At 44.2% G+C, this 72,089-nt stretch overlaps 1 protein-coding gene across 1 annotated transcript; it reads left to right on the forward strand.

Annotated features, from left to right (window-relative positions):
- The first annotated feature begins 5,851 nt into the window (after positions 1-5,851).
- Positions 5,852-49,017, forward strand: LHFPL1 (LHFPL tetraspan subfamily member 1). Its single transcript, XM_074963155.1, has 4 exons — positions 5,852-5,940; positions 11,909-12,843; positions 26,595-26,693; positions 48,287-49,017. The coding sequence occupies exons 2-4, from the start codon at positions 12,462-12,464 to the stop codon at positions 48,466-48,468; spliced, it is 663 nt and encodes a 220-aa protein (XP_074819256.1). The 5' UTR covers positions 5,852-5,940; positions 11,909-12,461; the 3' UTR covers positions 48,469-49,017.
- Positions 49,018-72,089: the final 23,072 nt, after the last annotated feature.

Consider the following 72,089-nt stretch of genomic DNA (forward strand, 5'->3'; position numbering starts at 1 on the left):
CCAGGATCTGACAGAATCCTAGGACCTTCTTTGGTCCTTTCAGGCTTTGGCTTCATTGGTAAAGCCCTCAGCAAAGGGGCCCTCCGTAATGGTTGTTTTTCTGATGTGGCTTCTTAAGTAGTGTGTCCATGACAACTTTTATAGAACATGCCCTGATAGCACTTAGAAGTTCAGTCCTAGGCAGGTCTAGCAGCGAGAGAAGATGATGAATTGGAATCTCTTTGTTTTATGGCTCATTGGGTGGGTAGAGGATGAGAAGAAGAGATGGGATTTGCAACAGGTCGAAAAGGAAATCAACCCTATTATGCTTTACAAGGTGGAAAGGTCCTTGTCCAACAAACAGCAGCCATTCTGGTGAAAACCTTTGTATGCTGACATTTCTTGGCTCTCACAAACTGAGCTTCCCCCCATGTTTTTAACCTAGCTTTTCCATTTCCAGAGCTTAGTTAAGCGCTAATCAGTGAAGCATGATTCCTGTGGCTGGCTTGCCTAATGTTGCACTGCAAGTCAGGGAATGGAAAATGGATGCAGGAAAAGTCAAAATAACCTCAGATGAAGGTCACATCCGCATAGTGTGACTCGATGATCCTTTGAACAGTGTCCTCCCTACAACTGTATCCCAAAGTGCTTTCCAGAGTTTGAATAATATGAAAAGGGTCCAGATTCTGCTCTCCATTACACACGTGTATTATATGGTATAAATTACAGAAAAAGGGAGGGAAGGGAATTTTGACTGTTCTATTAGGAATCAGATGAAATTTCTGCCTGGTTTAATATATCTGTGCTTCAGGACAGCAGGCAGGTAAAAAGGGAAAATGCAAAAATGCAGCAAAGGTTCAGGGCAATGAGGGAATGAGGCTTTTTTCTCACACCATCTTGGAATCATCATTACGATTCTTCCGATCAGAAAACCCTAGCTGAGTTGCTATGATGTTTGCAAAGCTCGATTTAAAATGGACATTGCTGTGGTTGAGTCGGTTGCGTTCTGATTTGCAGAGTGGATGTTTTCACGCCCCACTTTACCCCATGCTTATCAAGTACTGCAGAGCTGTGAGGGGAGGTTAGCGAGAGCATGCGGTAGCATTAGAGCGAGTGTCCTGCACCTGCTATTTGAGACGTTTTCTGCACAGAGGCTGTCCAGGAAGAAACTAAGACCCCAGATTAGCAATGATGGCACAGAATTCTGTCACCATTAGGTCACTAGCTCAAATCTGACTGAGGTCAATGAAAGTGTTTAGTGGCCCGTTTGAGCTGAGTTGCTGATATCAGCTCCCTTGGTAGAGGGCAAGGGCCATGTTTTGCCTCAGACTCGCCAGATAAACTCACACTGTGGATGGCTATCTCTAAGCACCCGCACTGCCAGTTTCCCTCCACACCTGGCACCCTCATTGGCAGTCTCAGCAGAGGAGGGCAAAAAAGAAAGAAAGCCACCCTGAAAGTGATCCTCCAAGCTCAGGGCTGAGGCACAGTGGCAGCAGGGCAGTGTGGGGAAAGTTCGTCTTGCAGCTGCCTGTGCTGGGCTGGTTTTGGGGATAAATTGAGGCCTGCACTCTCCAGGGCTGTCCTTCCCTCCACCTTTCCTATAAAGAAAAGAGTGAGTGTGTGCGTGTGTGTGTGTGAGAGAGAGAGCGAACCCCAGATGTGGTGACAAGGGAGGGCAAATTTCTGGTGTAAAATCAAGCCGAGGTGAACACAATCATAGGTCTGGAAGGGACCTTAAGATGCCATCTAGTTCAGTCCCCTGCTATCCTGGCAGGACTAAATATTATCTAGACTATCCCTGACAGGTGTTTGTCTAACCTGTTCTTAAAAATCTCCAATGATGGAGATTCCACAACCTCCCTAGGCAATTTATTCCAGTGTTTAACCACCCTGACCGTTAGGAAGTTTTTCCTAATGTCCAACCTAAACCTTCCTTGCTGCAATTTAAGCCCATTGCTTCTTGTCCTATCCTCAGAGGTTAAGAAAAACAATTTTTGTCCTTCCTCCTTGTAACAACCTTATATGTATTTGAAAGCTGTTATCATGTCCCCCCTCAGTCTTCTCTTTTCCAGACTAAACAATCCCAATGTTTTCAATCTTCCCTCATAGCTCATGTTTTCTAGACCTTTAATCATTTTTGTTGCTCTTCTCTGGATTTTCTCCAATTTGTCCTTAGCAGCGTAGAGTAGAGCAGAATTACTTCTGTTGTCTCTCTTACAATACTCCTGCTAATACATCCCAGAATGATGTTTGCTTTTTTTGCAACAGCATTATACTCTTGACTCATATTTAGCTTGTGGTCCACTATGACCCCCAGATCCCTTTCCGCAGTACTGCTTCCTAGACAGTCATTTCCCATTTTGTATGTGTGCAACCGATTGTTCCTTCCTAAATGGAGTACTTTGCATTTGTCCTTATTGAATTTCATCCCATTTACTTCAGACCATTTCTGCAGTTTGTCCAGATCATTTTGAATTTTAATCCTATCCTGCAAAGCACTTTCAACCCCTCCCAAATTGGTATCATCCACACACTTTATAAGTGTACTCTCTATGCCATTATCTAAATCATTGATTGAAGATGTTGAACAGAACCATACTCAGAACTGATCCCTCTGGGGCCCACTCACTATGTCCTTCCAACATGACTGTGAACCACTGATAACTACTCTCTGGGAATGGTTTTCCAACCAGTTTTGCATCCACCTTACAGTAGCTCCATCTAGGTTGCATTTCCCTAGTTTGTTTATGAGAAGGTCGTGCAAGACAGTATCAAAAGCGTTACTAAAGTCAAGATATACCACGTCTACTGATTTCCCCCCTATCCACAAGGCTTATTGCCCTGTCCAGGAAAGCTATCAGGTTGGTTTGACACAATTTGTTCTTGACAAATCCACACTGACTTTTACTTTCACCTTATTATCTTCTAGACGTTTGCAGATTGATTGCTTAATTATTTGTTCCTTTATTTTTCTGGGTACAGAAGTTATGCTGACTGGTCTGTAATTCCTTCGGTTGTCCTTATTTCCCTTTTTATAGATTGGCTCTATATTTGGCCTTTTCCAATTTTCTGGAATCTTTCCCATCTTTCATGACTTTTCAAAGATAACACTAATGGCTCAGATTTCTCCTCAGTCAGCTTCTTGAGTACTCTAGGATGCATTTCATCAGGCCCTGGTGACTTGAAGACATCTAACTTGTCTAAGTAAATTTTAACTTGTTCTTTCCCTATTTTAGCATCTTCTGATCCTACCTCATTTTCACTGGCATTCACTACGTTAGATGTCCAATCACGACCAACCTTCTAGGTGAAAACTGAAACAAAGAAGTCATTAAGCACCTCTGTCATTTCCACATTGTCTGTTATTGTCCCCCCCACACCAATTGAGTAACAGGCCTACTCTGTCCTTGGTCTTCCTCTTGCTTCTTATGTATTTGTAGAATGTTTTCTTGTCACCCTTTATGTCTCTAGCTAGTTTGATCTCATTTTGTGCCTTGGCCTTTCTAATTTTGTCCCTACGTACTTGTGTTATTTGTTTATATTCATCTTCTGTGATTTGAGCTAGTTTCTACTTTTTGAAGGACTCTTTTTTGATTTTTAGATCATTGAAGATCTCTTGGTTTAGCCAGGGTGGTCTCTTGTCATACTTCCTATCTTTCCTATGCAGTGGGATAGTTTACTCTTGTGCCTTTAATAATGTCTCTTTGAAAAACTGCCAGCTGTCTTCAGTTGTTTTTCCCCTTAGACTTGCTTTCCATCGGATCTTACCTACCAACTCCCTGAGTTTGCTAAAGTTTGCCTTCTTGAAATCCATTGTCTGTATTTTGCTGTTCTCCCCCCTACCATTCCTTAGAATCATGAACTCTCATTTCATGATCACTTTCACCCAAGCTACCTTCCACTTTCAAATTCTCAACCAGTTCCTCCCTATTTGTCAAAATCAAATCTAGAACAGCCTCTCCCCTAGTAGTTGTCTCCACCTTCTGAAATAAAAAATGGTCTCCAATACATTCGAAGAACTTATTGGATAATCAGTGCCCTGCTTTGCTATTTTCCCAACACATGAATGAGTAGTTGAAGTTCCCGCATCCCCACCAAGTCCTGTGCTTTGGATGATTTTGTTAGTTGTTTAAAAAAAGCCTCATTCACCTCTTCTTCCTGGTTCGGTGGTCTGTAGTATACCCCCACCATGACATCATACTTGTTTTTTACCCCTTTTATCCTTACCCAGAGACTTTCAACAAGTCTGTCTCCTATTTCCATCCTAACCTCGGTCCAACTGTATACACTTTTAATATATAAGGAAACATCTCCTCCCTTTTTTCCCTGTCTGTCCTTCCTGAACAAGCTGTACCCTGCTATACCAATATTCCAGTCGTGTGTATTATCCCACCAAGTCTCTGTGATGCCAACTATGTCATAGTTGTGTTTATTTACTAGCATTTTGAGTACTTATTTCTCATACTTCTCACATTAGTATACAGACATCTAAGATATTTGATTCCCCGCTGCCCCCAGTTCTGTCTTGTCTCTCCTTTATCCCTGCTATAACAGCCCATGCTCCCCCCAAATTCTGAACCTTCTCCCAGGTCTTCATGTTCTTGACTTACCTGTGGGCTTTGGTCACCTGCCCCCTTCGAACCTAGTTTAAAGCCTTCCTCACTAGGTTAGCCAGTCTCTATCCAAATATGCTCTTTCCCCTTCCTCGAGAGGTGGACCCTATCTCTATTTAGCAGTCCTTCTTCCTGGAACAGTATCCTGTGGTCAAGGAAGCCGAAGCCCTCCTGGTGACACCATCCTCCCAGCCAGGCATTTACCTCCAGGATGCATCTGTCTCTGCCTGGGCCCCTACCCTTAACCGGAAGGATCAAAGAGAACACCACCTGTGCTCCCAGCTCCTTCACCCTTACTCCCAGAGCCCTGTAGTCACTTCTGATCTGTTGAGGGTCATACTTCGCAGTATCATTAGTGCCCACATGGGTGAGCAGCATGGGGTAGTAGTCAGAGGGCTGGATGATCTTTGACAATCCCTCTGTAAAGTCTTGGATATGGGCCCCTGGAGACAGCATACCTCCTGGGATGCCATGTCAGGGTGACAGATGGGTGCCTCTGTCCCCCTCAGAAGACAGCGACCAACCACAACCACCCTACGTTTACTTCTGGGAGTGGTGGCTGCGATCCTCCCAGCCATGGGGGTACATGGCTTCTCCTCCTCCACCTTTGGGTGTGATTCCTCATCTCTCGTTGCCAGGGCAGCATATCAGTTTTCCATCACCACGGTGGGTGGGTTGGAAGTAGGGGTGGAGCGCTGCCTACTGCCAGAAGTAACCAGCAGCCAGTGTCCTCCCTGGGACAGAGCCATACCCTCCTCCATTGTGGCCAGCTTACACCGAGGTTGAATCTGGTCCTTAATTTACAAGGTGAACTATGGCTGAGCACATACTGGCTGCTGTGTTGGTTTATAGTCCCTGGACAACTCGTCTCTAACTCATCAGTGTAAAGTACCTCAAGTTGAGTACGAAAGCTGCTATGTACAATCAAAACCTATTCTGGATTTAAACAAATGGAGCCAATATTTTTAACATGGGCTTCAATTTTTGCCCTCATGACCCCTCCCCGTGTCCTAACTTTTATGTCTGGCATTAGTCCTTTCCCATAATAGTGACTGCTCATGGTGTTCTTGGATAGTACCTGATATTGCTGTCTGGAGGACTGTAGCCTGTTCTACCCAGCGTCATCAAGCAGCCCTGGTTGGAAGCATTCAGCATGCTCAGAGTTAATTCCTACTAGGTAGTGAGGCTTGAGAACTCCTCCCCTCCTTCCCAAAGGTGAGTGGCTGCACGCAGGCATCAGAGAGGAGAGGAGCTTTCATTACAGTGCCAGTGTGACTGGCAGAATGTCGGAGAGCAGCAGAAGTTTCTCAGATCACAACCTGACAGGAGAGAGACTGATCTAGTGGTAAGGAGATTAATTTGCAGTCTGAGCTAAATGCATTTAAAATTGCCTTTAAGGAAGCTTCTTACAAGCTCAGGGCTTTAGCAGCATCTTAACCCCAGTCTATTCATTTGTTCTGTTGTTACATTTTATTTTTCTATTTTATTTTATTTTATTAACAAGAGCAATGTCATAGAGTGTTTGTTTTTTTCCTAATCCCATCTGTTTTGCTATTGTTTGTAGAATACTTACCTGGGATTAGAATCAGGATTTCACTTTTCCATTAACACACATCAAAGACTTAAAGGTAAAATGATAGCAGACTGAATATCTGAAAGAGAGAACTTCCTAATGCGATAACACTACAGGAGTTAAATAAATGTAGCCACTGGAGCTTGGTTCAGATAATCGGCTTAATCATGCACAATGTTTATTGAAAATATGGAAGTTAAATTTCAGTGAAATGAAGTTTACACAAATTTCACATTTATTGCTTTAAAATTGCTTGTATTCCCTTAACAACCAGATATTCTGTATTGGCTTATGTGATTTTTCTTTCTTTTTTTTTTTTGTCTGTAAAGAAATGAAGGAAATGACAGCTGATGGCAACATAATATGTCAAATCAAAGAGCAGAGGTCAGAAAGACTAAGTACAGTTATGAAATAATGTCTTCCAATAGTTTTCCTCACTCTAGAAGTTTGCAAAGTGGCTTCTATAAAACATGGTTTACTTGCAACTTTTTCTTTTTGCATTTAAAACTACTCCAAGGTTGGACAAAATGCCATGAAATGTTCAGAATGGAAAAGCCCTGCACTAGCACTATATGAGCGAATAGGTCTTTTTCATCTCTAGATCATGGTCTAGACTCTGTGCTTTATTTGATAGGTGCACAGCGGGGAAGGGTCGAAGCCACAGATCGAGCTGTCTGTCTATCTTATGGTTTTATACGGCTGCCCATCACCACAGTATCTGAGCACCTTCCATGTAAAATCAATAGCAGTAATGCTGTCCCTACTGGACTTCAAGAAGTCCCTGGAACGGCTCCTTGACTAGGGCTCAAAACGTTGCTTGGGGTAGAAGTTGATGAGCTAACTGGGGAGGTAGTATGGCCTTGTGGGTGGAGCACTAGTCTGGGACTCAAGAGAGCAGGGTTCTCGTCCTAGCTCTGCTGGTGGGTGACTGTTAGCAAGTCACTTCCCTGGATGTGCCTTAGTTTCCTCTTCTGTAAAATGGGGATAATAATATTGACCTCCTTTTGAAAAGTGCTGTGAGATCTACGGATGAAATATGTTATCTATGAGCTAAGTGGTATTATCCAGTCCTACAATGACCCAGGCTATGGCATACTGTAGGTTCTGCTCTAAAGTAGGCAAGCTAACTAGGACCACCTGTGGATTCTTGGCGGGTAGTAGCGCTCTGGTCATGCTCCCTCCCATGGTTTTCTGCCCCTGACGTGCCCCCTTCACTGGTGACTACAGGACATGTGGCGCAGCAGCCAGCTCCACTGACTTTGCACCAGCTGAGAACTCCCCCATGTGGTGGGAATCACCAGCTGGGAGAAGCTGGTGGCTTTCCAGCCCCTTTAGGCCGCCAGAGCAGCTCAAAGGAGATTGATAACAAGAAAGGCCCTGGCTCTATAATTCAATGATTTATGTTACATCACAGGTATGAGGCAGTTGCAATATGATGGCTTGTGTGTGTAAATTTCTGTCTGTCTCAAGTACTATATACAAACATGTTTCTGCTCTGCCTGGAGCGAATGCACACAGAGGATGAAGATCTTAATAGTGGAACAGTTATTAAAGATTATCTCTTAGCTCTTGTGGTAGGGGTCTGTGATTTTTTTTTTTTTTGAACAGAAGGCCCTGAGTTCTGTGCCTGCTTGTGACCATGAAGTCCAAGTGGCTACAGGATGTGGAGTGGGTAATGATGGCAGAGACTTCTACGACCACAGAATCATTATGGAGGCTGGCCATAGGCCTGTCCACCACGTCGGTCATGTGGGGATCTTTCACTCTAGAGTTCTGCTGTTTCCTGCTTGAGTAGGGATTCAGTAAACTACAAAAGGTCCTTCCAGCAATAGGCCATGGCACCTGCCCCCCTGCCTCTGCCTCCATCACTTGGGAAACTACCTTCTGCTGCTGCTGGGTGGACACTGCCTGGCTAGTCTTTCTGCATTGCTGCCTGCCTCCTTGCTCTGTGGGGCTGTGACTCGTGCCTCTCAGAGCATGGCACGGGAGCTGCTAGGAGGAGTTGGCTGGCGCCGCTCTCCTCCATTGTGCTAAGGAAGGGTGTAGAAGGAAAGGCAGATTGGGGGAGCATGAAGAGTGAAAGGAAGAGATGTGGGGTTTAGGTGAGTCATTTGTATGTTGTTTATTCATGTTCCTGTATGATCTTCTCTTGGCGGATGCCCCACAGTGCTGCCTATCTGAGGGAAGATGAAGGCAGAACAATATTGCTCTGGGGCTTGGGGAAGGACCAGATTTTTGAAAGTGCTCAGGTCCCAGTTAGGCAGCAAGAAGAAGGGAACAGATTTTCAAAGGGGTTCAGCATGTTGGGGGAATGCGGAGGGCTTCTGGAAATCCGGCCAATTCCCTTAGGCACTTTGGAAAATCTGGCCCTAACTTTTGGGCAGGTATGTTCAAAGGGGACATGTTCCATGGAGTAGATACAAAAAGCACTTCATCCACCATATCTCACTCAGAAATGCAGTCATCTTTGGAGTGGAGCCCAGCAACTGTTTATCCGTATACAACATTACACCTCACAAGTTTTAGCGCAGGAAGAGAAGAACAGTGCATGTTGAGATGGGTCTAAATTACAGAGTTTGCATCCAAACTGGAATTTTTCCAGCGTCCAGCTGTGTCTAGACTTGATGTGGTGGTTTGGTTTGGATTTGGATCTGAATGTCTCCCACCCCTGCTGGTGTTTGCATCTGGGGTTCCAGCTCAGGCCCATCTCTAGCAGTATCTAACGGGTACTAGAGGAGGGAGTTTAGGCAGGGATATAATGTAATATTCTATACTTCAGTTTGGCCAGGTCACAGTGGCTAACATCCCAATTCCAGCAAAAACCATTATGGGGTCATTTTATCTCCTTTTAAAAATTGTTTTGTATGAATTTGGTGCCATGGAGACTGAAATCCTCGGTCAACAGAACAGGGACAGCATGAGTAGCAGCACAGAAAACCTCCCACTCAGTACTCTACCCTGAACTGCAAAGGTCACCTCTAAAGGGAAGAGGCTACTCTCTTTTCTGTGCCCATTCACTCCTTGGCCTCCCGACTCAGATTGCCAGCTAGGGTACTTGTGATGGTTGTCCTGTGATGTAGACATCCGCACACTAGGAACGAAATGGAGACCACAAACTCATTTAACAGAGGAGACAGAACAGCCACCAGATGGTAACAAGTTCCAGTCACTTCTGAGCTGGGTTGGATCTGGACCAGTGAAGTAGATTAAAATGGCAAAATCTTTTTTTCTACTGAACTTTTGCTATTGACTTCAATGGGGCCAGTATTTTACCCAAAGACTGCATAGCCTAGGGCATTACTGCCTATCTGAGCTATTCAGGCTCCCCTGTCATGGGACTGTTAATAGCACCAAGAGTGTGTGGTAGGGAGGTAAACTTGATTCCAAAATGAAGCCCAAACCAACAGATTTTAGTCTGAAGTTGCCTAGGGCTCATGCAGATATAGTACAAATTTAGTTTGCTTCTCAGTGGGGAAGAGGAAATTCTCCACTGCAGTGGGGGAGGAGAAGGGGGAGGGAAAGAGTGCCTATAGATGTAGCAACCAGAGCCCAAAAGAGCCACACAATCCCACTCAGTTTTGTATTCAGCAGACGACTTGTTACTGCAGCTGCTCATCTGTTTAGCTTTCTTCTGTTTGTTAATTGCATTTCATTGAAGAAGCAAGAGAGAGATCATTCCAAAGTTATACTGGGTGCATTATAATGTGAAAGGACAAAAGATGGATTTTAATGACCTGTCGTATATCTGATGTGTGTAGAGGAGATGGATCCCGGAGAAATGACATGGGTCCTGGTTTGCTTTTTTAAAAATTCATTTATTCTAGGTCTCAATTTGAATATTTTTACTAAAATTAAAATAATAATAAAAAAGCACTATCCACTAAACTGGAACATTGACCTTCTCCCTTCCCTCCCTAGATGTAACTGACGAAACATTTTCAACCGGAACATGCTGGCAGGGAAGAGCAGGAGTAGAAATGACAGCTCCTGCTGCTCCTGCTATGCTATATTTTAATTAAAAAAACCCTCAACCTCTGAAAGTTTCATAAATCAAACGCCTTTAACATCTGTTTGAAATTCTTTTATTAAAGCGCAGAGTTCCAGCATGGCTGCCATTTCACCAATGTCCTCAAAGGGCTCTCTTTCTCCTTAATTAAAAAAATACCCACCGCCACGCCAGTAATGGAGTTCAAGGGGAAGGAGTTTGAGAGGGAGAGAGGCATGTTAGTGCTGGTGTGGAACTGGGATTGTTATCCATTGTTGTGACAGGAAGAATGGTCCAGGGCTAGCTGGGGACTTGAGAGACTCAGCTTCAATTGCCTGCTCTGCCAAAGACTTCCTGGATGGCCTTGGACAAGTCACTTAGGGTATGTCTACCAGCCCGTGGAAGCGAGCCTCCCAGCAGGGGCCGAGAGACTTGGGTTTGCGTCCTTAAGCTCCAGGGTCCAAGCTCCAGCCCAAGCTGGGTGTATTCAAAGAGCTGTCTTTGCAGCTATTTTTAAAATGCTAGCACAAGCCCCGCAAGCCCAAGTCTCTCAACCCGGGCTGGGTTGCTCGCTTCTGCAGGCTGTATAGATGTGCCTGTAGGCTCTCTGACAGGTTTCAGAGTAACAGCCGTGTTAGTCTGTATTCGCAAAAAGAAAAGGAGTACTTGTGGCACCTTAGAGACTAACCAATTTATTTGAGCATAAGCTTTTTCTTTTTGCGAATACAGACTAACACGGCTGTTACTCTGAAACCTTTCTTTTTGTAGGCTCTCTGTGTCTCAGTTTCTTATCTGCAAAATGTGGATAATAGCACTGCCCTACCTCTCAGGCCTGCTGTGATGGTAAATATATTAAAGTTTGTGAGGTGCTCAGATATTATGGTAATGGCAACCACATAATACAGCTCAGTATAATTCTTCTTGGGATTGCTTTGAGGCCATCAAGTAAAGAAAGCAATTGTTGCCTAGAAGGCACAAACCTGCCTGTCTATATAAATACAGTGCAATCTCTTCTGTAAAAAGAAAAGGAGGACTTGTGACACCTTAGCGACTAACAAATTTATTTGAGCATAAGCTTCCGTGAGCTCACAAGTACTCCTTTTCTTTTTGCGAATACAGACTAACAGGGATGCTACTCTGAAACCAATCTCTTCTGTGTGATTGGAGTGCTCGCTGCCCCAGTTCCCCTAGGAATGCTCAGTGGGGGAATACACATTGCTATATAAAGTCTCAGTTTGGTTAAAGGAACATGGTCAATATTCAGGTTTCAGAGTAGCAGCTGACTCATATGAGAAACACTCTTGTGTCTGAGAGAGGCCATAGGCATTGAGGGAACAAACTGAAACAAAATGCAAATGATTATTCGTTGCTAATTTCTTTCAGTTGCAATAACTTGCAATTTGCTTTTAATTTTTAATTTCATTTCATTTAACTTTTAATGTGTTTAACTTTTAACTATGGGAGTACAAGACTGGGCCCATGGTTTGCATATATAGGAGGATCTTTAAGTGACATTAATTCCTAAACAACCTTTCTGGAGTGAGAATGTAAAGTATGACAGGTTTCAGAGTAACAGCCGTGTTAGTCTGTGTTCGCAAAAAGAAAAGGAGTACTTGTGGCACCTTAGAGACTAACCAATTTATTTGAGCATGAGCTTTCGTGAGCTACAGCTCACTTCATCGGATGCAAAGTATGTAAATGTAAAGTATGAAATCGCTTAGCCAGTAATCTGGTTGGGTGGCTTTTCTATTTCAGAGATTGCAGCTGAATATAGCAATGGCATCAGAAAGACCTGCTAGCACTGTCAGAGTCGGCTGTGAGGTCAACTGACAACGACACAGCAGAATCAGAACTTTCAGCACCCTGAGCAAATAATAAACAAATGTTTCCAACAAGAGACTGTCTCTGGGCCCAAATGTATCAGTCAGCAGGCCTGGCCGGGCCCAGCACTCAGGAAAAGGACTAAGAACACAATGGAGTGAAATAAGAGGGATGCTGCTGGTTTGTTGGGTGCAGGAGGAAGTTGGCAGGGATCCATAGTTATTTGCAATATATAGAGGATAAGAATATTTGTAGGACTTTTTTTGAAGAAAAAAAAAAAGGATAATTTTGCCTGGAGGAAGCTGGTGGCTTCTGAAAGTAGAGAGGCAGACCTGAGCACGGCTCCTGTTTTCAATCTGGGCTGAGTCCCTTCTATTGGCCCTCTTTTGTCCCTCTCTGAGGTTTGTGAAGACCCCTGACAAGGAGACACTTTGAATGCCCTGAGGCAGCTACCTTTAATTTCACTTCTAACCGGAGATCTAAGAAGATGGGAAGCAGTTTGACGCTGGTTGGGGCCCTCTGGGCTTTCCTATCCTTTCTCACAGCAGTTGCCAGCTCGGCCAGTTATTTTGTGCCCTGTTGGCTCTTTGGTTCCCAGCTGGGGAAGCCAGTTTCATTTGGCACCTTCCGACGGTGCACGTACCCAGCTCAGACGGAGGAGAGGCACCTGGTGATGGTGGAAGAATGTGGGAGGTATGCCAGTTTTGGGGCTATCCCCAGCTTATCCTGGCAGATCTGCACCGTGGTGACCGGAATTGGCTGTGCCTTGCTGCTCCTGGTGGCGTTAGCAGCCATCCTGGGTTGCTGCGTGGAAGAGCTCATCTCTCGGATGATGGGACGCTTCATGGGGGCAGCCCAGTTTGTAGGAGGTAATGGAAATCGTTTGCATTATGCTACATACGTGAATGGCTTCAGGTTGCTGATTAGCATATGCTAATACTGTACAGTGATCTTCAGAGCACTGCTCAGGACACCAACGATCACTGAGCTGGAAACATCTGTACTAAACATCTGAAGTAAATCTTGGTAGCATGAATATGATTTTTTATTCCAATACTTGACCTTTCTGTTTTTCTGTATAGTCTTTAATTTCCTGTTGGCTCTACATAAATACCACGTCTGTTACGAGAAACACTCTCACTACATTAAATGTTCTTCTGGTTTGTTACCAGGCCCAGAGCTGTAACATTCCCCAAAAGCCAGAAATCTCCGTGGGAAAACGTTCTGCCTACTTCAGCTGCTGGTTCTGTCTGTTTAGTACACATCCCCTGATGACAGTAACTTCAGCACTTTATTTCCACTCTCGTCTTTAACACCTCTGGTTACTTCAGTCATGCCTATTCCAGAATAAGGAGGACCCGGCCTTTCTGAACCCTCCTAATGCTTGTCTGCACAACAAGTTGCTGCACGGCAAGCCAGGATGTGACTCCACAGTGCCTCGGCTTGCTGTGTGGTAGCATCTTGTGTGGACTCTGCTACAGCGCAGTGAAAGTCCCAGAGTGCGGCTTGGAATACTTCCGGCGGTAGTACGCCGAGCCGCGCTTCGGCACTTTCACTGTGCGATAGCAGTGTCTGCACGGGCCATTACTGCGCTGCAGGCTCAGGAGTTGTAGATTCACCCCAGGACATGCCATTCGGCAACTTGCCGTGTAGACAAGCCCTGAGAGAGTTCAGAAAGGCCAGGCCCCTCTCACTGTAGAATGACAGGTTTCAGAGTAACAGCCGTGTTAGTCTGTATTCACAAAAAGAAAAGGAGTACTTGTGGCACCTTAGAGACTAACCAATTTATTTGAGCATAAGATTTCGTGAGCTACAGCTCACTTCATCGGATGCATACTGTGGAAAGTGTAGAAGATCTTTTTATACACTCAAAGCATGAAAAAATACCTCCCCCCACCCCACTCTCCTGCTGGTAATATTGTAAGGAGAGTGATCACTTTAGATAAGCTATTACCAGCAGGAGAGTGTGGTGGGGGGAGGTATTTTTTCATGCTTTGTGTGTATAAAAAGATCTTCTACACTTTCCACAGTATGCATCCAATGCAGTGAGCTGTAGCTCACGAAAGCTTATGCTCAAATAAATTGGTTAGTCTCTAAGATGCCACAAGTACTCCTTTTCTTTTCACTGTAGAAGAGGCTTGCTGTGTAGACAATCCCGTGGCTATGTTTTCACTGCAAACAAGAGGTGCTGTCTTGTTGGGTGAGGGAGGGAAGTTGGCAGGGACCCACCATAGTTTGTGAGACAGAGGATAATATTTGTAGGTGTTTTTTTGGGAAAAAAAGGATAATTTTACCTGTGGGATGCTAGTGGCCTCTGGAAGCAGGGAGATAGCTCCCTCTGGTGGACATGGGACACTGTAGTTTTCACCTCAGCTAATCGAGGTCCACCCCAGGCAGGGCATATAGTGTCGATTTTGACTAGCTACATCCAGGTGAGAGCCACCTATGTCTTGACTCCACAAGGATGTTACATTGTGGCAGTTCTCTGAGGTTAGCTATCTCCACATATAAATACACCTCTTCTTGCAGTCACGATATAGCTGTGGAGAGGTTCCCCCAATGCAGCTTTCTACCTAGCATAACCCCCCTTGGCATTTTATCGGTCCTGCCCTCGTCTGTCTCCACAATTCTGTTATCATTATCTATATTTCAGGAATGTGTCAAGACTGGGACCCCATTGTCCTGGGCACTATACACTCACACAGCTAGAGACAAACCTGCCCTGCAGCGCTTACAATCCGAAGAGAGAAGACAAGAAGAGGGAAACTGAGGCACAGAATGGGGCAGGGACTTGCCCAGTGGCAGACAACAGGCCAGTGTCAGGGCTGGCAACAGAACTCAGGTCACCTGAGTCCTTGTCCTGTGCCCTAGCCAGAACCCATTCCTATCCATAATGTCTTTCCTCCGTACATACGGATCAGTGTAACCCCAGTTTGACACCCGCATCACTCCTTTGAAATCAGTCTGGTGTGAAGCTGGAGTGACACCTTGGTGAATCAGGCTCATTGTCTCCAGAACTGTGGGATACCAAAAGAATCCTACCTCTATCTCTGTCCTCTCTTCCCCATGCTTTGTTCAGTCCAAACTGATCAACTACTTGTCCCCTTCCTGTCTGCCTTCCATTCTCAGCTCCAGGCCTCCTACCCCCTCTGCTTTCATTCCCTCTCTGAGACTGCCTGCCATGCCTCAACCTTCTCTTCTCTCTCCTTCCCGGAGGGTTCCATACCCTCCTTGTGCCTGTTAGTAAATTACCATAGATGACTGATGGAAAATAAAAGGCAAAGCTTCCATCAGCTGCAGCAGCACTGCTCAAGGCGGGAGGTCCCTCAGTATACAATTACCAGCAGTGATTTGCCCCAGTGCCACTAACCTATTCCTGAAATATAGTTTTGCACTGGGGCAACTTATCCCAGTTTCAAGTATCAGCACAAAACATGGCTTATGGCCTGTGGCTTTGCATGTCTACACTAGGGGTTTGCACCACTGCACCAGTAGTCAAAATCTCCACTGTAGCCAAGGCCTTAGTGTGTTGTCTGCATTTTCGTAATAAACTGGAACGTCTTTGTTTTCCCTCCCCAGTGTGATACTGCTAGTTTATTTACACAATAGCTGGAAAACCACGGAACACATAGCAAAGCACCACAGCAAACCAATGTGCAACTGCTTCCCTCTCACAAAGGAGGGCTATGAGCATAGAGGGCTAGACATATAAAACCATGGTGTGATGGATTGGAAGCAGCCATCTAGGCAATGCAAGCAGGAGTTCCAACCACACAGCTGAGAAGTTTAAACAAAGGAGTCCTCGAGGAGTTGAAAATAAATCTCATTTGTGGGTGCTATATTCAAATGTGAAATCTATGTTTACACTAGGCTATCATCCCCCTCCAGGTTCTGATCTCCGTTATGTCAGTATAAATTCCAAAGAGCGCCACCGATACCAGAATCTGGCTGCCACACTGTAGGGAACTGAAGTCAGTGGGAACTAGGTCTGCTCAGCACCTCCGAAAATCAGCTCACTACTATTTTCTCTAAGGCCGTCCCTTTGTATTAAGATGTCCTCATATGTGCGTGCTGTGCATAATATAGATAACTCATTGCCATGAGGCTTTCAGCTGCACAAGCCCCAGAAATCAGCACCATGAAGGATGAAGAACTATTTCTGGGAAATAGTGTTACATTTGGATTATTTTTTAAAATGTGATAAATATTGGAACGTTCGTAATTGCCTCCTTTTATGCTTTAGCTTGGCATGCAATGGGCTTGTCTAGGCAGCTGGTTGTGTTTGTTGGAGACCGCTTCCATCTGAACAAAACAAAGAGGCATTGTTTAAAAATGCACATCTAGCCTTTTTGGCAAGAACCGTAGGATTACAAGGATGGTGCCAGAATCCAAATGCTTTAATTGACTGCTGTCCGAGTCCCTCCACCATCCAGAGCTCTGTAATAGATGCATTTCTCTCCAGGATCTCCTCCCATCCCATCTGACCAGAAGGATTTATTCATCATAGTGATCTATGTCATCCTCAGCAACAGAGTACAAATTGCTTTCAACAGATCTTGGCAGAATCAGGCAACTTGCCCTGGGACATCAGACTATAACAGCAGGGTAGCAGTGTTCTGCACAGAGGTATAAAGGGGAGGAAGAAAGGGTTTGTCGTTAAGGCCCAGGACTGTATTCATTAGATCTCGGTTCAGTTCTTGACTCTGCTACAGACTCTTTGTGTGGCCTTGGGTCAGACACTTAACCTCCCTGCACTCTGGTTCCCCATCTATAAAATAAGGACAATAATACTTCCTTAAGTTATTGTGGGGGAGAACCTACTAACGTTAGTGAAGGACTTGAATCCTACAGCAGTGAAGGAAGAAGCACCACAATATCTTGACACCAATGGAGGTTACCTCCTCTTGTGATGGATGTGATAATTTTCAGTTAAGGAAAATAAATAGTCCAGATTCTTGGCTTTGCTGGGGCTGCTTTGCATCTCTCTAGCAGTGCAAAGCAGCCATGAACCCAGAAGATTCATCCCTGTACAAGGAGAATCCACAGGTGGTACAGAGCATATACTCTGGTGGTTCCTGGCTGCTAGACTAGCTCTGGGGAGTGTAAGTAATTTATATTGGACGATGGGCTGGCCCCAGGATCAGGGGAGCCCCTCTCTGGCCCTGCATCAAGTGCAGCATGGCCAGACCAGCAAATCAGGCACATTATTCTTTGATGATGGGAGAGTGGAGACAGCTGCAGGTTTCACAGGTTTAGATGAACAGAGGTAGAGGATGGCAAAGAGGTCTAAGCATCAGGTTTGAAATACCTAGAGTCCCTGCCATCAGGGCTAGGAATCCCAGCAGGGCTGACTCAGCTTTTGACCTTTCCATGAATCTCCTGTTTGGCTGATTGTACATCCCTTGGGCAGGTCCTCGATCTTCTCCACGCCAAACCACTCCTTAGTCTCAGTTCCCTGTGGAGCAGTTCAACCACCTCCACCTTCCATGTAGACCAGGGTAGATCCACTCATGGAGCATGCCCTACATGTGTAGAGTAGGGGACTTTGCTGCCAAGCTACATTCTGGGCAGAGTCTGCAATTCCCCAGCACAGTCGTGTTTGCCTAGTTATTCAATTTAAATGCAATCTTTTTGATGTTGGTTCCATATAGTCTCATGGCATATGCTACACTGTGAGAAACAAGAATGATGTAAGATACATCATTGGGTTGCATGTACGTTAGCAGAAATCACTCCCTGGGTGACTATTCCTGCTGAAGAACTAGTTTTCAGATTATGTTCATAGAATATCAGGGTTGGAAGGGACCTCAGGAGGTCACCTAGTCCAACCCCCTGCTCAAAGCAGGACCAATCCCCAACTAAATGTTGCATTGTTGCATTGTTCTACTTAATTTCTGTTGGCAAGCCTGTTATGTGTTTTCTTCAGGACCAAGCAACAGGAACGTCTGACCACAAGGATTTATTCGTCATACTAATCCAGCAACTTTTGAGTATGTTCTGCTGCCATCTAGTTAGCTCCCAAGGTAGTTCGCATTACTACACAGCCCTGTGAGAGACTGAAGGCTGTTTTATTTTTACATTGAAGATTGGCCAGAACCATGAAGTTCAGGTCTGGATATGAACTGCCTCAGAATACTTTTACATGTGGGGATCTGGTTTGGGCTTGTCTTATTAAGGTTGCTGAACACTGGTTTCCCTGAATTTCCATTTCTACTTATCCCATTGAAGCATACCTCAAAAAATAATTGTTGCTCATTATTTTAGGTGTCAACCTACGTTTCCAAAAAATAAAGGACAGCTGTATGAAAACTGCAGGTCAAAGTTTATTTTGAAAGGTCACCACCTCACAGTGTTTCCCTATTCATCATGTGTGATCAGGGCTTAAATTCTCATAGAGTATTTCCTGGAGCCCACCACGCCTTCCCACCCCCATTCTCCGCAGGGCATGCTGGGGCTCAGGGCTCCAGGCTTCAGTCGCGGGGCCCCAGGGACCCCCTGAAACTGGCCAGTGGCCCCCGCAGAGGCCCGCAGACCCTGGGTTGAGAACCGCAAGAGCATGAGGCTGGAGTCAAGGTTTGAAAATATTTGCCAAAGCTCTGGACAGCTCCGGCTGAATATAAGCCCTGCGTGTGATCCTTCGTACGGTTATTGCTTGAATATATATTTTTCCTCCAGTCAAATGCTTCTTAGTTCTCAAACTGGGGGTCATGACCCCTCAGGGGGGTCACAAGGTTATTACTTGGGGGGTCGCGAGCTGTCAGCCTCCACCCCAAACCCTGCTTTGCCTCCAGCATTTATAATGGTGTTAAATATAAAAAAAAATGTGGGTTTAATTTATAAAGGGGGGGGGTCACACTCAGAGGCTTGCTGTGTGAAAGGGGTCACCAATACAAAAGTCTGAGAACCACTGTCTTAGTAGATCTTAATTGGGTACAGGTCATGGGCTATTAAGCACCAAGTAGATAAAAGGAGGGGTGAATTCCCCTAATAACAAATAATTAAAAATCAATCATCATTAAATAAAAATATGCCCAAGAGCAATGCGTGTTCCTGAACAATGATGAACCAACATGGCTTGTGGCTACTGTCTCCTGACAATCCTGCCACGCAGGTAGCAGGTTATAGAATACTGTAATTGGATGAATCAGCTTGTCTCTTTCCTTCCTTGGGAAGAATTCGTATTGCTTAGTTAGCCATCATAGCCAATGACCACCCAGCTAATGTCAGTGCCATAGAGTAATACGCAAGCATAGACTCAGGTTGAAATAATTTCATACCGCAGCACAAGTAAACCACTCTAAGTACTATCTTTACCAGGTGCATTGCCTAGCTAATGTACATTCCAGATAAAGGCGCTAGTCATGTTGTTTTAAAAGAAAACATTTCTCCACCTAGTAGTTTTACAGGTTTTTTTAGAAGGCTTCAGGAGATTTGTAATTTAAATGATGATATTTGTATAATGACCCTGCTTAAAGGCCCCAATCAGGGATCGAGCCCCATTGTGCCAGGCACTGCACACACATAGACTAAAAAGCTTCCTGATGTCTACTGATTCTCAACCCGTCCAGCTTCTCACAGTGTTGATTCACATGTGCTTGCAAAACTCTCTGGATTTTATGAAAGGCATAGAAGGTTCTCGGCAGTAGGTGCATTAACTGAAATACATCTCGGGGAGAAGTGCAATTTGTTTCCAGTCAGAGCAATCTCAGCATGGCAAAAAGTGCGGAGAAAATGGGTCCATTAAGACTGAGACCTCAGATACATTTTCCTTTCACTTTGAGCCCAGCACTACACATCAGTTTGTTTACTAGCCACAGAGACAGACAGCAAGCCCCCTGCAAGTTTGTCCTATCAGAGTAAACAGCGGGTTGCTGAGGTTAATCTTCTGCAGTGATGGCCTGGCTGTAATATCCCCAGGAGACTAGATACGTCACTTCCACACATTAGTTCTGTGCCCCTTTTGCTGATGATCGAAACAGGCCTTTTGTCCCTCCATTCACTGAAGTGTAACATTCTCCATCTGAAAAGGCCACAGAGCATTATGGTGAGTTTTGCTGTTTAACCCTTTGGACACAGGTATTCTTTAGGCTTCCAGCCTTATGAATGCTGTAGGGGGAACACACAAAATACGTTAGAAATGTGATACATTTTTCATTTGTATTTGCTTCCCACATAAATGCTGCCTGGCAAGTTGTATGTATAATATTTGTATAGTAGCAGTAAATATATTGGATGTCCTCCCTTTAAACATTCCTATGGCTAGGCGCCTGGCCAATGCTGGTGTTCTCAAAGTTAAGTGCTCAGTGCTATACTCTGAAGCATGCCAGGGCCCAGCCTCCGCAGAGTCCCAGGCATCCCTCCTGTTGCACTGACTCCTCCCCCCACCGGTCAAAAGTGCAAAGATCACACCTGGATGGTGCAAGGCACGGCAAGTTTCAATTAATGCAAACATCATATCTAGCTAAGGTCGAGCGTGCATATTAAATGCATGATCTAGCATCATGCCCATGTGATCCTTGCACCTTTGCCAATGTGAGGCCTCCTCATACTTCGTCCTGGAGGTCCAGATTCATCCCATTCCCAGTGCAAGATATGCTTGGTGGCCTGCCTCCTCCTTACACCTTATCCTTGGTTCCAGCATCCCTCCTACTGACTCAAATTCTGCAACCCTTCATAGGCTTTTGTAGCCAGCAATGAAATGCTGATGCACTATTTCATGGAAGTGTTTACTGCAAAGGAGATAATATTTTCCATACTATCCAGCTTCACAGTCAGTATTGGGCAGATAGCACGGCTAATTATTGCACATGCAGCCAGCGCTAAACACATGGGTTTGACGTCATCCCTGCCCTGTGTATTTGTCTGTCAGGTATCACCCTAGTTTTCAAGCAGTAACATCAGAAAGCAACATCACCAGGGAAAACTGATCAGTTCCCCCTTCTAATAAGATGTAATATAGGAAATGCTGAAAAGTGCAAATGTACTACCGGATAATTTACTTACTACTTCATTTTTAAGAATACGCCCTTAAGGGCTTCCGTTAGCCCTTTCATTGAGTATAATGGGATTAGTTGTCAGTTACGAGTCCACAAAATGCATTTTTGGCTTCGTGCCTTTTACTTCTCTGAAAGGATTGGGCATGGGGGTGCGGCTGCACGTGTATATTATATTATTTGGAGATGCTCTCGGGGGATATGGCTGACTGCCACTAGAGTATGCATTGGCTTCTCAGCCCAGACGGCATTAGTGTCAAGCTGTGTTCATACTGTTGTTATTCTCCCGGTATGACTTCTATCCAGATACATTTTTCAGAGTAGCAGCCGTGTTCGTCTGTATTTGCAAAAAGAACAGGAGTACTTGTGGCACCTTAGAGACTAACAAATTTATTTGAGCATAAGCTTTCGTGAGCTACAGCTCACTTCATTGGATGCTTATGCTCAAATAAATTTGTTAGTCTCTAAGGTGCCACAAATACTCCTGTTCTTTTTATCCAGATACACTCCACCTGAGGGGAGTTTTTTCAGGCTCTAATTTTTAGGCTTTGATAGCGTCAGATGAAGGGGAAATGTTTCACTAACTGATTTAAATTGTAAATAAATTCAACTGGGCAGTTTCCCCTTTTGTATTTGGGTTCTGTGAATATTCTGGGGAATGAGTTTACTGGCAGGAATGTCATCAGACAGTGATATTTTTTAAGTAGGGCAGTCGATTAATTGCAGTTAACTCATGCGATTAATTAAAAAAATTAATTGCGATTAAAAATATTAATCGCGATTAATCAGTTTTAATCGCACTGTTAAACAAGAGACTACCAATTGAAATTGATTAACTATTTCGGATTTTTTTTACCTTTTCATATGTTTCTTGTCTTCTGTGTTGAAACTGATATTAAAGTGTATATTTTGATAACAAATATTTGCACTGTAAAAATGATAAACAGAAGAAATAATATTTTTCAATTTACCTCATACAAGTACTGTAGTGCAATCTCTTTGTCCTGAAAGTGCAACTTACAAATGTAGATTTATGTTTTTGTTACATAACTGCACTCAGAAACAAAACAATGTAAAACTTCAGGGGCTACAAGTCCACTCAGTTCTACTTCTTTTTCAGCCAATAGCTGAGACAAACAAGTTTGTTTACATTTACAGGAGCTACTGCTGCCCTCTTCTTATTTACAATGTCACCAGAAAGTGAGAACAGGCATTTGCATGGCACTTTTGTAGCCAGCATTACAAGGTATTTACGTGCCAGCAATGCTAAACATTTGTATGCCCCTTCATGCGTTGGCCACCATTCCAGAGGACATGCTTCCATACAGATGATGCTCATTAAAAAATAATGCGTTAATTAAATTTGTGACTGAACTCCTTGGTGGAGAATTGTACATCCCCTGCTCAGTTTTACCTGCATACTGCCATATATTTCATGTTATGGCAGTCTAGGATGATGACCCAGCACATGTCGTTGTTCGTTTTAAGAACACTTTCACTGCAGATTTGACAAAACGCAAAGAAGGTACCAATGTGAGATTTCTAAAGATAGCTACAACACTCGACCCGAGGCTTAGGAATCTGAAATGCTGTCCAAAATCTGAGAGGGACGAGGTGTGGAGCATGCTTTCAGAAGTCTTAAAAGAGCAACACTCTGATGCGGAAACTACAGAACCCAAACTACCAAAAAAGAAAATCAACCTTCTGCTGGTGGCATCTGACTCAGATAATGAAAATGAACATGTCGGGCTGCACTGCTTTGGATGGTTTTTGAGCAGAACCCATCATCAACATGGATGCATATCCCCTGGAATGGTGGTTGAAGCATGAAGGGACATATGACTCTTTAGCGCATCTGGCATGTAAATATCTTGCAATGCCGGCTACAAGAGAACGCCTGTTCTCACTTTCAGGTGACATTGTAAACAAGAATCCGGCAGCAATATCGCCTGCAAATGTAACCAAACGTGTTTGTCTGAGCGATTGGCTGAACAAGAAGTAGGACTGAGTGGACTTGCAGGCTCTAAAATTTTACATTGTTTTATTTTTGAATGCAGTATTTTTGTACATAATTCTACATTTGTAAGTTCAACTTTCATGATAAAGAAATTGCACAACAGTACTTGCATTAGGTGAATTGAAAAATACTATTTCTTTTGTCTTTTTACAGTGCAAACACTTGTAATCAAAAATAAAATATAAAGTGAGCACTGTACACTTTGTATTCTGTGTTGTAATTGAAATCAATATATTTGAAAATGTAGAAAACATCCAAAAATATTTAAATAAATGGTATTCTATTGTTTAACAGTGTGATTAATTGTGATTAATTTTTTTTAATCGCTTGACAGCCCTATTTTAAAGCAAATATTGGAGGATGGTAGCAGCAAACGAATCTCAGATTTGTAATCTGCACTGTGGAAGGAGCAGCTTCTCAGCTGGTGTCATTGGCATAGTGCAATTGGTTTTTGTAGAGCTACACTGATTTACACCAGAGGAGGACCGGGCCCTAAGAATAACATTCATCCAATCAAGGACCAGAAACATACCAGATGACCTGTGTGTCCAATCAAAACAACTTGTATTTCAAAGGTCAATTACTAAATGCTCACAGAAGCTGTTTGCTTCAAAAATTCAAAGATCATTGGCTGAATAATCATGAAATTTTAGAAATTCATGTTCCTTTTCTGGATAATCAGAACAGACGAAGAGGCAACAGTCATTGTATAAACTGGTTTCAGAGTAACAGCCGTGTTAGTCTGTATTCGTAAAAAGAAAAAAGAAAAGGAGTACTTGTGGCACCTTAGAGACTAACCAGTTTATTTGAGCATGAGCTTTCGTGAGCTACAGCTCACTTCATCGGATGCATAGCATATTGTGGAAACTGCAGAAGACATTATATACACACAGAGACCATGAAACAAAACTTCCTCCCACCCCACTGTCCTGCTCGTAACAGCTTATCTAAAGTGATCATCAAGGAGGACCATTTCCAGCACAAATCCAGGTTTTCTCACCCTTCCCCCCCCCCCCCCCCCAGACACACATACAAACTCACTCTCCTGCTGGTAATAGCCCATCCCTCTTTGAAACCTCTCTTTATAATGCGCATGATAATCAAGGTGGGTCATTTCCAGCACTAATCCAGGTTTTCTCACCACCCCCCCCCCCACACACATACCCCCCTCCAAAAACCACACACACAAACTCACTCTCCTGCTCGTAAAAAGAAAAAAGAAAAGGAGTACTTGTGGCACCTTAGAGTGAGTTTGTGTGTGTGGTTTTTGGAGGGGGGTATGTGTGTGTGGGGGGGTGGTGGTGGTGAGAAAACCTGGATTAGTGCTGGAAATGACCCACCTTGATTATCATGCGCATTATAAAGAGAGGTTTCAAAGAGGGATGGGCTATTACCAGCAGGAGAGTGAGTTTGTATGTGTGTCTGGGGGGGGGGGGGGAAGGGTGAGAAAACCTGGATTTGTGCTGGAAATGGTCCTCCTTGATGATCACTTTAGATAAGCTGTTACGAGCAGGACAGTGGGGTGGGAGGAAGTTTTGTTTCATGGTCTCTGTGTGTATATAATGTCTTCTGCAGTTTCCACAATATGCTATGCATCCGATGAAGTGAGCTGTAGCTCACGAAAGCTCATGCTCAAATAAACTGGTTAGTCTCTAAGGTGCCACAAGTACTCCTTTTCTTTTTTCTTTTTATTGTATAAACTATACACATCCGAATTATTCACCTCCCTTGTACTGAGCCCCTTAAATCCCATTGCTTTAAGGGAGTTCAGCACCTGACAGGATGGAGCCCATTGTAAACTTGGTTAGAAAATTGTAGCCGTGATACTGAGGGGGATGGGGATGTGTGTGTGTGTGTTTGCATGTTACTCACTAGCATCCTTTACTAACAGGCAGTAGTCAGCTCTTCAAAACATTTGTCCCAGAAGAGAGAGAGAGAGAGAGAGAGAGAGAGAATTCAAAGCAACTTTGCATCATTAAACAGCTGAGAACGATGATGGACCCAGCAGGAGACCCAACATCCACTTGAAGGAGCACAGAGTATTTATCATTCTCTGCTGGATTGTTACATTCTATGATTATCTACTGGAAGCACATATCCTGGCAAGCCATTTACAGCAGTCAGTGACTGCTGAGTTGGTCCAGGGAAGACAACGACAGCACAGATTACACAGGGCAGGACCAGTTACTGAACCAGAACTGAGCTTTGCTGCATTGCTACGTCACCAAACAAACAAAAACAAAAACAACCTAAAGCCCAGGAGTTGGAAACCCAAATCAGAGAGATGCTCAGTTGGACAGGTTTTCTGTTCAGTCCCAACCTTGTCGTTGCAGAGCAAATAGTTGCAATCTTTTTTGGGGGCAGGCACAATTTTCTGCAGTGCTCCCACTGATCCTCTTGATGGCTCATTACACATACATGCTTGGCTTACAGTGTGTGTGTGTGTGTGTGTGTGTGTGTTGGAGGAGAAGGTCACAGACCCAGCACAACAAGCAAGCAAACAAGCAAATAAATAAAGGAATCAAGCCGGGTCACTGATGCATGCACTTTAAGCACCCGTTTTACCAAAGCTGCTGCTCCTCGATTATGAAAGACTCTCCCAGCACAAGTTTTCAGACCACTGTAAGCACTACACACACGTACTCCCCTTCTTCTGATTCTTGGCCAGAACTGGGCGCATATGACGAGCATGTTGAATATTTGTTTGACTTTTTAACTGAGTTTGCTTCAATTCCGTACACATTCCTATAGGGACCTTACGGCCTGTTATGGCACATGATGTGTTTCTCTGTCTAGCTGACTTTTGTTTTAGATGAAGCAAGAAACAACAATTGTCCAGAGACCCATTCTGCTTTCAGTCAAATCAGGAGTAACTCAATGGCCCAAAGTCACCACCAGAGCGAGAACTCAGTGGTTCCCTCTCTAACATTGCATGTCTGAAACATAACAATACACAGCAGCGGCCCCATCCAGCAAGGTAGGCCCTTCTACATTTAATGGCGCAGTACCGAGGAGACGGAATAGCAGCATCACCATGGGCCAATGTGGCTGAGCTCTGTGAGTTTGTCCACACTGCAATTAAACACCCACAGCTGGCCTGTGCCAGCTGATGGGACTTGAGGCTGTAAAATTGCAGTGGAGATGTTTGGGCTCAGGCTGGAGCCTCAGCTCTGGGACTCTGCTGGGCTGCAGCCAGAGCCCAAATGTCTACACTGCAATTTTACAGTCCTGCAGCCCAAGCCCTGCGAGTGTGAGTCAGCTGCGAGGGGCCAGCCAAGGGTGTTTAATTGCAGTGTAGACACAGTCTCAGACACAGTCTTTTAGCAGCCAGAGATCTTGATTTCTCAGAACACTAGCTTTGCTTTCAAACCGCATTTGTTTCTACTGAGGCTTTTTATTGAATTGTGTCAATTCCCACTCCCCTGTTAATCTTCAATGAGGTTTTCAGAAACATCTATTTGATGATGAATAAAATAAAATCTGCAGCCTAAAAGTCTGTGTGTCTAGGGATCCTGTCACAACAACCCCAGAGTGGTGGAGTTTTATTTGGTTTTTAAAAACTTCTGTGGGACGTCTTTACATTTCTCTCTCTTTCTCTCTCTCTTTCTAGGGCTGTTGATAGGCTCAGGCTGTGCTTTGTACCCCTTAGGATGGAACAGCCCAGAAATACAGCAGACATGTGGGAATGCCTCCAAGCAATTTCAGTTAGGTAAGGCAGCCCTGGAAAGGAGAACACCGAATGCCTAATGGGTTTTTACACATATTCTCTCTAGTTAATCACCTTATATGAGTCCTGAATCAATCCGATGAAGTGAGCTGTAGCTCATGAAAGCTTATGCTCAAATAAATTGGTTAGTCTCTAAGGTGCCACAAGTACTCCTTTTCTTTTTGCGAATACAGACTAACACGGCTGTTACTCTGAAAAATGACAACAATGTTATTCATCTCAGCCAGCACCTATGCTGGCCTGGTAAGTTCAGCTGTTGTGGCTGCTGTCAGTATCATGGGTCATATCACACCTCTGCCTTCTGCAACTTGTGGGATTTTCATTTTCTTTTGTTTAAAGTTGACTAGAGAGCTACCTCCCAGCCCTATTGCTAATGCTCTTTCTTTGATGACTGGAGCAGCTGATTGTGACTGTCGGGTAAAACAATACGTAGCGTATTTGAAAAGTTGATCTGAGGCACTTGTTATCTGGATTGATGCCCTATTGTGCAAGGTGCTGTACAGAGAAATAGGCAGATGTGCACCAGTGCAAGGGGTGCTTCTTTGATGCACCAGTAGATATGTATCCCTGTATCTTCAAAGTCATGCACAATATACAAACATTAAGTAGCGAGCCCCATAATACTTTATATTTCCTTGTTTCTTTTTCTTTTTTTTTTTAGTATTTTGTTAAGAAAATGCTTGTGATCCGACAGAGAATGAAGCCCTCTGTTTATCCACAGGACAGATGCAGCATAGGCAACAACTATGCAAACTTCTTTGCCAATGTTCCCAGAGCTGACAAGCTTAGACTGACCTGGAAGGACCACCTCTGCTGGGGACAGAGGAGGTCAGTTTCCATGGCTCATTCGCTCCGAGGGTTGCCAAACCTCCAGGATTGTCCAGGAGTCTCCAGGAATTAAAGATGAATCTTTAATTAAAGATTGTCGTGTGATGAAACCTTCGGGAATACATCCAACCAAAACTGGCAACCCTCTTTGCTCCTGGGATTGTTGACAATGAGGGCAATTAGCATCAACTGTGGAAGCCCTTTCTGCAATACGGACATTTGTCCACTAGGTACTGGCCTAAGACCACAAATTCATTCCATGTAGCCAATAAACAGCTCTCCAATGGTATTAACTTTTGCTCATTTTTAGAAGTGGCTGTGTTTGAATCTGTTTTAGGTTTGGGCTTAGCACTGGTGTTTGGGTTTGGAGCTGAATTGGGATTTGGGTATAAGGTGTTAAAACCTTTTGAGTAGTTCTCATGAGATTTCAGCTCCCCAATGGTAGAAGTTTGTGAGATCAGCTGATCTCATGAGGTTTGCAGATTTGCTGAGCTTGAGACACTTCCTCCCTTGGGGGCTACCTCTGAACCTAGACTTCAAAGTGGGTCCCAGCTTTGGCAGCTGATCAGGAATCAAAATCATAGAGAGATGGTTTGGATCTAAGGATTCAGAACTGAACCCATCCCCCCCAAAAGCCTACTGGGCTTGGACTCAGGGTTTGGATGTTGGCTCAACTCTAACAATTATTGATTTGAGTCAGATTTGAATTGGCAACCCAGGGTAAAGACTCTATACTGCATTATCATCCCCCTGAGTCACCCATTACCCCAGAGACATCTCATCCCTTTCTAAGGCAGAAGGGCATCCTTTCTTTGATTCTACAAAGCATCCAACATGTGTTTTAACTTTAAGCACATGACTTCAACAGCACTCAAGCACATGCTTAACATTATGCATGCACTCAAGGGCTTTGCTGAATCGGGGCCTTGTGGGATGCTTTGATCTAGGCATGCTAAATATAAGCCTTTGTATCAGGGGATCGCTTTCTACTGTGGCTTTGAAGGGGACAGAGAATGCACCAAGAAGGGATAATATTATGCAAAACCCCCTCTCAGGAGGATCAGCACAATGGAAAACTATTCCTGACAGTGGAGTTCTTCTGTAAACTGTCTCAGCTCCCTTGACTACAATGTGCCGTCTACATCAAGCACACGGGGAGGACTGGGGAAGGAGGAGAAGAGCTTCTTCCTGGCAGAGCTCTCTTTACTGCAGACTCCTCTGAGATAACAACAGATCAGGGCTGCAGTGTACATGGATCACGGGGGAATGAAGCTTATGACAAATGGGCTGAGGCCAATTACAGATGATCAAAGCATCTCTCCTATATATTCTAGCCCACAGCTTTATTTTTTCTTAATCAAATTAAGCCATAAAATAGCATTTAACTTGCTGTCTGCTGCTCTCAGAGGTACTGCTGATTTCTTGTTAATGTCAGATACACGTTCTGTTTTGGTTAGGCCCTTGTACCACACCTCTCACCAGGGTATCCGAGCTTCTCAATGGAGAAGCTCTCACCTTAAAGTGAAGTGACACTCAGAAAAGTGACTGTAAAAAAAAAGGGGGGGGGGCGGGGGTAGGGGAAGAAAAAAAAAGATTCACAATTCCAGGTGAAATCTACTCAGTTCGAAAATAAAACCAGTGACTTTTCCCAGTTGCTCGCTGAAGTAGAAAGTTGTTTAAATTATTGTATTCTGGGATTTTCAAACAGAGAGTTAGGCAGCTGGTTCCCTTTGAAAGACACCCAACTCCCATTGACTGGATCCCTTACAGCCTTTGAAAATCCTAGCCCTGGTCTTTATTGTAAGCAGCTCTGACTCCATCTATGTACGGAGACCAGTGCACATCTATTGAGTAAGAAGGTCCCTTTTTTGCAGTCTATTTTCTGAGCATGGCCTTGCTTTAAGGACAAGACCCAAGACCCATGAACAGGAAATAGGGCATGATACACATGATCTCTTCTTAAAAGTGACATGAATGTATCATTAACGTTAAGAAATACACAGGAAAGTCATAAGTTAAGGTTGTCTCAACACTGTTATGCTTGTCATATTGCACATATAGACTCACAGCAAGCACAAGAAGTAGTGATTTGGTTGATTGCTTTTCCTTTTAAATCTCTGCCTAATTTGATACATATATGCTGGGGCAAGAGAATTCTCAGATGCCCAAACACGCTGAATTGTCAAGACACTTCTCCTTTGGGATTCTGACCATAGATTCATGTAGCTACTGTACTCCAAATTGCATTTGGAGTCTGGCACACTCTGTGCCTTTCTTGCCTTTTCACAATCAACCTCTTCTCCCATCGCTTCTTGTGCTATCACAAGGCTTTTCAAGTCAGCAACTGGTAACTCAGTTACATCCTGAATTTGTGTTGCAGGCAGCTGTCCAGAAAGGACAGTTGGTTATAGAAGTATATTTATTTCTAATGTTGGTTTTAATCTTTAAGTTGTCTGTACAGAGAGGACAAATACTAGTGGGATGGATTGGCTGCCTTGAGTTGTAAGAACACGTGCAATACTTTTTATTCTGAGTTTACCCAGCTCCAGCAGAATTACTGGGCCCAGCCATTTCATAACTGCACGATGGTCCCGTGATGCCTGTTGGCTGGTGCAAAGGTAACAGAATGTTGGGAATCATTAGGAAAGGGCTAGATAATAAGATGGAAAATATCGTACTGCCTCTGTATAAATCCATGGTACGCCCCCAACTTGAATACTGCATGCAGATGTTGTCACCGCGTCTCAAAAAAGACATGTTGGAATTGGACAAGTTTCAGAAAAGGGCAAAAAAAAAATGATTAGTGGTATGGAACAGCTTCTGTATGAGGAAAGATTAATAAGACTGGGACTTTTCAGCTTGGAAAAGAGACGACTAAGGGGGGATATGATGGAGGGCTATACAATCATGACTGGTGTGGAGAAAGTAAATAAGGAAGTGTTATTTACTCTGTCTCATAACACAAGAACTAGGGGTCACCAAATGAAATTAATAGGCAGCAGGTTTAAAACAAACAAAAGGAAGTGTTTCTTCACACAATGTGCAAGCAACCTGTGGAACTGCTTGCCAGAGGATGTTGTGAAGGCCAAGACTATAATAGCGTTCAAAAAAAGAACTAGTAAGTTCATAGAGGATAGGTCCATCAGTGGCTGTTAGCCAGGTGTCCCTAGCCTCTGTTTGCCAGAAGCTGGGAAAGGGCGACAGGGGATGGATCACTTGATGATTACCCGTTCTGTTCATTCCCTCTGGGGCACCTGGTATTGGCCACCGTTGGAAGACAGGATACTGGGTTAGAATGGACCTTTGGTCTGACCCTGTATGGCTGTTCTTATGTTCTTATAAGGTCCCCCTGGGAACATCATGGTGCAGGGAGCCCCTGTGCTAAGGTAGGGAGCGGGCTCTATAGCAGTTGTGGGTGCAGGGTGTGACCGGGTGCCTGGAATGGGCCTCACTGAGAATGCCACACTCAAGGCAGACTGCACTGAATAGGGCAGACAGTCCCCCAAACTGGTGGTTTATTCTATAATTAGATTAATCAAGCCAGTAACAAAGGAGCTTCTGCAGCACCACACTGATTAACCAGAAGCCAGACACAGTCCCCTGTAGGCTTTCCACCCCTTGGCTCCTATCCTGACAACCAAGTCTAATATAGTGAGGGATTATTGAAAACTGATTTCACCATATGTGAGGTTCTTTCTAATCCCAAAGGATCAGAAACCTATCCTCAGGTCAGTATGAATCTCAGATCTTACCCAGATATCACACTGTCCGCCAATCCTTAGTAAACTAACTAGAGGTTTAATAATAGAAGAAAAGAAGAGAGTTATAAATGGCTAATAGATCATATACGTGCAAGTGATTGCAAAGTCCTTGTATCAGGTTTGTAGCAGTGGTGGAATAAACTGCTGGTTTGCAAAAGTCTCTCTGGAATCACCCAAACAGATTGGGGGGTCATCAGTCCTTGTTCAAAGCTGCCTTGTTAGAAATCCAGCCCAGAGAAATGAAGACACAATGGAGATGTCTCAGGTGCCGTTTTATATCCTCTGCCATATACATGAAAATTTACTGTCCCAAACAAAGCCCACATGTGCATGGACAGATACTGACCCAAGATGGAGTCCAGGGTCACATGAGTATGGAAAAAGAAAAGGAGTACTTGTGGCACCTTAGAGACTAACCAATTTATTTGAGCATAAGCTTTCGTGAGCTACAGCTCACTTCATCGGATGCATCATGTATGCATCCGATGAAGTGAGCTAAAGCTTATGCTCAAATAAATTGGTTAGTCTCTAAGGTGCCACAAGTACTCCTTTTCTTTTTGCGAATACAGACTAACACGGCTGTTACTCTGAAACCTATGAGTATAGAAAGTTACTGGGAGAAGATGGCATCTCAGGTCACATGTCCTTACATGCTTTGCTGACTCACTGGGGTGGCAGTTGGTCCCTGGCTGTGTGAGGCATCCTCAGGAGGAGCTATCTGGGTGGGGCATCTTCAGTGGCCCATTGTTAGAGCTGAGTGACCTTAATGGCCCATCAACACATAGTTGTGTTGCCTGATGTAAATCTATCTGAGATGTGACTCATGTACAAACACATTTGAGATAGAAATGTAGCCAATATTCATAACTTCAGATACAAAGATGATACATGCCTATAAACCAGATTATCATAGGTAGTAAATCATAACTTTTCCATTGATACCTTACATGGTATATACTTTGTACAGGAGTTGTTGCAATTGTATAACAGTGGTAATATCAATATAAATGGTCGTATTCAATCATGCAGCATCATGCAGGGGCATTCTGTGCTGGGATGGGAGAGGAGTGGGGTGAAGCAGCGGTGAGCTGGCAGGGAAGGAGGCAAATAGTAGTGAGAGTTGCGGCCAGGGTGGAGCTGCATCTCATTGATTCTGCACCCACCCTCTGCAGTGGCCCACACTGCCCATTGCGAGGGGTACAAGTTCTGGCAGGCCTGAGGGCTGCCCTGGTCTGCACCAGGGACTGCACCAGTCCCTACAGCATCTAAATAGTGGTGGTGCGGTCTGCCTCCCCTCTGTGCCTGCATCAGTGTAGGGATGAATCTGCTAGTTCTAGCCACTGGACTAAGGTAGTTCCAGGAGTTGTCTCCCTATTGTGACAGGGTCGGGCTGGATGGCTACAGAAGCGTAGTAGAAGGCAGATATATTAGCCCCAGGTTAAGTAGGTCCCTTTTCCCTGGGTAAGGTAACAGGGAAGGTTTTAGAACAACCAGGAACCTTCTGGAGACAATTAAGACAGGCAGGCTGATTAGAACACCTGCAGCCAATCAAGAAGCTGCTGGAATCAATTAAGGCAGGCTAATCAAAGCACCTGGGTTTAAAAAGGAGCTCACTTCAGTTTGTGGTGCGCATGTAAGGAGCTGGGAGCAAGAGGTGCTAGGAGCTGAGAGTAGAACGTATACTGTTGGAGGACTGAGGAGTACAAGCATTATCAGACACCAGGAGGAAGGTCCTATCGTGAGGATAAAGAAGGTGTTGGGAGGAGGCCATGGGGATGTAGCCCAGGGAGTTGTAGCTGTCGCACAGCTGTTCCAGGAGGCACTCTAGACAGCTGTATTCCACAGGGCCCTGGGCTGCAACCCAGAGTAGAGGGCGGGCCCGGGTTCCCCCCAAACCTCCCAACTCCTGGTCAGACACAGGAGGAGTTGACCTGGACTGTGGGTTCATGAAAATGGCCAAACTGAGGGCTGCTGTGAAGCTCCAAGGCGAGCAAATCTGCCAATAAGCGCAAGACCCACCAAGGTAGAGGAGGAACTTTGTCACACTATCTATAACCTCAGACAGACAAGTGGCATCATTCATTTGGAATCTCTCTACAGAGGCTGGGTGATGACACTGGGGAAAAACCTCAAGTGTATTATCATAAAGTAAAAGGAGTGAACAGATTTTAGGAATAAGCTTTGTCAGGGAGGACTCAGAATGATGCACAGAGGTTTAGATCTGAGGATGGTCTTGCAATGTGGAATGCTTGCATTGCTCACATTTGTGCATTGCCTCTTGGACCATATCAGTCTTCAAGGCTGTCTCCAGGCCAGGGCCGTCCTTAGGCATACGTGGCTGCATCCCGAAAATTTGGGGCAACCCTGGGTTTTAGTGTCCACCCTGCCGCCTCTTCCAATCCCTGTTCTGACCCTTCCTGCAGGCTCCCACACCTGGCTGCTGCAGCCTGGTGACTTTTACTCCGGAGGGGATCTAGTAACTTAAAAGTGAAAAAGCCTTCCAGCCTGCCAGACCTATTAGCACAACACCCCTTTCCTGCCAGATAGCTGGACAAATGAGTTTCTCTTTCTTTACTTCTAACTATTTGATGAACTGGTTTTAAGAGAACCCTCTAGCAAAATCAGTACAATGAATATTGTTATGACCACACTACACCTCTATGACTGATTAATTTAAAATAATGTCTTTGTTTCAGTGAGTTAAATATGTAGTAATCTGGAATGATTACTTTATGTAGGCTTAAGAGTACATTGAAAACATAAAATCAGCTTAGAAATACTGATTAAGAAAATGTAAAACAGAGAAGAGCTGCATCATGTATTCCATAATATTTAATGTTGTATTCAGCAGGACAGCTGACTTGCCCTTACTACAAAGTTTTTGCAAATAAATCTCTGACAGACTTCAGGGTATATCAAAAAGCCTGTGAGTGACGTTTTTTATTCCCAAATTTAGTGCTTTTGATTAGGTCCCTTCTGCATGTCTAGTCTTCACCTTCTGGCATGCAGTGGAAAACGTGCTCCATTTTCTTTAGAGAGAAATTGCAGAAGAGTGTTTTTTTTCAAATGTCATTTGCTTCATTTGGGTTCAGTGATTTGGCTGGAATGGGGTGATCAGGGAGGGGGAGGGAGGAGAGGAGGGAGACAGTGGGGAGAGGGCGGGGCCTGGGCAGAGTGGGGGTGGAGTATGGGCGGGGCCAAAGGTGGGCTAGGGGGCTAGCCTCCCCAAGCGGTGGCTTCACCCACTGCCCATGACCCCAGGTAAGAGCGGGTCAGCTCCCGCACACCCAGCGCGCGCTGCAGTCTCCTTAGGCACGGGCCGTCTTCACAGAGCTGAATGCGTTGGTGCCGCACATTCTGCGTGAGGGAGAGGGTATGGGGGTCTCTGGGGGAGCTGAGACACTCTGCCGCCATGAGGCAGGTGGGGCGGCTCGGTATCCTTTGCTGCCTCCCCCCTGCCCCCGGGCTGCCGTCAGGCACAGGGGCACCAGTTTAATAATACTGCGTAGGGCCCCATAAATCCTAAGGATGGCCCTGCTCCAGGCTCCTTTCCCAACGTTAACAAAAAGTACATTCATAGAGAAATCCGGACTAAAGCTGTGGCCCTGAGTGAGGGGCCTGTTGTATACTTCATATCGGAAAGAGGTTCTCAACCATTTTCCTTCGGAGGCCCCCCAACATGTTGTAAAAACTCCACAGCCCACCTGTGCCACAGTAACTGGCTTTCTACATATACAAGCCAGGGCTGGTGTTAGGGGGTAGCAAGCAGGGCAATTGCCTGGGGTCCCATGCCAGAGGGCCCCCACAAAGCTACATTGCTTAGGCTTCAGCTTCAGCCCTGGGTGGTGGGGTTCAGGGACCTGGGCTTCAGCTTTCTGTCCTGGGCCCCCGTGAGGCTAATGCTGGCCCTGCTTGGAACCCCCCCCGAAACCTTCTCGAGGCCCTCTTGAGGGTCCCCAGACCTCTGGTTGAGAACCACTGGAATATGGGCCATCTCTCATGTATGCATCCCCAGTTGCTGTGGGTACTCAATGCTTTACCAACACACACTTCCTCACTTCCGAAGGAACAAGGAGCATGTTACTCTACACCTAACTGTACCCTAAATAAACTCTAGATGTCAGTATAGCCAAATCATTTAATCAGCTGCTCCAGACCTTCCTGTCTCTTAATCTTGCAGCATTTTTACACTCATCCTGCTTTCTTCCCTCTCTTTCCTTGCAGCTGGTTTCTACTTTGGATTTTTATTGTCAAAGGAAGGGCAAATGGCTCTGAAGATGAAAAAAGACAGCTGTGGGAAAACCAGACCTGGTAATGGTTAGATGAAGGGTGGTAAAACTACATACTCTATACTACTACTATCCGCCATTGCTGCTACCAGGAGAGCAAAGTAATTATGAATTTTCTTAGTGCAGACAGAGTCTGATGAGAGTTCCAGGTTCTCATTGCTCTTTCCTGGCACCCTAGCTCTTTAAGGGGCTACCAGGCTGCTTTACTCAGACTATATCAAGCTTGAAAGCCTAGTAAAATCCTGAAAAAATGTCCCCTTCATGAATGTGCTCCTGGATCGTCAGTCTGTTTCATTGTAGTTTAGTAACTCCAGTAGTTGCCACTTCACAATTTATACCATCTACCTTCTGCTGGCACGTGTGTCTTAAGAGAATAAATAGATGGAGGGTCTGTTCGTACATTCAGAGTTCCTTCAAAGGGAACAGGTCTGTTTACATCTGGCTGAGATCAATTGTTCCCTGATGGAATATGGACTGTCCTGTGCACACACAAGCTGTTCCCCCATTGTTTTAGTGGCAATTCATGGATATTTTATTAGTACTTCGAGAGCTGTTTGCTTCGCTAGAAGGGTAAGTAAAACTGAAGTGTGGTACAGTGCAGCATGTGTAATTTCAAACAAAGATATGTTAAAAACATTACTCCTAAAAGTGAATTCCTTGGAGCAACAGGATCTCTGGCCTTCAATTTGGCAACATGAAGCACTGGGCTCCAACGATCCACTGTGCACTGTGTGAGGCCTCCCACTGTGAATTGATCAGCCTTGCTGCTGAGTAGATCATCTCTGCTTGTGATCAGTCCCAGAGTGGTGAACAAGAAGCATTTTACTTGTGAAAGGATCCAGAGGTGATTTGCCTGCCTTAGTAGGAAGGCACTAGAGAGACCCTCTCTTTGCGACAAGCAAGCAGGAGATGGGGAAGGAGCTGCCTCGATCAGCATCGTATTTTGGATGGAGGTGTTGATCTCGTTTGGTGAGCGAGTCAGGAGGTATTTATTCTGGGTTCCACTTAGTCCTAATCGGCCTCTGAGTGTTCCTGACTGTCAGTTCTCATCTATCCAACAAGGCTGTGGATATTCAAAGGGCTCTTGAAACCCTTTCCCACAGGATCAAAGACTACAGCGTAATTTATTTTGCTGACTCTAGGAAATGGAGAATAGGAGAAGCCAGAACTATCGGGTTTTCTTCTGCCTGTGGAGTGTCTCTTTCACACACGAACCTTGCTGAATGCAGACATCTACAATAGAACCTAAGAGTTATGGACACCTCGGGAATGGAGGTTGTCCGTAACTCCGAAATGTTTGTAACTTTGAATGAAATACGGTTCCGGCTCCAGCAGTTCACGCTCTGGGCCAGGTTCCAGAGGCAGCGAGGCAGTTTTTTTGCAGGCAGCTTCTTTCCCAGGCAGGGCAAACTTGTCCCCTGCCTGGCTGCGGTGGGTGGGGGTGAAAACAGCGAGTCCCCCTCCTGGTGGGGGGTGGTGGTGGTGAAAACAGCACCCCCCCTGCCGGCCAGGGGAAGTTCTAAGCACCCATGGCTTAGAGGAAAGCAGCGTAGACCCCAGTGCTGCTCCTGCCTTGCAATCTCAGTCTCTTCAACTCCTAGCTGTAAGTGTGCCCCGCGCATGAGGGTTGGGACGGGGTAGCGGTGGGAACAGGCAGCCCAGATCTGCCTCCCTTGAAGATGCAATACAGGCACAGTACAGTATTTGCTTTTTTAAAATTTTTGTTTCCGGTGCTGCCTGATTGGATACTTCCAGTTTCACATGGTGTCCAGTTGACCGGTCAGTCCATAATGCTGGTGTTCGTATCTTTGAGGTTCTGCTGTATGTCTAATCAAATTAAAGTGCCAAATCTAACAAATTGATATTGATTGTGCCTTGTTTTCTTGCAGTGTGTCTGCTGGTTAGTAGAGCTGATTAGAAAATGAGTTTTTTCTTCACATAATTTTTTGACATTTTAGCAAAAAATTGAAAACCAAATAAATTCAGATGGAAACTGACTTTTCTAAAATTTGGAAATCCTGCTATGGTGCATGAGAATTGTAGTTTGCATTCCTCATACCCTCATTCTACTCTGTAGACTGGCCTCCTTGGCCAGACTATATTTACCATGGTGCACCATGGTACCATGCTCTTGCTGAGTCACCCTGGTGCATCATGGGTAGTGTAGTCCAGCCCGGTAACCCAGAAGGCACTGCATCAACATTTCCAAAGCAACATTTTCAGTTTTTGGAGGAAAGTTTTTGGCTTTTGGATGTTCATTTTTTCCATGAAAAGTTGAAATTTTCAATGGAAAGCAGACACTTTACATGAAAAGTTTCACCCAATTTTCTGTCAAAAACAGTTTTGATGGAAATTTTTCAAGTAGTCCTATTAGTTAGTTTGTCCAATGTAATTCTAGCTATTCTCCCTGTTTTATAGCAGCATGTTGTTCTTACTGGTTATATAGCACCTTCCATGAGCCTCAAAGCATATTATACAATTACAGAGCATTTAATTAATGGAATGATTTTGCCCACCCAACAAAACAATCCCATCTGGAGTGGAAGTGAGACAGGTAGGATGATTTACATTAAGGCAGTGCTGTAGATTTCAGTAATGAGATGGATAATTAATGTCCTTTAACAGCATTTGTAGACTACAAGATATGAAAATAAAGGGATCACGTTTCATGCTTCAGGGTGTCAGATGACTGAGTGTAGATTGAATCCCAAAGAAGTACCATCTGCCCATTTTCCATATATACACATACACCATTCACTTGATGCATCTTTCATCTTCCTCTGAAGTGTTACGTATTATGATTGCTGAAGACAGGATACTTGAAATGATTTACTTGAAAAATGGCCTTTTGTTCAAAAACAAACAATATTGGGGTTCTTCTCTTTTTCCTGTCGCTCTCCATTTTTCAACAGCAAAATGGAAATGGAAAAAATTAAAGGAGGGTGGGGGAAGGTGAATATTGAGCCAAATGCCCAACTATTCAGAACCTTTTGAAAACTTCAAACCTTTCTAAAACTTCCCCTTTCATCTTTTTATCCAGCTCTCCCACTGACTTACACTCCATTCTCTGGGGAGAGGAGGGATGGAGACTTCCCTGTTAGGCACATTCCAAGCACTTGGCTAGACAGAGACAATCACTGTATGCCGGTCTCCCCTGCCCTCACCCATTGATTGCCATTCTGCTGTGCTTTCTGGCAGTCGCTCCTCTCAAGGCCATTGGCTTTTCATTTTAGAATTACTAGTACTTGAGTGCTGTCTGGGGAGAGCTTCCTTAACCCTACCATCACTGAGCTTGGCTGCATTGAAAAATATGTTTAAACTTCAGCACACACTGAGGCACGTATTCAGCAGTCACTTTTCTGAACAGATGGCACCTTCAGCTTCCGTTGAGCCCCGCTGCTACTGCTAATGCAAGACGTATTTGTGTGTCATGTCATGAAATCAGAACTCTCAGCTCCGAAGGGAGCTGTCTTGAGACGAGCTGAATCACCTGAATGCCAAACCCAGCTGCACGGCATTATGGAAATGCTTTAGAATAAGGTCTGGCTTGGGAACAGGCTCACACTGACGTAGGTCTGGTAAGAAGGAAGCTTTTCCCAGCAGACGGAGTGACTGTGCAGTTCTAAGAAACAAGGCTTCTCCTCCCAGATGTAACTCTTTCAAAGGACATAGATTAATTTGGCTCAACATAGAGCATGTCTACACTGGCACTTTACAGCGTTGCAACTTTCTTGCTCAGGGGTGTGAAAAAAACACCCGCCTGAGTGCAGCAAGTTTCAGCCCTGAAAAGCGCCCTTGCAGACCGTGCACCAGCGCTGGGAGCCGTGCCCCTCGTGGAGGTGGTTTTTTTTAGAGCACTGCTGTGGCAGCCAGTGTAGACAAGCCCGTTAGCACACATAAAATGCCTTGCCTCGTGTGTAAATTACTACTCTGTTAGGCTCTGGTGGCTTCTGCAATAGAAGACAGGGATAGAGGGCACCCAAACTATTTAAAGGGTACTCAATTGCTGAACACTACAATGGATGACTCTGGCCCAATTACTCCTAGGTGAATGCTTTACTAAAAAATTAAAAATTCTGCACACAATAGTTTAAAATTCTGCAAAATTTTGCATATTTTATTTGTCAAAACAACACAGTGTAATTATACCAGTTTCAATTATTTTGGTAATTTATTTCAAAATACCTGTCAGTAAGTAAGTCTGTAATAATACAGACAAAAAAAAAAAAGATCCAGGAAATATTTTTTTTGTGACAAATAAATTCTTTAGTAGGCTATTAATACAGAACTTTGAGGAATTAATTTAAACTATAATACAGAAACGTATTTCCTGCACCCCTCAGAAGCAGTGCAAAGGCTTGGGGGAGTCAAAGGTAACAGAGGGGCTGAGGTAGAGGGAAGGGGTCTGGGAGTGAACCTAGAGCAGTAGTTCCCAAACTGGGGTTCGTGAAATGTTACAGGGGGTTCTTGGGAAAAAATTCCCTAATGGTAGACAGAGCTGTCCCTAGGGACTCTGGGCAGTGCGGGGCCCGCAGCCTGGAGCCACTGGACCTCCAAGAGCTAAGCAGATCAAAGCAAGGATATCTATCACACTGAGGAGATTTAAACTTCAAGACTCCTTATAACAAATGGAAAGGGAGGTAGATATTTGGGGGAGGGATAGCTCAGTGGTTTGAGCATTGGCCTGCTTAAACCCAGGGTTGTGAGTTCAATCCTTGAGGGGGCCATTTAGGGATCTGGGGCAAAAAAATAATTGGGGATTGTGCCTGCTTTGAGCAGGGGGTTGGACAAGATGATCTCCTGAGGTCCCTTCCAACTCTGATAGTCTATGAGTCTATATTTGTTGCTATTTTTAAAATTAAATAGGCAGCTAGTATTGTTTTTAAAATTATGATGAAGAACAAGTTTAAGCTTTGTTGTAATGTGCACTGTTTGCCTGGACTGCTCAAGACCTGAATGCTTGTTTTGGAGGAACTTTGAGTTGGCTTCTTAAATACCTTCATGCTGTTGCACATCTGATACTCCTTGATGAAACATAGGAGCCTGGTCTTATAATAGGCTTATTCAAAGTGATATAAGCTATGAAAGTGAGATCTTGGAAGAGTGTTGCCATTTTCATAATGTAATAAAAATACTGTAATGATAAATATTAATAATAAATAGTGTGTAATAAGCGTATTATAAAAACAAATTTTATATTTCCAAGATCACTGGTTTTATAATTTATATTCAGGTAAAGGAGAAAATCCCTGGAAATATTCATTTTTAGGAGGGGGTTCACGAGACTTGACATTTTCATGAAAGGGGTTCACAGGTTGTTAAAGTTTGGGAACCACTGACCTAGAGGGTTATTGGGTGTGAGTAGAAGTCTGGAACAGTTTTTTTGGGAGGTGTGGGAGGGTTTGTTAGGGAGTTGGGGCGCCTCCCTCATATGACCCTGACTGACCCCTAGCCCCTCCCATTCAGTCCTCCCATCCCTGTGTGTCCTTGCACCTCCTACCCCCTGTCCCCATGTGGCCCTGCAGCCCCCTACCCTCCATCCCCATGTGGTCCTAAAGCCCCCTCCCATTCAGTCCTTGGCTCAATGCTGTCACCCCACTAGCTCTTGAGCTCCCACCCCCGTCTATCCCCCCACTAGCGCTTCTGAACATCAGTCTGTAACTCCTCAGTAGACCTCTGTTTCCCCCCGCTCTGTCTTCCACCCATATCCTGTGCCTCCTAACCTGGCTCCATGGGCAGGGTGCTGTGATGAATGCAGCCAGTTGCCGACTGTTACTGCTGATCAGCTGCTGCTGTCTGTTCTAGCGCCACAGCAGCCTCTGGTGGGTGAAAGGCACTTCTCCAGCAGAATGTATTTTCTGCACAGAAAGAAAAAATTCTGCACCGGACATGAATTTTGCACATGTGCAGTGGCACAGAATTTCCCCAGGAGTACCCAATATTAGGAAAACATTATTGCACAGCACACAGCAACTGCTGTGCCAAAGCTAGGGTTGTATTAGAGCTTTTCAGAGATTGCGTAGTTCACCAACCACCAGATCCAGAGCCATGTTTTTGGGGTGCCCATCCACTCGTTGATTAGATACCTGAAATCAAAAAACATTCCAACTGCAGCTAGATGCACGGTCCTGCAAGAAGACTACAGCAGGGGTGAGAACTGAATCCAACTCTTCTGAGGCCCAGTCCAGTGCTTTACCCAGAGGCCATACTTCCTCTGCCCACTGTCTCTGTCCCACCTCTCACCTTTAAAATATTCGCATTTAAGGCTTCTTTTTTTTTAAAAATGGAAAACTATCTAAAATCTTAAGTCCTTAACAGAGTGTGTGTGTGTGTAGCCCTAACATTGCAATTATTGTAAATATATTGTAACACAAAATATTTCAAAATGCATTCCTCCTTTATCTACCTGCCAAGACTTGTGTTTTGTACTTCACCTGCAGGCCTGCTGATGTCACTAATGCAGCACCTAAAACCATTTAAGGAAATCACATAGGTGACCTGTTAAGGATCCTGATCCAAAGCTCATTGAGATCAATGGAAAGTGGCCGATTCACTTTAATAGGCTTTGGATAAGGTCTTAGGCGCTTATGATTTTATCACATGCTGTGGGAAATGCACAGAACCCAGAGTGCCTGAATTCAGGTCCCAGCGTGTGAATAAACTTATAAAATTGACTTTAAAATATTTTAATTGTGATGTTTTAGATACAGCTGGTCAAAAATAGGAATTCTCAGAATTTCTTGTGGGAGATGTCTAGGGCATGTGACAGCAGAACTATAACTTCCATGAGGCTCGGTGGCAGCTCAGATGGACATGTTAATGTTGAACTGACTGGAAATGAAGTGTTTCAATTCAGTTCAACCCACTAAAATGTTTCAATTTGGGTCCCCCAGATCAGAAACAAATATTTCATGATGATTTTCCTAATGGGATTTTTTTTGGCAAAACAGAAATTTTTCCGGAAACTCCATTTTCCAAAAAAAAAAAAAAAAAAAAAAAAAAAAGTTGATGGAAGATTTCCAACCACTCTAGTTTTAAACCTATACATCCATCTATCCCTATACCACACCCATCACTATGGTAGCTGAATGACTAATGAATCTTAGTAACAATCTAGGGTCTCAGACTTGTTTTTGGAACAGCATTTTATTCATTTTTTTGTTACGAAAGTAATTTACCTTTAAGTCTTGGGTCCCCATGGGTCCCCATCCCAAGACATATATGGGCTCTTTGCACATGCTCACTCTATCTGTCAGATGCCAGCAAAATGTTTTGCACAAGTTGGAAGGGAGGTTGCAGTTGGATACACCAAGATATTGACTGTCAAGTACCAGGGGCACTTCAAGTGGTTGGGGCTTGGTCTGAGGGCAAAGTTTGATGGTTTTACCTGGGCTTTGTTTTAATCCCAATTCAATCCCGTGGGAACACGAATATACTACTCGCTGGGCAGAGCAGGGTAGAAGGGATAGAAAAAACACTTCTGTGGTTTGCGCTTTCACTCCTTGATTCTGTCTGGTGCTTAGATACCATGGTGATAAGGGCTTTTATGAAAAACAGAGATGAGAGAGAGATTAAAATGCTACTCAGTGGCTTAGTTCGCTTAATGTTAACAATGCAATTTAATGAACTGCTGAATCTAAGGAAATATAGCCACATTCCAAACCACTGAAATTTGCAACTTGGAATAAAAGCAAAGTCTCTGATTGAAATGTCAGGCCCATCTCTGAGTGATGATTTAATAACTTTTATGAGTGATCCTGTCACAGCAAATCTCAACACTCGAATGGAGTGACTCAGTGAGAGCCTATTAACAATGATACATACCAAAGAGGAACAAGGTGAGCTTTTTACCCCTTCCCGACTTAGCTTAAAAGCTTAATTGCTGTGGGAACATTTTCTCTTTCTCTTACAACTCCTTTCCCTCCCCCTGACTCTCGTAGGATAAAATAGTTCCGGGACTAATTGACCTGTGCAATGTGCATCAAGGAAACAGGGCCTAGAGTAAACAGAAGGCGAGGTATACCAGGTCCGATCCCCTGTGCTTCTGTCATGAGTTGTGAGTGGGCGTACAACTGGAGAAGGGCTTACATGTCTGGGTCACATGCTGTGAAGGTCTGGCAGAAAGAGGTGGAAAATCTTTTATCCCACATGCCTCCCGCATGCCATCACAGTGTTACAATGGTGCCCATGGTATATAGGTTAAAGCTGCTTCCAGCAGGTTTTATACACTCACGTCCCCCACTCTTCACAACACAGAAGCAAATCTCTGGGTGGAGGTGGGTTATGCAGCGCTTGCCTATCTCGAGTGGAGGCACAGGGCTGTGTAGTTGTGAGCGAGGTTACTAAGTGGTTCTGTTCCCAGGCACGCTCTCGCACACAGCAATGGAGCAGGAGCACATCAGTGAGGTAAAGACTTGGTTAGATGTACGTGCACTGTAGCTCCTTACAGTGTGTGTTCTTTGGGGGAAGCGGGCTGGGAATCTGCTGCCTTTACATATGTGTGCACAATTGCATATCACGTGCGAGTGCCACCTCAGTGCCAATGTCCATGTGACATCAGGACTGACATTCAGTCTTGTGTCCTCATCTAATGGGTGGAGCTTGACTAGAGGTGGGCAAATAACTCATAACCCATAATTTATGTGATGTGTTATTCCTCTGTGATCTGTTCAGGGGCACATGCAAGCTGTTTTGATTGGTAGGGCCCATGGCGTGATTTGGATCCCTGACTGGATGAATGTAGCTCTTTGAAACAGGTTGCCAGTGTGAATACTTGGGATTATGAATTTGAAACGTTTAAGATTCACCATCTCCATAAACATCGCTGCCAAAAAAATCACTCACTGGAGTGTTCCTGATAAGCAGGGACTCAGCCAAAGGGGAATTCATTTCAGAATGCAAAAGAATATGTGTGGACATTTGTCATGTTTGTCCAGAGCTAATCAAGGGAGTGTCACTGAGCTTTATTTCACCACCTGTTGAAGCCCCGACTGGGGAAACCTGCATGGCTAGTCACATCAGCAGCTCTCCTCTGTGCTGCACGCCCTTGCTGTGCTTGCTCAGCTCAGCGTGTCTGGATCATCAGACGGCAGTCAAAACAGAAGCACATTCAGCAGACTTTTACTCATCCTCTTATGAGCCCAGACCACTTCCACAGCTAAGCTTTGCTTAGCTTAGCTTTGGCTCGATTCTCAGATCCATACTCTACAGAGCTGCATTGTTTTGGTGCATCTTTTTTCCCCACTGTGCCCTTCTTTATGCTAAAAGGGATGGCTGGACCCATAGATCAGATTCAGAAAGGGACATTGAAACAACTAATCTTGTGCTTGCTGTAGTGTATTTATGCAAGGATAGATGCTTCAGTCATTCTGGGGAGCAATCCTTCCTGCAGGCCTTGAACAAACTGGGTAAACAATGCAGATAAATGAATAAATGAAATAAACCCCAGTCCAACAGAATAACAGGGCTAGACATAGTCCTGAGTTACACAAAGAATATTCAAATAGCAGCACAGTTTGCTTGAACCAGCCTGTGCTAAACAATTAAATCAAAAAAGCTGACCATTGGCATAACAGTGCAGAGAACATCAAACTACACGTTACTTGCGTTGTTCAGAGGCTAGCTCTAAGGACAGTAAAAATGTGCAAGGTATTTATAGATCTGCTTTTGCCAATAACATAATCCAGCCAAGAAGGATGACATCTATTGAATGCTTGCTGTTTTCTAGCAGAGAAGCCAGCACTTTCTTTAATCAGTGGAAATTATCCATAGAATCCCATGAAGATCTGCACATCTGTCCCCTGAACCATGGGGATGCACATTGGCTCTTTTTTATCACCGTGTTTGCATTATAATATCTTGAAGTGGATTTTTAATTTTTTTTTGGCTAGGCAGTGCAGGATGTCTGACAGCAGAGGGCCTGAATTGGTCGCACAATAATAATAATAATACTACCTAGCTTACAAGAAGAAGACAACAGTTTCGGAGAGATATTACTTTTAATTCTTACTTTGCCATCTTTACTGACTGGATGCTTACTGAGTAGGAGAGGGGCAGCTGGCGGGGTAGGAGGGTGTCCTTTAGCAGATGACCTTAAATCAGAGATGGGCATAAACCCTGGCTCCGAACTCCCCCGCACTTTGAAGGATTTGAAATGTGGTGCAAGATGTGAATTGTGCGGTGGAGTCCCTCATTTTCAGCCTGATCTGTTCAATGCTCACTCAGGGCTCTGCGTATTGTACTGCAGTGTTCATGACTGAAAAAGAGGTTCCTTGGAGTGAGTGTTGCCCACTGAGCAACACGGCATCATTTCAAAGGATTTAACTTCAGCCAGCATGTACAACCAAGGCCAATTTGTGCGATTTGTTGACTCTATAATTTGCAAAATCTTTCTTGCTAAAGTATAATTGTCACCTGCTGTAGATGTTCCTTCGACATGAACTACATTCCCTCCCGCTAATATGACATTGGTGCCAGCACTGCAGTGTGGACATGAGTTACTTGCAGCACGCAAAAGACCTAATGTGGAGGGCTAGTGTGAATTAATATGCCATGCGTTAGTTACTGTTGCTTTCAGTGGACTGCTCTAGTAACTACTGAAATTACGACAAGGTATTACTGCGTAAAGCACAAAACCACCAGTGCCATCATGGAATCAGTTCCCTTCATTCTTGGAGCATGTATTGTCTCTCCCCTCCCCCCCAGGTTTCTGATTGACTAGCCAACCTCAGGACTCATGGATACTGATTGGTCGGTGAAGGGAACTCAAGGCCAGATGAATATTACTATCTAATTTGGAATTAAGGCAGGAACCTGGAGGTTTATAGTATCACAGGCAATGTTATAACATGTTATAATATCACATATGTTATAAATGAACATGGGCTATACCATAACTGGTAATAAACTACATTTTGGGGATAGCCCGATGAGTACAATTGTCTTCACCCCACCAGGTCCCTTTGCATTAGTGTACATTGGCCTACAGTGAGCTATCATAGGAAAAAAGAGCTGCAGGAGCTCACCTATCCCTCATCCCTCTGCATCAAGGCCAATCTTGCCATATACATGCTTGTCTTGAAGGCTTTCTAATGGCGAGGCCATAACTCCCTCAACAGGAAAATTAGTCCCCTGACCATCATTTTATGCAACTTAACTTTGCCTCACAGTTGCTGGTGCTCTAATTTTCTGTTAGAGCCTGGATGAAATTTCTGCTGGGGGTTTGCTGTTAGGGCTGCTCTTGTGTTGTACAAAAGCAGTGACTCCAGGTGTGGAAACTTTATCAAAGATCTTTAGAGCAATCTGTCTGCTTAGTGGAACTTGGATTCAGAGCACCACAGCTGGGCGATTTATTTCCTCTTCTTAGATCTTGTTCTGCTTTCAGGGCAAAATTCTATGTAGCAGATCTTGACTTGGCGACTCCTTTCTATCCACTCATGCAGAAACCAAAGTGAGTTCCATACATAAAGCAATATATACCAATCTGCCATGAGCGTCTGAGAAGAGAAGCGTCCCTCTAGGCCTCCACTGACTACGTTAATGACCTGGATTTTTCTCCTGGCTGCTGTGTAACTTTTGCCTGAAGCATGTCTCACCCATCAAAGTGACCAGATGCCCCGGTGTGATTTTTGCCCTCGGTGTCTCACAGGCTCAAGGCAACCAGATGCCATGGTTTCCATTGGAAAAACGGTGCCGGCTCTGTCACTGATTTGATTTAAGTATAAAATAGTAAAGTTTTAACAAAGCAAACAAACAAAAAGAAAAGATGTATTGAAAAAAATGGGACCAGATTCACCATGGCATTACCCCAGCTTTACTGGTGTAAATCTACTGCTCTCTGCTTAGATTGTAAACGCTTTGGGGCAGGGACTGTTTCTTTGTTACATGTGGGTACAGTTGCTAGCACAGTGGGCTCTAGATGCTACTCAGTACAAATGAATAACAACACTAACCTTAGGACTAAGTGTAGGACTGGACTAACACAGTGGGGAATCAGGCTCTATATACTTGAAATCAACCCTGATTTGTCTTATCATGGAAAGGACGAAAGAAGGACAATAAACAAGTAGATTATGTATTATTATTTATTTGTATTAGGGGGCACCTAAGGGCCTCAATCATGTGCAAACAAATTACAGAAAGATGGTACCAGCTCCCAGAAGCTTACACTCTAATATAAGACAAGAGACAGGTGCTGGATACATACAGAGGGCCGGGGAACACAAGGAAACAATGAGGTGATATGGGTTGGCATGGTAGGTAGTGGTCTGACCACACCATTGCCGAGTTTTTTGTTTTGTTTTCTGAGGAGAGTTTTAAGGCGAGATTTGGAGGGGAACGCTGCCGTGGCTTTGTGGATGTTTACAGGGAGCTCATGTATGAGAGGCTGCATGGGAGAGAGCACAAAGGGATTTGTTTGAAAAATCTAATGAGTGGGAAGTGAAAGTTGGCAGGAGTCCGCAGCTCCATAGTGTCTGAGAGACAATGGGTAGGCTGGGGTTAGGTCACAAAGGGCCTTGGATGTAAAGACGATTTCAGTAAAAGTGTATCCATGTACCCCATGTGCCAGGCTACATCACTGTCTTTTCCCCCACTAGCCTGGGGAGGTGCAGAGATTATACTAGGCTGTTTCATGACTGACGCTGCACGACAGCATGTACTGGGCTCCTGATTTCCCCTCTTCTTTCTCCCTCTGCAGGAACCTGCAGACTTGGCTGGGCATATTACTGCATGGGAGGTGGGGCGGCTGCAGCCATGCTGATCTGTACCTGGCTCTCATGCTTTGCCGGAAAACATCCCAGACCTGTCATGTTAGTGAAGAGCATCATGCAGAGTGCAAATCCATATGGAGTGGAGCTCGAGTGCTGCCTTAAACAATGAGCTTTCCCGGATACTCTCCTAAAAAAGAAGGAGGAGTGCTGGCCACAGGGTCCAAACTTCTCTGACTGATACACATGAACCCCCACTTTTCTGTCGACAGCAGGGGCCAAAGACTGCTCCCAACTACTGTTGCGTATCTGGGCTAACTACATTCAGGTGGGGTCACTCTAGATTTACACTGGTGTAACTGAGAGCACAACTTGGCTACAATGATCATAGAAACAATTACAGTCTCCTTGCGGACCAGGCGCTAAGAACAAGAGGCCAATTTCCTCTGCATCGTGAGTCCCTTGAAATCAGGGGATGAATTTGGTCCAAGGAAAATAAGAATTCATTTCATGCATTCTCTGAATGTAAGATACATCTCCATTAATAATAATACATAACTCTTATCTAGCATTTTTCCTCAGTAGATCTCAAAGCGTTTTACCAATGAGGGCAGTATCATTATCCTCATTTTACAGATGGGGAAACAGAGAGGTGAATTGAGTTGCCCAAGGCCACACAGTAGGTTAGTAGCAGAGCAGGAAATAGAACCCAGATCTTCTGTGTCAGTCCAGTGCGCTATCTACTTGACCACACTGCCACATTCAGTAGTGGGCTTCAGGCTGCTTTGCTTTGCTCAGCTTGCTGGTTATGCCAGGTTATGGTTGCTTTACAATTGCTGGAACAGTGCAGTACGGGTACAGAAACAGGAAACGGAGCCCCATGTGTAGTGTTTATCTAAAATGTCTCCGGCTGGGACAAGGCTGAAGCAAGGAGAGGGAGCTGCTGCAGCTGTGTTCCTTGCATCCAACCTTAAATATAGGAGCTTCTCCCTTCCCTAACCTAGCGACGATATAGAGTTTGTCCATCTAGCATATGCGTCCCTAGATGGAGTTAAGATAAAGCTGGCAGTGAGTGGTATATATAGATTGTTCTGTAGCAATATGGAGTTCTGAGCTGACCGAGTTCCTCTCCATGGCTATTGCAGGGCCTCAGAAATGTGAAGATTGTCTCCAGAGTACGGTCATTTTAGGATCACTGAGCACTTCATCAGTGCCATATGCTGCAAAGTCCAATGAAGGGCACGCTCTGGGCTTATAAATGTGTGTATTCCTTTAACCCTGCAGGAGAACAAGCTGGAGAAAAAGCTTGTGTGTTTGCATTTATATTCTTGTTGCAATGTCTTGTAAATAAAGGTTTGTGACCATTTTCACCCATGGGAGTGAAACCCATATCGATTGCTGTATATTACACCCAGCATTATGGAAATTTATTATCATCTAGTCATGTAGCTATTTTGACTCTCCAGAGCTATCGGATCTTGTGCATTCATGAAGTGACATAACTGGCATCCTTTTGGAGAGAAATGTGAGGTTACTAATGAGTACTCTTAATTTCTGCCAGAATCATGTAATATGAGGAAGATGTTCTAATGCCTTTCATGGCAGAATCGCCCGGGGTTACTGCAGTGCCCTCTGGTGGACTACAGGACTGTCTGCAGACTGTTGAATATTACCCCTCAACTGTCTGTTAATAAATACAGGGCAACTGATGCAGAATTCATGAACATGTCGGGATGGAAACAACTGACAAGTGTGAGATGAGCTAGACAAAACCTGAGGGTCCTTGTACAGTCTTTGCAAATTTGCATAAGCAGCATCTTCGTATTTAACTGAGCCTGCAATCTACTTCTTTATAGTTTAGTTTCACACAGAAGAAAACAGAAATTTGTATGTAGCTTTTAAAAAAAGTCATATGTTACAGTGGAAATTGAAAAGCTTAAATACCTTATGGAGCAGGAAAACTAACCCTTATAAACTTTCCAGTGCTGGCCATTGAAATTATTAGAAAGACACATGCACAAACCCGCTGGAGTTGAGAGAGGAGCAACAGCAATCAATTTATGAGGACCAACGAACGATTAAACTCACTAGAGCAAGTGTGTATAGTTTGGCGAAACATTAGCTGACCGGTGTGTGTATGCGGGGGAGATGGTGGGGAATAGAATAATCACCTACACATTTTTGAAGGGTATGAATGCTAGGAAGGAAGATGAATTATATAAGGTGGTAATCAGTGCATAGAACTAGGAGTAACAGGCTCAAATTAAGAAAGCTTCCGGGCAGTGGAAAGATCTCCCAAGGATAGGAGTGGAAGCTCCATCACTTAGGACATTTAGAGCAAGACTGGTCAAAGCACTTGTAAATGTCCTGTATGGAATAATCCTGCACAGCCACTAAAGTGGACTAGCTGTGACAAACCTTTCCCATCATTAATTTGATGAGAAATCTCATCCTTTAAAATGACTTGCTTTATTTTTCACATATATATTTTAGATGGAGGCTGGACTCTTAATCCACATTTTGGGCTCCGCCTTCCTCCCAGATCTAGGAAATCCCAAAATATTGGGAGGGCGGACTAGCCCCTTAAAGAGATCAGGTGTGTTGTTCATACAGGTGGATATTTGCCTGCTCTTTTCTTTTTTTAATCTGTATAGATTTGTTTCATGTGGCAAACTCTTCAATTTGTTCTTCGTGCTCTAAGTTTTAAAAGAGACTCTTACAAACAACGTGGCCTCTTGTAGCTGCCTATTCGTGAGCCTCAGCTGAAGGTCCTTCGCTCCATGCCCGGCAGCTAAGACAGGTTCTGTAGAGGCAGGGCGAAGTCTACGTTCATGCCTTGGTGGAGTGGCTTTACTGTCATTGCTGTCCACAAGTCACCTTGGAGGCTTCTCTTTTGCAGTGAGAATGAACCCTCCTTGCCCAATCAGTTCTTTAGTAATTTTGATCCTCGATCCCTGCATCTCTCTATGCTCAAGTGTAACACTAATGACCCCAGCCGTACACTGTTTCAGATGGAATCTGAGCAATGCCATATAGTCTATAGTGTGAGTATCACCCCTTGGTTTGTGTTTTTTCCCCTTGCCTCTCTCATTACTTCTTTTACGGCTGCTGTACACTGAACTGATGGTTTCAGTGATTTTTGCCTCCTACTCCCTTCCCCTGGTCAGCATGGTGCCTTGAGATACGTCAATCTCTTTCCATTCTTGCACTGCAGATCATCAAGCTAAGAGCTCAAATGTAAAAAATGCTTTTGGGCATTAAAATAAATGGATTAATTTTGGATAGCGCTGAAATGCTGCAAACGGTTTGTTCCTTATGCTTAGTTTCTTGAGCCTAGGGGTTTGAATCTGAACTCGCCTCAGAGTTGTTACTGCTCACAATAAGTAGACTAGTTTAACAACAATGCAGTGATGCTATTAATTAAACACACAGGGCCAGATTCTTAGCTGTGTTCTGGACCCTTTGTGCTGCTTTGAGCGGAAAAGTAGCTTGTTCTGGCCAGCTAAGACTTTCCCAAGCATGGGAGAGCTCTCAGCTCAGAGGCTACCTATGCCAGATCTGCACTCCCACTCTCAGGCCCGGGGGCATGTTGGAGCTGGGGTTTGGTCAGAGAGTGCAGTGCTTTGCCTATGTCAGGTGACGGATATTATCCGAGGAACCATTGAGAGTTGGCATAATTTAGAGCAGCCTCAAGGCTCTTCTAACCTATGCTGGGGCCCAGAACAGTGCAGCTCTGCCTTGAGAATCAGGGAACCCCCTCCCCTGCCCCAGCTCTGCTGCACCGAGCAGAAAATAGGCACAGCAGAGAATCTGGCTCCCCGTACAATTAAGGTTCTTTCTTGAATAAATATGGATGATGATAGTGATTTAGAAAAAACCTTGGGGTCTTTGCTGTTGTGCTCTCTAGGCTCTTCTGCCTCAGGCTCCTCTGGGTCTATCTATCTTAGGCATGTCTAAGGTGGTGGTCTCTATAGCACCGTATCTAAGCACCGGTGATGAGAAGGGCTGTGAAGCTGCAGTTTGAACATCACCATGATATTTTTCCTACTTTCATTTCCTATTACAGTCTGCATCATGAGACCGAAGCAACAAGACAGGAGAAATTTACAGGGCACTTTCTTTGAGAATTTGCTATTCACACTGGCTTGTTTTTAATCTCTGTACCTGGCTTTGCCTGCTTCACTCATGACAGGGCTATAACTTTAGAGACACTGGCAGTGGTGAAAAGTGTCCCACTCTGGCTGAGCTGTGAAGATAGCCAAGGAAATGTCTTCCACTCAGACATTTGCTTCTCCCTGACCCTTTCTGAAATGCGTAAATGGACTACACTTACTAACTTCTCACCCCAGGATATGACCCTTGTTCCCTTGTGTCTTATGGAGAATACAGCACTCATTACTGAAATGAAAAGCCCTCTGTACTGCTTTGCAAGAAGAACCTAGGCTTTCTTGCTGTAGTGTGATGATGGTATAACATCAGATTTATCTCCACTTCAGTGTTTCCATTAGGGACGAGCTGACTTGTCTCACTCCCTTTAGAGAATCACTGAGGGAGAAAAGACAAAAAAATCCAGACCTGCTTTGTCTGCTTGTTATTATTAGTAAGCACTATTTTTAATCACATCCCCCATTTTTTAATTTTTAAACCAACACATGAATCAGACTTAAGGGAAAAGCAAACAAACAAACCAAAAAAAAGGGGACTTTGCCTTGAGTATTACATAAGTGAATTAGTGGAACAATGATCATAGTGATGCTGATTCCCAACAGACATAAGGTCATAAAGAAGATTGTTGATGCAGGCAGACTGTTACATGAGCAGAAGTGAAAATATTCGATGCTAGTTTGGACTAGGATCCTTAAGGTGTTTGCCAGATTCTCCTCTAGCACTTCCCAACTAGTTTTAATATTTAAATTAACCCTTTGTGAACCTTGACAATATTGAGTTTGCAGTGGCAAGTCCTGTTTTGTGGTAGGAAGCAGTCATAAAACTGGCTCAGAGTAAGACCACCATAGTAGGGTGGTATTTTCAAAATTGCTCAGCATTGACTTAAATCTGCTCCCACTGATGGCAATGGGAGTTTTATCACTGGAATTGTTATGCCAGATTCTCGTTTACACTAAGGCCCATACACTAAGGTATATCTACACTGAAATAGTATGTGGGTTCATAACTCAGGTTAGCTAACCCACCTTAGCTAACTCAGGTTAAGTATCAATGAAGACAAGATAACTCAACTTCTAACTTGGATCTTACACCAAAGCCCAGGCTTTCCTTGAGCTTGAGCTGCTAACCCGAATGGAAAGCTGCGTGGCTGTGTCTTCACTGCTACTTTAACCTGAGTTAGTTAATGTATGTATGCTAACCTGAGTTACGCACACCCCTTTTTTGTGGTATAGACATAATCTTACACAACCCTGGCAGTGGAAAGGGTGCTTAGGGGGGTATGTCTACACTGCAGCTGGGAGCAAGACTTCCAGTCTGAGTAGACAGATTCACAGTAGCGGGGCTCGAGCGAGCACACTAAAAATAGCAGCGTGGATGTTGCGGCTTGGGCTGCAGCTTGGGCTCTCAAACCGAGGGGGTCAGGTGGGCTTGAGAGCCCAAGCCACAGTCTCCACACAGCTATTTTTGACATGCTAACTCAAGCCCCACTAGCATGAGTCTGTCTACCTGGGCTGGGAGACTCACTCCCAGCAGCAGTGTGAACATGCCCAGAGGAGCCCTGGTGTAAAAGAGAAACTGGCCCAGTGGAAGCAGAGCTAGGCCAGCGCTGAGCGGCTTTGACAATCCTACCATAAAGCCTAATTCCGATTACACTGAGAAAAATCTGACGGCTTAGCGTCGCAAGGAACGAAATACACTGAGCTCAACAGAATTGCTGGTCGCTCGTAGTCGACATGAAAAGCATCTGAGGTTGCCCTCCCAAGCTGCTAGATGATCAGACACATGAGGCGAGCCCAGTGTGGAAAGTGCCTATCACTTCCACAAGCATGAGGATAATGTTTTCTCTCATCGGTTCAGTTTGTCCATAGCTTATGGATTAACGAGGCCACAGACCATGTGTATTGCTTCTTGAAATACAGCTATTTTTTCTGCTTAGGGATCGTACATAACGTACCCATCCATAGTATGATAATACTGCACAAGTAGCATGGCGTTTTTTATAACTTATTGTAGTGATCATTGTAGATCTGAGGCCAGACTCAGCCTTGCTGTCAGCAGACAGAAGCCCCATTGAAAGCACTGAGGACTGCATGCATGTACACACACCATTTCTCAAGTAGGCCCTTGAACGTCTGCTATTCCCAGCTGCACTAACCTGCTGGGTATTCCAGTTGTAGTAGTGCCATAAGCGTATTGTAATGGCAACTGAAAGCAGAGATGAATTAAATTCCCCTTTAAATGACCATGGGAACTTCTAAACATGGGAGGTACTTTGATCAGTGGGTACATTTGTATCCATATTGTCAGCTAACCATTACCTGAGGGCACTGTGTTTGTAATACTGTTCAAAGGAATTTTGTCTCTGGATTATGTTACTGCTGTCCCTGAAATGTTGTTACAGCTCTGGAAATGCTGACTGCAAACTGATGTGCCATCTTATGTGTCCGCATCCTGGGAATCAGATGAGATTGTGATGCATGAGAGTGTTACTAGGGTAGATACAAACCCATTCTGGGTAACATGAAGTATCCCTCCAGCTTTGCTAACAGTCTAGACTTTGGAATGTGTTATGTTTTGCAGGAGCCCAGATACCCCCACTGAGAGTGAGTTTAGAACACAGGAGTGGGAGTAAGAAATTGAATTACTGGTCTGACACTGGCAGACCAGGTCATGCTAGCATGTATTCAGGTCAATTCACTTGTGCATTAGTATAGATCAAAGTGATTAATGTTTAAACTTCATAAAACTAATGGGATGTTACATGCATTGTTTTCACATATCTGTTCCTGTCATAATGTAATAGCAAACATTTACATGGTAAATATCCCTGTAACTAAATAACTCCTCAAGCATCAAAGGAATCTTGTGAAACGCTAATGAAGGACTTAAGGACTTGAACAGAATATGCTAATTTCAAAGCAAGTGGCCATTAGGCGATGGTCAGAGGTTCAAAGGCTAAGTGCATTCCTCACTCATCATCATCAAAGGAAAAGCCCACGCGGGTAGAGACATTGTCAGCTTGCTTTCTGTGTGAGGAGACTATAAATATGGATTCAAAGAAAGGTCCTTCATCTCCCGACTGTTTGGATTCTAACAGTGCAGAATAACTGCAACGAGAAGACGGAGCTCCCCAGAGTTATTCTGGGTAGCCCCAAGAGACTTTTGGGAAACTGGCCAATTACTACATCTCTGCTACCATTTGGAATTACTAACTGTGACTCACCTGTTATTATATTTTACTTGGTTTAACTTTTCAATAACTCTCATTTCCTTTTCTTAGCTATTAAACCTATAGTTAGTTTGCTACCAGCCTTGTCTTTGGTGTAAGATTCATGGTACCAATTGATCTGGGGTAAGTGACTGATCTCTTTGGACTGGGAACAACCTGTGATTTTAGGATTAAGTGACCTTTTATCAAAAAGTTCAGTTTGCCTGGGTGGCAAGATAGATGGGAGAGTCTAAGGGGACTGCCTGTGACTCCATGGTAGGACTGCTGTAGGGATCCAGGAGTTCACATTTGTTACTGGCTTGGTGAAATCTAATTATGGACTATATCACCAGTTTGGGGTGTCTACGCTTGTTTTGTGACAGTTTGTCATGAGGTCGGCACTCACAGTTGTGAGCCACTCCAGGAAGCATGACAACTGACTTCCTGTGCAACCCTGAGCAAATCTCCTAAGCTTTCTGTACATCTGAAGAATTGGGATAATAATGCTTTCCTATTCACATGGGTGCTGGGGGGCGCACTAACTTGCTTTGTCGAGTGCTTTGAGACCCTCTGCTGAAAGATGTCTCACAAGCACAAGGTACTAAGATAAAGCGAATTATTATAAATTTGCAACTCAAACTAATAAACTTACTTGGGCATGACCATTTTTGTGGTGCTGTTATCTGAGCTCCATATTTCCCTTTGTTTTTCTTCCTGACCAGCAATCCCTTTCCCAGCCCACCTTTTAATTGGTTCATAACCAAGTTGTCGTCTTTGTGCCTGTTTTTCCCCGGAATGTATTTACCTCCCTGTGTTGCTGTTAGTTAAGAACCGTCAGTAAATTTGTTCAGCCTTTCCCTTGTTATCTCATTTGTTTCAGACTCATGCTCAGCTGGGGAAGGTAATTGCTGAATGGGAAGCCAGGTACCCAGATTATTCTTTAACAAGTCCTGATTTCAAACCAAGTTTTGTCCAGACAGTGCAGACCTGTACATCTCCCTGAATGGAAATGGATAGAGCCTTTAGACTTCGGTTATGAAAAACCATGGACCTATTACCCATAGGGCCATAGAGCGCAAGCATTTTAATGGGACTGGGTACATACGGGATCAGTGGCTCTCAACCTTTCCAGACTACTGTACCCCTTTCAGGACTCTGATTTGTCTTGCGGACCTCACTTAAAAACTACTGGCTTACAAAATCAGACATAAATCTACAAAAGCGTCACAGGACACTGTTCCTGAACAATCGCTGACTTTCTCATTTTTACCATATAATTATAAAACAAATCAATAGGAATATAAATATTGTACTTACATTTCAGTGTATAGTATATAGAGCAGTATAAACAAGTCAGTGTCTGTATGACATTTCAGTTTGTACTGACTTCGCTAGTGCTTTTTATGTAGCCTGCTGTAAAACTAGGCAAATATCTAGATGAGCTGATGTACCCCTTGGAAGACTTCTGCGTACCTCCTGGGGTATATGTACTTCTGGTTGAGAACTCCTGTACTGGATAAAGTGAGACATGAAGCAATACATACTGGTTTTGTTTTTCTGTAATTGTTGGAACTGTAGCTATCCCCTTACTCCCGTCCTTCCTGGCCCTGAGAAATGCTATAGAAATATGATCTGTGGCGTAACTGCAGCTGCTGTTGGGAAGGAGTGTGGGGTGTGACCGCAGAGGCCAAAGGTCATCCTCGACCTCGAAAGGTGAGATACTGGACTGCAGGCAAATTGGGGAACTGCAGACAGCAGGTCTCTGGGTACTATGGTCTATGTTTCAGTAAATTGCCAAAGACAAGCTCTCCAAGGCCTAGTCTACCCAGGGGTGTGTGTGTGGGGGGAATCGATCTACGTTACGCAACTTCAGCTAAGTGAATAAAGTAGCTGAAGTCGATGTACTTAGATCTACTTACCGTGGTGTCTCCACTGCGTTAAGTCGACGGCTGACACTCCCCCGTCGACTCCGCCTGTGCCTCTCGCCCTGGTGGAGTACCGGAGTCGACGGGAGAGCACTCAGCGGTTGATTTATTGTGTCTAGACTAGATGCGATAAATTGACCCCCCGCTGGATTGATTGCTGCCCGTCGATCCAGCAGGTAATGTAGACAAACCCTATGACTTAATGAGAACAATCACAGATGGAGCCACATTTTCAAAGACCTGAGCATTCACCCTTTTGAGACCCTGAACAGTTATTTGAAAATGTAAATGGGAGCTAAACTCTTTCGGAAAGTCTAGTCCCTCATGGATATAACTGGGAAATGTTTCTGGGTACTGCACTTTTAAATTTCTAGATGTCAGCTGCCATTTTGGGAAGCAGTGCTCATGCAGTATGTTACTTTGCTCTCTCTCTCTTTCTTACAGAGATGTTACTTTTGTTGTTTCCCCTTCCTCTAAAATAAAAGTCACTCCGGCTGAAAATATATGGTTGTTTTTTGTGCATGGAAAAAAGCATAACTCAATAAACAAATGCATTTGCTATCTGCTTATTTGAATCCTTTCCCCACACATTCTACATCTGTTGGGGTACTTAATACCACGTTAGCGTACACAGTATATTAACAATTACTACCAAAAACGCAAGTGCTGTCAGCCATGGAAGATCTGTCATCCAATTAAGGTAGTTACCATGCATGCACACTGCCCCAGCAGCTGCACTTTAACAACAACAGCAGCAAAATGAAGACAACCGACAAAGAGAGGCAAATCTGATTTTGATGGGACTATCTGCAGAGCTAGTGTGCTGTAGGTGCAGTTGATCAGGTGCCATTGATGGAGATAAATGACAATATTATAGGACAATATTACAACATTACATAATGATTTAATAGCCATGGGCCTTCCACCTCCTTTCCACAAAAACAGGGCCAGAGAGCAGCCCCTTGTATGAACAGCTTATTCTGGAATGCTGAACCATTGTAAGGACTGGAATTAGAAACTAGACACGATGGGCCAATTTGTGACTGGCCCCGCATGGGAGTGCTAAGAACGGGGATGGTGCAACTACATTCCTGATCACCTCCTTACGTCCCTGTACAATGGCTAGCCAGAATCCCAGCAGTGAGCCCAAGTCTCGCACTGCTGGAAATAGAACAGGAGGACTTGTGGCACCTTAGAGACTAACCAATTTATTTGAGCATAAGCTTTCGGGAGCTACAGCTCACTTCATCAAAAGCTTATGCTCAAATAAATTTGTTGGTCTCTAAGGTGCCACAAGTCCTCCTTTTCTTTTTGTGGATACAGACTAACACTGCTGCTACTCTGAAAACTGCTGGAAATGACAGTCTCACAAAAGGAGCTAAGGCAACATGATGATAGAAATATGACCGCTTCCCCTCCTTCCCCACATCAGCGCTAATCTGATTGCGGGTGTTATATTTGGGTCTGGCACGTGGTAGTTTATGAAAAAGGTGGCAGATATCCTACTCCAGTGACTGTTCCCCTCGGGTGACTGTTTCTGCATTAGGAAAAAGGGTGTGTTCTTAACACAAGCTAATGAACTCAAGGAAAAGCCCTAGTGAAGACAAGGCAGTCTGCAGTCTTCACATTTTAGCAGATTGTGGGAACTAGACTCTCTTTAACTCAGCCTGCTAACTCATGTGAGAGCTATGAACTGCCATGTCTTTACCTTCAGTTAGGGCTTGTGTACACTTGGAAATTTACCCAAATAGCTTTCCTGCACTAACTCCACACAGGGAGTTCCAAAGTGGATTAAACTAAATCAGCAAAAAGTGCTTTTATTCCAGAATAAGAATGTCCATAGGAGGTTCATACAGACCTAATTATTTTGGGATATTTCCAAGTGTAGACAAGCCCTCTATCAACTCAGGTTAGGAACACACCTTTTTCCCTAGTGAAGACAAGGTCCTAGAGGTGTCAGGATCTCTTAGAGTGGGATACAGAAAAAGAAGCCCATGCAGTCCAGACCCTGACTAATCATCCTTTCTATGCTGTCTCCTCTCCCTTCACTTTATAGTCAGAGCACTGAATGCGGAAGAGTGGCTTTCACTACAACATAAATCTGCTGGCAGTTCCTTTGACGCTTGCAGAAGGTGAGGACACAGGCAATCATTACAATGAGGGCGCCACAGGAAATACTGACAATTTGAGAGGGGCTTACATAATGCAGGAAATATCTCTGCTTGGCGACAGGACAATTCGTTTGCCGGGGAAAGAAACATGCCACTCTATTTTATATCAGCACTAATTTGCTCTTTGATACCCTCTGCAAAGCAACAGTGCATGAGTGCACCAAAAAATACAAAAATGCCATGTTGTTTCAGTCTTTATGCGGCTTTAATACATTAAGTTTATGCATTTTGCATTTATTATTTGTAGCACAGCCGGGCCTAAAGCCCCCAGCTGAGATCTGGGTTAAATCCGTATAAGACAAAGGCAATGCTAGTGGGTTGGAGTCATAGGAGTTGTTGATGGCCAGAAGGACCATTCCTATTAGTGCATGGTTAGATGTTTCTGACTTTTTCTCTCTGATCTGGACCTTGCTACTATGAGCCAAGTCTTTCTGATATCTAGGTTGCATTCCTGCAGTATGTTCTGCCTGGGGCTACAAAGACCACTCAAAAGCTACAGCTGGAGTAGAATGCAGCTGCCTGCCTCTTAGGCAGTATCCAACCTAGGGAACATGTCACACCAGTCTTCCTACAGGTATGCTTGCAGCCTATTCATTTAATAGCCTTTGATTTTTACCACGGCAATTTTCTATTGCATCTTACTTTCAGGTGTACAGAATATTTAGTGTCAAGAAGCCTATTAATTTATATCAGGAATTCTTCTAAAAAGTGATTCACTCCAGTTCTAAGTACAGTTTAGCCTGTGAGAGAAGTACAGGCTTATTAGTAAGTCTCCTGCCCCTTTACCAGGTAATCATTTAGCTGGGCTTCATTATACATGCACAGCTAACTTTACCTTCTAAGCACTTAGTTATAAATCATCTTATACTATATTAATTATTTCACACAGAAGGCTAAGACATAAATTATAACCCAATGGGTTATAATTGCCTGTTCTGAACACATGTGCCTTGTTACTAATTATCCTTATTCTCCAGAGCAACTTAGAAATTAGAAATGTTTAATTGTAGCTTAAAAGAAATAAAAGTACTGAGGGACGAGATTATTCTACTCTACACTGTACTGCTTTCACAGTCAAGTCCCTTCAGAGCAGCTTGTGGATAGGGTAGGGCAGGGCATGGTTAGCATCAGTTTGGTATTCTACCTTGGGAACATTGAGGTATGATGTAAGTCTGGGCCCAGGAAATAACCTTTCCCTAAGATCTCTGCAAGAGCTGTTTATGGAGGTTAATATTTCATGTTCAGATTCCAGGACCAGAGAATTATAGCCAATTTGGCCAACCCTAGTGGAAATTTCAGAAAGCTACATTAGAGTCCTTCACCTGGACTCTCTTGGTTTTTAGGTGGCTTCTGTTGTTAATTTCAATTAATCTTCAATGATTTCATATTAAGGACCAATTGCTCCTGAAATCAGTAACTAATAGATTTTCCAAAACCTAATTGCCAGCTGAAGCCAGTAGGAACCAGCTGAATTAGCTGGAATTGCCACTGGGGATAGGGTTGCCAACTTTGTAATATTTAAAAACCAGACACTCCAGCAGGAGTGCCGGAACCTCCCCGACCCTTCTTCTTCCCCCCGAGGCCCCATCCCTGCCCTGCCTCGCCTCTTCCCCCCAAGACCCCACCCCCCGTTCAGTCCTCTTCCCTCGTCGCTCGCTGCTATTCCCCTCTCTCCCCTGCTCGGGTAGGGAGGAACTCGCCTGCGGAGCTGCGGCTGGGAGCTGCAGCCTCCCGATGCAAGCAGGAGGCGGCCACTGCTGAGTAGAGATTGCACGGGTGATGACCTGGCGCCTCCCTGCCTCCCCCACCTGCAGTAACTGGACTTTGTGTGTCTGGTCAGTTGATTTGACTGGACAGTGTCAGGTCCCCTTTTCGACTGGACTTTCTGGTCGAAAACCGGGCACCTGGCCACCCTAACTGGGGAAGGGAGAAATATGGTCCTAAATGCTTCCTTTACCCCCTTTCCCAAGATTAAAACAAGAAAGCTTATTTGGGAGGCCTGTGCACCCCTTAATTGTTCAGAGGTTTCATAGGTCCAGTGACTGGGCCTCATACCCCGAGAGTCACACACTTATTCCACCCACTCCTTTCCTTTCTCCCTCCTAGATTCCACTTCATTATTGTGTTGCGTCTATCACGCTAGTTGCTACCCAAGAGGAAGAGAACTATCAATCCCAAAGCAGCCACAGGAACTGGCTCTCTAATTAGAAATATGGGCTAACGTCAAAACACGCCCTCTCTACCCAAAGTCATGCTAGGCCTATGCTGTCCCCTCACCTCTCTGAAAAAGTCAGGGAGAAAAATGGCCTCTCCCTTTGTTCATGCATTTGACTCATATATGACACCAGATACAAAGCTGCCTTGATAGTAATTATTTTCTTGTGGAAAGGAAGGTAGGTCAAATGTAGGTCATTCTTGTTGGAATCCATGTACAAAAGACAGTTCCTCCCAGACTGATCTATCATGAGTACCAAAGAATATACAGCAAATATAAAATAATTAAAGCTTAAGTATCTGCTGTAGTTGTCATGATCATTAATAAGAACAGCTGGTGCTTACTGTCACCTTCCATCTGAGGATTTATTATTACTGTATGGGACTAAAAATCCAACAAACTCTATGATCTCAGCCAGGACATCAGCCAGAATAGTCATGAGATCTTTAACGATCCTGTCAGACATGGTCAAGACCCTGGATTTATTTCTCTGGTAGATCAATGGGTCAGTTTAGCAGGCTGTACTAAGTATACTTCAGAGAGCGGCCAGTCAGTGCAGCACTCAGCAATGTAGCTGTCCTTATGCTTGACTGACACAAAACCGTCACATTTAGTCTCAACAGAAACGGGCCTGGATGCAAAAATCATACAAGGATTTGGGTTTCAAATCCCACAAAGCTGGGGGCGGGGGTTCAGACCCAGGTCATTGGTTCAACTAATTACAGAGATGCTATGTGTCAAATACCATGGAGATATGCATGGTATAAGAACCTGATAGACAGTTTGATAAACAGATAGAGAAAAGTGGCAGCCATATCTGGGTTCATGTTCCAAATCTCCCCAACCATCAGAGTATTCAGATCCAGTGGAGTAGGTCCTAGCTAACAGAATAATGTTCTTTATTCTTTGTATTGCAGTGGTATCTTGATTCCCCAGTGGGGTTTAGGGCCCATTGTGTTAGGCACTGTACTAACAAATCCAAAGGAAGATGCGATCCCTGCCTTGATGAATTTTCAGTCTAATTTTGAGTTCACAATCTCATAGGAGCTGATCTATGGCTGTCATAAAATGCTATGATAGCCAGTCAAGGCAGTACATAGAACAATTACAACTATAAATAGTGAAACTAACCTAGCTCAGCTGCAAAAGGTGATGGCAATGTTATTTTTGTAAGCGTGAAAGGGCGTATTTCACAAATGAAAAGAACATAATCACCTTTCAAGGGTGAGGAATTTAATTTATTCCACAGGGAGTCATTTCAATCTGTTTTTATACTAATCTGTGCTTTGAATTCTCGGTGCCCTGCTATTAGGGAAGGATGCTGGCATGTGAGAGCCTGCTTAGAGGGAGACAAAGAGCATCTTTCTACATGCGTGGCTGTAAACAGTTTTAATTTCCTCTTGCAGCTTGATTTCATTTTGAGCTGAGTCAAACCACTGCCTCTCCTGCAGAATAATCATTGTTACAAACCTGATTGAACTGAGGGAGCTTTCTTATTCCTTAATCACAATTCCTATGTGGTGGCAAATAAGCCACAGGAATCACAACAGCCTGAGGCCAAATTCCAATTTCACTTAAAGCCAGATTGGTTTTTACACTGGAGTGAATCTGGAGTAATTCTATTGGGGTTACTCAGCATTTGTATTCGTATAAACACGATCAGATTCTAATCCTTGGCTAAAAATGATCTTTGGCATTCTTTGCCATTTTGTTCTACTATAAAAACATGTTATTTCCTTCAAGGAACATTCCATAACAGAATCCTTGAGCTATTTTGGCCCTTGACTGCCCCTCCCTATAATGATCTAGATCTCATCTTTGCTCAATACATCTTTGGCCTTGCTTTCTGGGCTGGCTCACGTAGGGCAGAAAAAAGAACTGGCAGGTTTGTTGGACTGCAGACAGCAAACGTCGGACCTACAAAATCTTAGAATCACACACATTCTTTATTATAATGGAAATATTCAGAAGTCAATAGCACAATTCTCTTAGAGTGGGGGCAGTGAACACATTTTGACTGAACATTTGTACAGGCTCAGGATTTCTGTTTGTTTTCTGGGTAATGGGATAACACATGGGGGTAGATGACACACTTCTAAGCATGGTGCATTGGAGGAGCTCCTTGTCACGCCCGAAGAACAGCAGAAGCCACCAGATTAGTGCCTACTATTATACAAGGTAAAGATTTGAGCCAGCCAAAAATAGGTCAGGCTCCTGTTTGATGAGGAACTCACTGTCCCAATTGTGTGTTTGAATTCCTTTACTAGTTCTTTTTCACAAGCCAGCTGATTTAGCGCTGGATATTTTGCAGTTGCTAGTGGGTTCAATCAGTGTTGGTGTGAGCAGATTACAAGTACCCACCCTGTCCCACAACCCAGTCAACATGCACTGAGTGGGGAAAATTCCTGGGGCTTGGCTTTATTAATAAGCTAGCACAAAACAAACAATAAACTCCAGCCCAAGTCTTCTCCCCAAGGTATTCCTAAATTTCTCTCCTGACAGCTGATCAGTCTCAGGGTGTGTCTCCACTACAATCGGGAGGTGGGTTTGCAGCATGTGTAGACATACCTGGTCAAAGCTAGCTCTGGTATGTCTATACATGCTGCAACCATACCTCCTGACCCTCAGACTTTATATTACTTCCTACCACCATAAATCCAGGGTGGAGTTAACAAGTTACAACTGCCACAAAGTCCCAGAATCAGAAGGAATCAATTAGCACTTCTCTTTAGGGTCTCAGCACCTGGTAGTTGAGTCTACCAACAGAAGAACCAAAGCAAGGGTGTTATATCAAGAGTGTTTTTTGTTTTGTTTTGTTTTTTAAGCTAATTTGCTTGTCATGATCTTTAGAGGGAGTGGGTTGACTCAAACCTCCACTGGTTTCAATGGGATCAGCTTTGGGAGGTTATTATTTAAACACTGTCAGTGACTTCCTCATTCTTTGCAACTGCACTTAGAGAAAAGATATTTCACTCTCGGGCAGTGATGTGCTGTCAGAATTTTGACAAGGGGCTCCTTTAAGAATGTTCTGCATCAGCACCATACCGTACTGAGTAGAGTCACTAGCTGAATATGGGGGAATATAGCCATCATTGCAAACATTGTCCAAGAAGCATCATTCATACCTCCTCCAACTGCACTGACATCAATTTTCTGTGGTATTCTTCTTCCCATTTTATCGTACAGTGTTGCTGTTCTCTGGCAAATGGCTGCAACTTTCTACCCTAGGGATGACTGCATTTCAATGGTGGGTGATGTGATTCCTGTTTCTAAAGTGCTTTGAAATCCCTGAGAATTAAGGATACTTGTGACGGGGTATCCACCCTTCCCCCCCCCCGCCCACTGGGCAACAAGTGGTTAAAGGATTATTTTGGGCCTAGCCAGCCCTGCCCCACCACACCAACAGCAAATACTCCATCTGGTGGAGAAATTAAAAGACAGGGAAACAGGTCATTTGGGGGCAGACCTAGAAGAAAGCAGATTTGTAGCCCACAGCTCCAGCAGCACAGAGCACAGAGAAGGCTGAAATCTCCAAGATAACTGCCCCAAAGGGCCCTCCCTGAAGGAAGGGAGGCCCCACCTCAGAAACAGAGAGGGAAGCATTCCCCTCCCCCTGCATATGGACCTTGGTAGTCCCTTTTTATTTTCTTGATTTGGACTTCTCCAGCAGGGGAAAGCCTTGGACTGAGCTGGCTGGGGGAGGAGGGCAGGGATAGGAACTGGCCCGGGGACAGCCTTAATTGCCAGATCTCTAGTAGTCCAAAGGGCCCTGGGTTGCCGCCTGCTGGAAAGGGAGGGTCCGAGCTCCCCTACAAACAACCCCCCTGCTGGTCATGGGTTGTGGCCCTGAACAATAGGCCATGCTTCCCAACCCACCCCTAAGTGAGGACCGTTACAATACTATATAAATACAAGATATTATTATTTTATTATTGTGATGACTATTTTGAAGTAATACCCACTCTCTCTATCACATTAATTGTAGCTGTGATTTGCTGTTGGCTCAAAGTAACTTTTGACATGTCTAGGAAGGTTCCATGCTTCTTGTGAGGTCAGTGTTTTTCCATAAGTCTTTTATGGGCCTGTAGAAGAGGTAGCTAAAGTTCAAAGCTTTGATGCAGAAGCAACACTGCAGTTAACGTTAGCACTTGTGTAATTTTAACTATAGATAATTCCAAATAAAGAATAATTATCCTTGAAATACAGGAGCTGCTCAAACTGATAGGCCTTAGCTTCTACTTGAACCCATCACCCATTCTTCTGAAATAGAGCTGTATAATGAAGGTTTCTATGAACTTGTAGGAGAACAAAAAGCAATTCTCCACCACATTAATTCCCCTAATACTCCAGAGACAAAAGCTTTTAAAGAAGTTCTGAGCTATCGACTTATCATTCAGGCTCTTTCAGATGGTTTACCTGTTGAGAGAGAAAAAATGATGAAATGGAGAATATTCTTGCACAGGATTAAATGCATCTTTGGTGACTCTCATTGATAACTTCTCCATCACTGTCTGCTTGAGAAACAAGTTAATGGGATAGGCTTTGCATTGTTTTAGAGATAGTTTTAAGTATAACATTGATAGGTGTACTTATATTAGGCAGTAACACGTAGCTGGAGTGCCACTGTCTGGTGAAAACCCATTGAAGACAGCTAGGAGGAGGAAATCACCAAAGGTTCTCATTGCAGGTTTCCTCCAGAGAGTTCCCTCTCATGAAATGCCTCGGGCCTATGAGCTAATCACCTTTTTCGGGTATGTGTGTGTGGGGGAAATAAAGTTTAGAGACCTCTTAGTGCTCTCTTTTAACCACAAGAGCACCCTTCCCATCCTAGACTAAAGCAAGAAACAGAAGAGCTAAATGATTTACATCTGAGTGAAGAAGAATGCAAGCCATCAGTTAAGTTCTAATTTCTCCTTAAACACCCACGTAGACTGCTGTATGTTTGATGCTGAATCCTGTACTCATTGCTACATGACTGATTGTCACAGACTGAATTCACCAAGAGCATTACATCATTGACTTTCTACCTAGGAAACCTGGTTTTAGGAAAGAAATGTCTTGTAGCTTTCAGAAATGTTAGTGGCGATTTAGCCCTCAGATATTGTGTGCAGCTCCTTTTGAGTTTGCTAGGATCTGGATACATTGAAGGGCAGATTTTAACTCAGAAAGTCTTCAGGGAGCAGCAGGACAGAAGACAAAGAGAGCTAAGCCAAGATGATGTTTGAGGACCAAATAATAATGCTTACATCCACGTCAGAGCAGAGAAGGAGAAGTCTGTGTTGATAGGCCTCATTCTCCTCGTACATCTGCTCGTATAAATCAGGAATAACTCCACAGAGGTGAGTGGAGTCAAATCAGTGTAAAGACATCGTGTGGAGAATCAAACCATTCTTTTTCTTTATGACATTATTATTTGTAATTATTTGGAGACTCTGCTAGGCTCTGGCAGGCACTCAAGTGGGACACTAATCAAACTTCAGAAGACTGTGAACAGGCCCATGCAGTGACTTTGAAGAATGCGTTAAAGACAGAAAGAAGATTCCTCAGTTGTAGACCCTAATTTTACAAGGTTGAGAGACTAAGGCTTTGGAAGCAGTTGGCCTGAAAGGAAAGATTTGCATGGAAAGGAAGTGACTGAGGACAAATTTGGCCACAAACCTGTGTTCTTCTCGGCAAAAGTATCCCAGATTTTGATCACTTTCCATGGGACTGAGGGGACATCATGGCCCTAGAACAGGGGTCGGCTACCTGCACGTGCCGCCCATGTTGCTGGTCTGGGGTCCTGGCCGCCGGCCCCACTCAGCCCACTGCTGGCCTGGGGTTCTGTCCATCCAGGCTGGCAGCGGGATGAGCGGGGCCGGCAGCCGGGACCCCAGACTGGCGGTGTGGGTGGCATATGGAACCCTAGACCGGCAGTGCACTGAGCCGCTCAGCCAGCTGCTGGTCTGGGGTTCCATCCACTGGCCCCTGCCAGCCGGGGTCCCGGCCACCAGCCCCCCTCAGCCCACTGCCAGTCTGGGGTTCCGTCGGGGGGCCCCTGCAAATGTAAAATGTATTACTGGCACGCGAAACCTTAAATTAATGAAGACTTGGCACGCCACTTCTCAAAGGTTCCTGACCCCTGCCCTAGAACTTGTGACTGATGGAGGCGCTCCAAGCCCAGGAAAAGAGACAAGGTGATTACCCTTTGGTAAGTCTTGAGAGAGATCTTTTGCAGTAATCTTTTCAAACTTCATCCAGGGTGTAATGTTAATAGTTATCTCAGAACCATGAAGTTAAAATGTATGTCAGAATCCTGATTCTCAGCTTATTAATATCAGTGTAACTCCGCTTACTTTGTCCAGGTTACTCCTGAATTTCACCAGGCTCAGCTCAGAATCGGGCATGTGAAAAGCAGGTGGGTTGCTTCTCAAATTGTTTTAACTTCTTAATAGAAACAGTAAGGAGAAACTTGCCGAGTTAGAACAATGTATTCAGTCTGATTCCTTCTTGTTCACCCATGAGTGGGGAACCTGCCGGTTATATAATGTTAACACTGATTGCCTGCAACTGTCCCAGGAATGCTTAGTGCAGTGCATGGCCTATTCTAACGAGAGGATTTCAGCCATCCAGCTTGGAGCTCTCTGTGAAACCAGTGGCACAGCATTAATTGCACAAACCGATGGTTGCACATGCTTCTTTCAAAAGCCTCAAGTGAACATTTAAACAATCAGATAAAATATGATCATTGCACAGCTTGCTGTGCTGTCTCTGAATAATTGATATCCCTTTGGAAACTTTGGATTTTACTCAAAGAAATTGTAGGCTGGAGAATGGAGAATTATTGTCTCTATATTTCTTTTCACTGTAGCAATGGTGTATTGTAGCTTTCTGAAAGTTACCATTTTTTGAATAACACATTTTTCCATCCTCTCACAACTTCTTTATTGCTAATAGCTTTGTCATACAGCTTCACTTTAGGTTCTTGACAGCTTTTATTCTTAAGGACATATTTTATCATTTAAAAGATGTATCACAAAGACATCCAGGGTTTCTATATGTTGTATAAGAGGCAAGGCTGACTTTAAGATGTAACTGTCTTTCTTCAGATAAGGCCATTCTTTTTCCCATCACTGTTATATTTGAGGCCTGTCTAACTTTACTACACGACAACCTATGTTGTTATAATTTATGTCGCTCAGGGGTGGGAATGATCCACCCCCCCGAGTGACATAAGTTACACCGATATAAGCGCTTATGTGCATAGCGCTATGTTGGTGGGAGAGCTTCTCTCGCTGACATAGCTTCTGCCGCTCGTGGAGGTGGTTTTATTATGTCTACAGAGGCGCTCTCTCCCATGGGTATCGGTACAGGCATGCTGCTGTAGCGCTGGATGTATAGACATGGCCTAAGTATCAAGGAATTTGTTTATATCGTTAACTGAGCTGAGATTCTTACAACATCCCCTTGCCCAAACAGGCTTGGTGCAGTATGATCCCAAGAGGTAGAACGCTCTACATTTATATACTGGTGCGATGAGGGTGTTCTATACCCCGCAACAGCCACGAAGAGGTCAATGGACAGAGCAGCTACTTCCTCAAGCGTGGCTAATTATCTGACCAGCAACCATTGGCATAAAAGGCTGCAGCTCAGGCAGGGGAGGGCTGCTGCCTGGGAGCCTGAGGAGGACGCTGCACTGGCTACAGACTGGGAGGATGGGGTGCAAGGAGCTGAAACCTCCAAGGACAAAACACTGGAGTGAGCTGCTCTTTGAGAGAGGCCTGGAGGCAGATGAAGGTAGGAAGTGGCTGAGGGAAGCAGCAGTGAATCTGAGGGAGCAGATCTTAGTCCCTGGGCTGCAATCCAGAAGAGAGGGATGGCCTGCGTTCCCCTACCTGCCTCCAAAGAAGGGGATGTAAAGTCCTCCCCGACCCCCGATGCAAGAGGGCAAGAGCTACTGAGCCCAAGGTGGGCCTGAAGACCTGGTGTAAGGTCATTGGACTATTTGTTAGTTGGATTTTTTATTACTCTGGAAGGGGTGGGACTATAAGCTACCTGGCTGGACAGCTGAGCAGTGAGAAGGGGCAGGACATTAACGGGCAGCCAGTCTCAGAGGCACCATGACACTATGTCTGGCCACGAAGGGGCATACTGGCCAGTGAGTGAACCCTCTACAAGAGGCTTCCATTCAAGGATCTTGAAATGCTTTACAAGAATTAATGGAAGACTCTCAATGTGCCTGTGAGATTAGTGCTGTCTCCATTTTACAGATGGGGAAACAGACACAGAAAACCAGATCCTCAACTCGTACATATTAACATAGCTCTGCTAATCTACACCAGACGAGGATCTGTCCAGAGTGATGGACTTGTCCAAAGTCATTCTTGAATCACTGGCAGAGCGTGGCACAGAAACCTGATAACTTGACTGCTAGTCTTGTGCTTTCATCACTAGATCATTCGCCCATCCTTCAAAATTCAGCCAAGTCTGATACTGCTCAAACCAATTTGTTCCCTGCTGGGTTAAGATTGCTTCTTCATAGCACTCTTTGGGGAGGGAATCCCTATTTTCTGTCCTATTTAGTTTCTTATCCTTTACATCCATCACTACAATATGTGAACATCTGTTTCTGCCCAAACAGTTGCATGCTTGATTCAGACTCCGGTGAGTTTACTTTTTTTCTCTCTGAAGTTCTCCAACAGCAAGTAGCCCAGATTTAACAGTTTCCACAGCCAATCTCAGTTGTTTTAAAGAAGGCAGAGTTTATTGGCAAATGATCCAATCCAAGACAAGAACACACAAAACAGAAAATGAACAAACACTGCTTAGAATGATGTTCCTTTTAAAAGAAATCTAAGGTGAGAGAGGAGCTGAGGTTACTCAGGCTGGTTTATGCTACATGCCCTGTGCAATGCAATTAAGCTGACCTAAGCCTGGTGTAGACACTGCTAGGTCAATGGAAGAATTCTTGTGTTGACCTAGTGACTGCCTCTCGCAGAGGTGGATTTACTGCAGTGATGGAAGAACCCCTTCTGTTGCTGTAGTAAGTGTCTACACTAATGTAGACACTTTCTAGTTTAGACATACCCTCAGTATCGAGGGTCAGATGTTCAGCGTATTTGTGGGTGCACATCATGAATACACAGATCCCCAGATGTGTGCTTGCGACTTGGGGTTTGTGCTTGTGAACCCTCATCGGGAATTGCCTTTGTACCTGGAGTTGTGCATGCACAAGTCATGCACCTGAGAACCTGTGGTCTTACAAATCAGGGCCAGAAATATGACCTTGAATGCGGCATAATAAAGTTCTTCTCAGCCTATAGGTGTGCTCATTTCTTTTCCTTTTGTTAAACACATACATATAGATATTGAGCTCTGCTTTGAGATATTTATGGCAGGTCCGGGGGAGGGGGGGGCGGAAATGAGCATGGGAACTTGACAGCCCAGCTGCATGGTTCACCTCAATGGCAAGCTGTGTGACAGTAAAGACTCTCTGGATCTAATTCTGACCTTGCTTACATTGGGTTTACCACAGTGTGACTTCATTCCAATACAAGGAAGACTCCTGATGATTCACATCAGGTTAAACGACTCAGAAACCAGCCGTGTGTGAGCAGCTTGCTGCTGGCTTCACCCCTCTTTTGATAGAAACAGGACAGGTTGTCACAGCTTAAGTTGCTATGATCTTTTAGAGAAACGTGAGTTTGCCAGCTGGCTGGTTGCCTTCTTGTTTATGAGATTTTTGGCAGAGATCAACCAGATCAGTAAATGTGTGTAAGAGCCCCTTTGCCAAGCTTTTGACTGCTCTGAGACTTCACTGACAATATGAGGTAAGCAACAGAGGGAATGAATTGTAAAGTGTCCTTGATGATACTCAGGAGCCAGCATTGTCAGGGGATGCTTCTAGTGAACAAACATGTTTAGGTTTTGCACGAATGTGTCTTTATTATTTTACAAGTTTCTTCCATAATTGTGACCATATACCTTGCACAGAGGTGAAACACGATGGCTAGATTGCATGCAACGAGCCACGTTCTACTTGGGGATGTGCACTCAGAGTTCCCATTGAAGCCAGCAGATTTACACCAGCAGAGTCCCATCAAATCTGAACCCCTCATCGAGGCTCTG

Source organism: Natator depressus, chromosome 9 (assembly GCF_965152275.1).
Source record: "Natator depressus isolate rNatDep1 chromosome 9, rNatDep2.hap1, whole genome shotgun sequence".
In the NCBI taxonomy this organism is placed as follows: Eukaryota; Metazoa; Chordata; order Testudines; family Cheloniidae; genus Natator; species Natator depressus.

What these genes read in the sequence shown, in the direction of transcription:
- LHFPL1 (XM_074963155.1), top strand. Translation starts at nt 12,462, where the DNA reads ATGGGAAGCAGTTTGACGCTGGTTGGGGCCCTCTGGGCTTTCCTATCC. An exon ending in GGCAGCCCAGTTTGTAGGAG is followed by an intron (nt 12,844 to 26,594) that starts GTAATGGAAATC and finishes CTCTCTTTCTAG; the next exon opens with GGCTGTTGATAGGCTCAGGC. An exon ending in CTCCAAGCAATTTCAGTTAG is followed by an intron (nt 26,694 to 48,286) that starts GTAAGGCAGCCC and finishes CTCCCTCTGCAG; the next exon opens with GAACCTGCAGACTTGGCTGG.